The sequence below is a fragment of the Oncorhynchus kisutch genome, linkage group LG13 (genome assembly GCF_002021735.2).
Source record: "Oncorhynchus kisutch isolate 150728-3 linkage group LG13, Okis_V2, whole genome shotgun sequence".
Taxonomy (NCBI): Eukaryota; Metazoa; Chordata; class Actinopteri; order Salmoniformes; family Salmonidae; genus Oncorhynchus; species Oncorhynchus kisutch.
This window is the reverse complement of record NC_034186.2, coordinates 70813393-70884470: the sequence shown is the minus strand read 5'-3', so window position 1 is coordinate 70884470 and position 71078 is coordinate 70813393. Positions and strand designations below refer to the sequence as shown.

At 42.8% G+C, this 71078-nt stretch overlaps 5 protein-coding genes across 7 annotated transcripts in view; 2 read left to right on the top strand and 3 right to left on the bottom strand.

Moving 5' to 3' along the window:
- The window catches only part of LOC109881765 (probable ATP-dependent RNA helicase ddx6), a 15751-nt gene extending 11487 nt beyond the window's left edge, over window positions 1-4264 (bottom strand). The window contains exons 1-5 of one of the 3 annotated variants that reach the window (XM_031787100.1): window positions 4085-4264; window positions 1516-2580; window positions 1318-1422; window positions 1072-1201; window positions 343-489 (exon numbers count right to left, since the gene is read on the bottom strand). In XM_031787100.1, coding sequence (XP_031642960.1) covers window positions 343-489; window positions 1072-1201; window positions 1318-1422; window positions 1516-1755 — 622 coding nt within the window. In that variant the 5' untranslated portion in view covers window positions 1756-2580; window positions 4085-4264. Of the gene's footprint in view, window positions 1-342; window positions 490-1071; window positions 1202-1317; window positions 1423-1515; window positions 2581-3632; window positions 3866-4084 lie in introns of those variants that run through there. The other 2 variants (XM_031787099.1, XM_020473880.2) reach the window with 2 other exon arrangements.
- Window positions 4265-12335: 8071 nt separating this feature from the next.
- LOC109881764 (meprin A subunit beta-like) lies at window positions 12336-37904 on the bottom strand. The gene is made up of 9 exons (XM_031838102.1): window positions 37789-37904; window positions 37518-37696; window positions 25869-26021; window positions 18562-18780; window positions 18308-18463; window positions 17922-18146; window positions 17390-17836; window positions 16978-17148; window positions 12336-12367 (listed from the first exon to the last, which is right to left on the bottom strand). The coding sequence occupies exons 1-9, from the start codon at window positions 37902-37904 to the stop codon at window positions 12336-12338; spliced, it is 1698 nt and encodes a 565-aa protein (XP_031693962.1).
- A 10405-nt stretch (window positions 37905-48309) lies between these two features.
- On the bottom strand, window positions 48310-49905 carry LOC109881781 (apolipoprotein A-IV-like). Its single transcript, XM_020473894.2, has 4 exons — window positions 49835-49905; window positions 49672-49725; window positions 49316-49466; window positions 48310-49161 (listed from the first exon to the last, which is right to left on the bottom strand). The coding sequence occupies exons 2-4, from the start codon at window positions 49709-49711 to the stop codon at window positions 48585-48587; spliced, it is 768 nt and encodes a 255-aa protein (XP_020329483.1). The 5' UTR covers window positions 49712-49725; window positions 49835-49905; the 3' UTR covers window positions 48310-48584.
- A 3043-nt stretch (window positions 49906-52948) lies between these two features.
- On the top strand, window positions 52949-54560 carry LOC109881782 (apolipoprotein A-IV-like). The gene is made up of 4 exons (XM_020473895.2): window positions 52949-53045; window positions 53150-53205; window positions 53426-53576; window positions 53693-54560. Exons 2-4 carry the CDS (start codon window positions 53166-53168, stop codon window positions 54267-54269), a joined length of 768 nt encoding a protein of 255 aa, XP_020329484.1. The 5' UTR covers window positions 52949-53045; window positions 53150-53165; the 3' UTR covers window positions 54270-54560.
- Window positions 54561-65793: 11233 nt separating this feature from the next.
- LOC109881780 (apolipoprotein Eb) lies at window positions 65794-69775 on the top strand. The gene is made up of 5 exons (XM_020473893.2): window positions 65794-65968; window positions 66570-66635; window positions 67543-67696; window positions 68119-68406; window positions 68530-69775. The coding sequence occupies exons 2-5, from the start codon at window positions 66593-66595 to the stop codon at window positions 68870-68872; spliced, it is 828 nt and encodes a 275-aa protein (XP_020329482.1). The 5' UTR covers window positions 65794-65968; window positions 66570-66592; the 3' UTR covers window positions 68873-69775.
- Window positions 69776-71078: the final 1303 nt, after the last annotated feature.

The following is a 71078-nucleotide window of genomic DNA, read 5'->3' as shown; positions in this document are numbered from 1 at the left end:
TCCATATTAATGCCCATGATTTTGGAATGAGATGTTCGATGAGCAGGTGTCCACATACACTACATGACCAAAAGTATCTTAAACATTTGAATCGGGTACTGATCAAGTACAGTACATAAAGGCACAATGAGGATCTGCACAATGTGCTGTTGCGTAACACAGGTAAGTCTCTTGATCGACAGCCAAACTGGATTTAAAGTAACAAAGTTCACTGTCAGTCACGCAAGCAAACAATATCCATAATGCATGTAGAGATATAATCAGCTGCAATTCTTCACACATTGGATATGCCACTCTATAACCCCTTCGACAGCCCGCCCCCCGTGACTGAGTGGTAGTTACCAGTCTCGTCCAGGCGCATGATGTCGTCCCTCAGGTTGGTGCCTCCCGTGGTGGCCATGACCTTGACCCCACCCATGTGCTTGCTCACCTGGATGCTGATCTGGCTCACCTGCAGGGCCAACTCTCGTGTAGGAACCATCACCATGGCTGCAGAGATGAGGGAGAAATTAAGGATTATGCAGAGAAACAGGGTTTGGGGAATGAGGGACAAGAGAAAACAATCTCCACAAATCAATTGGAATAAATAACCTATAACTGGAGACCATTAAAAAGCTCAATTTCACTGACAGGTGATGAGCTCAGGCACTGGCTTAACTGAATGTAATTTATCCAACTCACTAAACTCAAGTGGCCTTGACATTATGAATCTGTGGCATGCTGTTCCCTTGTGGTCCAGCTCTATTAGAGCACACTGTGTGGGCGTTAGGTTTGTGACACTGGGTCTGTCCATATGTCAAGAGATTCCGTGTGCCACCAGGCGTACTGGACCGTTGTAATGGCCTCTCCATACACTGAATGTGTGCTTACTTGTGCATCAATCTAGTGAATTGTTCAGGCAACTACATAGGGGTGTTCACCAGTGATTACGCCACAATAGGCCAAATTAATTATAAAACATTAAGTGCAGATTTCAGACAGACTTCGTACCAAAATTGATTTAAACAAGCAAATGAGATTACATGGATTGATGTTGAAACGGTATTGAGTAGCATCTGGTGCAGTTCTCACCCTGTATGTGGTCCTTCTTCAGGTCTATCCTCTCCAAGAGAGGAATGAGGTAGGCTCCGCTTTTCCCGGTGCCGTTCTTAGCCCGGGCCAGGATGTCCCTTCCTGACAGAGCAATGGGGATGCTCTCCTCCTGGGGAGAGACAGACACAGGGTGGTGAGAGACAGTTCCACAAACATGAGCAAACACCAACACACATTCAACAGAATTCCAAAATAGTCATGGACAGAGCAGCAGAGGGAAGTCACCTGTACAGGAGATGGTTTCTCCCAGCCCATCTCAAAGATCCCCATCAGTAGCTCCCGCTTCAGGCAGTAGTCTTCGAACTCATTCCCCTTGGTCGATGTCACATCCTGGGGAAAGAGTAGATGTCAAGGTTGAAGCTGGGGTCATTATTGATTGATGGACTTGCTTTATTAAACTGTGAATGTATCACTAGGACTTACTGATGTTCTAAATCTGCAGTCCTTCTGTGGAAGCTGCAGGCACTTCTTCCAGTCATCGCCAAAACGGATGCCCCCACTGCCCTGGGGAATGTTGCCTCCCCTCTGGTGGTCATCTGGTTGTGGGGTAGTTGCCAGGGATCCTGGTGTTAGTCCAACTGGCTTGAGTGGTCCTCTAAACTGCCCGTTGGGCTTGTTCAGTCCCATTAACGATGTTGGGTTCTCCGTTCTTGCTGTAGACATGGCTTAGAGGTTTTCCTTCACAGTCTGTCAATTCCTTAGTCACTCACAGTGTAAAGCTAAACTTTCCCCCCACCCTTTCCAATGTTTCCTTAGATCTTGTTTATCCACTCACGGAACTATTGTCCTTGTGTTATTTAGTTCACAAAAAAAATAAAATCTTGTTTTCAGAATTTCTAATTTAAAGAATTTATGTATACTTATACGTACAGCCCTCTTGAAAAGAAGAGTCTGGCGTATGAAAATGGTATATTTACAAGACGACGCTCCCCAAAAAGGGAGAAATTAGCATTTATATGAATAAATAGATCATATATCCGCTCAAAAAACAAACCTTTGTGAAAGTGTTTCAGAATTCAAACAATAAAGTAAATTAACCTGAAGCAGTCTTATTCCTGGTGAAAATAGCTTTTTCTGAAGTCTCTTTTCGGTGTACAACAACCTGTAAAGTTTTTAATATTGTTTCTATGTTCAAAGACCTTTTCGCCGTTTTTCCTGGACTGGTCGTAAGTTTCTTTGTTAGTCTCAAGTGCTTTTAGTCTTTTACATTCAAACAGACCTGTACTGTCTTCTGATTCACATGGACTATTCCTATGTTTCTCTGAGTCTCTCAACTTGGTGTTTTTTGGTGTGTTATGAAGCAAAAAAATTGTGCGCTTGTCAACCACAAAAAATTGACTTACACAAAACACTGAGGGAAATAGTTCCAACCCTTTGTGCTGTTCACTTTGACAGTAACAATGTGTGTTCTGCTGTTGTGCTCTTCTTTTGCTGTGGTAGATGTGGAGCTGACACACTCAGACACATTTGCATTCAACTCCTGGTTACCTGCACGAAAGCAACAACACATCATAAGGACAAAAGCATCACAAATGAAAACTTGTGCCTGTGACGCTATTGACTGTAGCTAATACTAAACGGAAGTGGAGATTGGTTTCAATAATTTAAACATGTAAATTAATCTCAACTTCTAAACAAAACAACCACTAACTAGGACTACACATGAAATTATGTATATTTCCAGAACGTGAGCTAATCGAGTCTAACGTTATATTTGAGCATTTTAGTTTTAACGTGTAACTAGGGAACTGGACATATTAGCAAGGTGTTTAGCTAGCTAGTTAACGTGGTAAAAATGGTCGACATAAGAGTAGTTAGCTAACGTTAGTTACCAAGTGCAGCGATCTGGGGCTAAAGCAAAGCAGAAAAACTGCTTTAAAAAGATCCAAACATAAGTTACGAGTACACGTTATCTACGCACAAGTTGGCTGTGCTAAAACACTACGATAGCTAGCTAGGACTGAGTTCAACAAAATTGTTCAGTTAGCGCTGGGTGGTGATCAGTGTACTCATGAAACAATTAACAAATTGATAGCCGTATGAGCAGCCAACAGAGACCGACAATTGGTTTACCAGCAAACGTTAGATGGCTAACTAATGATTGGTAACCGTAGGCAAACTGTGCATGGATAATTATCTACATAGTGGCATTGAATGCCCGGTAAAGTAGATTAGCTAAGCTAACGTAGCTAGCTAGAGTTGTGTTAGTCAACTAACGTTAACTAGCTAGCTGTGACAACGTGTTAATCGAAGTTTTTGGGCTGAGATATTTTGACTGACAACTAGGAGGCTAGCAGTACGTTCACGACACATGTTCGAGCTGAGGCTAACGATTTAGATAAACAGTCGACAGATTTTAGAAAGTAAAATATGAAATAACTAGCTCGCACGTTTGCTTAGCAAACATTGCTGGTTAGCTAGCTATGGTAACTAACGTTAAGCGTAGGCTGACTGGTCGACTCTCCTTCAAACATGCTAGCATAGGCAGCCGAGTAGCGCCCATGCACTATCAGCTACTTCAAACAAATACAACACGTTACCTTAATGTTAATCGAACGTCTTCTCTCGTTAACTTAATTAAAGCAAATTTTCAAAGTATTATGAAACTGTTTGTGTTTCGTGAAACCCACCGACTTGTCTCTCTATTGTCTCTTCTTAAAAAAAACGACAATTCAACATGGCCGCGCGCTCGCCTTTAGCTGGTTGTCTCTTTCGCTTTCCTACTGGTTCGTCACTAGTTACCACAGCCACAAAGTTATAGGCCCCACCCATTTATACAATTTATCTTCTTAAAATGTGATTTTAACCTGATAGCTGTATGCCTAACCTTTAAAGGCAAATTCATTATTTTGTATGCATTTTTACAATATAACCCATTTTGACTTTGTAACTGTAGTAACTAATGGAACCCTTCGTCTGGCTGAACTACCCAATCAGCGTGTCCTGTTTCGAACTCAAATTGTTTAGAGATATCTAGGTTCTTGGGACGTACTTAACGTAGAAAGTTTGCTTGCTTTCCCGGGCGAAAAAGTTCGGTAGAGTTCGTGCACATAGCTATGTCGAGATTTTGTTCATTTTGGATTTCGGTGAGAGTTTTTTTCGGTTGTTCGGGCAAACGACATTTTTTTCTGGAGGCAAGCCGAAGTTCGGAGCCGATGTCTACGCCCCTTCGTCGGTGATTGGTCAACAGTAGGGATTATTAAATAAAGTCTTTGTTGTTATTCAACCAGAGACGACTCGTTTTTATGCACATTTTTTCATTGAGAAATACTGCACAAAAAAAATCTTAGTTAGATGTACAATTGCGCGGCTAAGATTTCTTCGGTAAAAACGTCAACATTAATGACATATTTATTGGGATATCTTCGATTAGTTCTGACTATTTTGAGGAAGTGTATATGGCTACCGCGTCGCAAAATGGACAAACAGTACTATGCTAGCACACTCGGTTCGGTTAGTCGCCAACAGAACTGAAGCATGCTGACGTATTTAACGCCTTTCCTAACCCTTTGCTTAACCATTTTACATTTCAACTTCAATGGGGTAGGGACGTCCAAGGATTCTGCACAGTACATACCATTCAACTCATGAAGTTAGGTAATACAAACACATATCACACTCTATGCAAGTAAAACGTAATTTAAAAAAACAAACATCACAAGTATAGGGTCATAACAAGGTGAACGAGTCCAAGCATCTTCTGACAGGTGGCTGTTTTCTTCAGGCCTGCGGCAGCCTTGTGTTCTCAGGAAACCAGTGGTATTCTCAGAACCTCAGATACCCAGGTGGGGCCCAGACAGGAGGAGTATGTATGAACTTAGGCGGTTTCCGCCTTCTGATAATGTCTGAAGGGCACAACACTCAAAACAGGTGTTAATACACACACAGGAGACCTTACAGTTTATCATAACCCAATTTATTAACCCTTTAAAAGGTATGAGGCCTTGGTTTAACCCTTTTCAGTGAGTAACTTCATAAAAGAGGGGAATAGTTGAGTACCTGTTGTCTAACTCAGTTTTAAAAAAATTTGTTTAACAAGTTCTCATTTACAACTGCGACCTGGCCAAGATAAAGCAAAGCAGTGCGACAAAAATAACAAGAGTTACACATGGGATTAACAATCCAGTCAAAACCACAATAGAATCATCTGTATACAGTGTGCGCGAATGAAAGAGGTAAGGCAATAAATTGGCCAATAATGACGAAGTAATTACAATTTAGTAATTTACACTGGAGTGATATTCAGTTGATGTCGGAAGTTTACATACACTTAGGTTGGAGTCATTAAAACTATTTTTTTCAACCACTCCACAAATTTCTTGTTAACTTCTTATGGCTGGGGGGCAGTATTGAGTAGCTTGGATGAATAAGGTGCCCAAAGTAAACGGCCTGCTCCTCAGTCTCAGTTGCTAATTAATGCATACTATTAATAGTATTGGATAGAAAACACTGAAGTTTCTAAAACAGTTTGAATGATATCTGCGAGTATAACAGAACTCATATGGCAGGCAAAAACCTGAGGAGAAATCAAAACAGGAAGTGAGAAATCTGAGGTTGGTATGTATTCAACACAGTTCCCATTGAAATCCCCTTGAGATATTAATGTTGCACTTCCTAGGGCTTCCACTAGATGTCAACCGTCTATAGAAATTTGAATGAGGCTTCTACTGTGTTGTGGGACTGAATTGTATCAGCATATCGATTGCGCAACCAGGGCTGGTAAAACCTTGGATCATTGCTATTCTAACTTCTGCGATGCATATAAGGCCCTCCCCCTCACTCCTTTCGGAAGGAGACAGAAGCTAAAACAAGAAGCTCCCACGCTGAGGTCTGTTCAACGCTGGTCCGACCAATCCGATTCCACGCTCCAAGACTGCTTCCATCACGTGGACTGGGCTATGTTTCGTATTGCGTCAGACAACAACATTGACGAATACGCTGATTCGGTGAGCGAGTTCATTAGAACGTGTGTTGAAGATGACGTTCCCATAGCAACGATTAAAACATTCCCAAACCAGAAACCGTGGATTGATGGCAGCATTCGCGTGAAACTGAAAGTGCGAACCACTGCTTTTAATCAGGGCAAGGTGACCGGAAACATCAAACAAGCTAAGCGTCAGTATAGAGACAAAGTAGAATCGCAATTCAACGGCTCAGACACAAGAGGTATGTGGCAGGGTCTACAGTCAATCACGGATTACAGAAAGAAAACCAGCCCAGTCACGGACCAGGATGCCTTGCTCCCAGGCAGACTAAATAACTTTTTTTGCCCGCTTTGAGGACAATACAGTGCCACTGACACGGCCCGCAACCAAAACATGCGGACTCTCCTTCACTGCAGCCGAGGTGAGTAAAACATTTAAACGTGTTAACCCTCGCAAGGCTGCAGGCCCAGAAGGCATCCCCGGCCGCACCCTCAGAGCATGCGCAGACCAGCTGGCTGGTGTGTTTACGGACATATTCAATCGATCCCTATCCCAGTCTGCTGTTCCCACATGCTTCAAGAGGGCCACCATTGTTCCTGTTCCCAAGAAAGCTAAGGTAACTGAGCTAAACGACTACCGCCCCGTAGCACTCACTTCCGTCATCATGAAGTGCTTTGAGAGACTAGTCAAGGACCATATCACCTCCACCCTACCTGACACCCTAGACCCATGTGTGTATAAGGTAGTAGTTTTGGAATTGTTAGCTAGATTACTCGTTGGTTATTACTGCATTGTCGGAACTAGAAGTACAAGCATTTCGCTACACTCGCATTAACATCTGCTAACCATGTGTATGTGACAAATAACATTTGATTTGATTTGAATGACAGCAGAATGAATCAGGTGTCTGGCAGTCAACCATTTTCTGGTCACGCGAATTTCTCAGGAATACTTGCGTTCCTTTGCTCGTCAAGATACAAAGGAATTCTCCGGTTGGAACTTTATTGAAGATTTATGTTAAAAACATCCTAATGATTGATTCTGTACTTAGTTTGAAATGTTTCTTCGACCTGTAATATAACTTTTTAAAGTTTTTGTCGGGCGTAACGCTGACCAGAACGAGCGTTTGGATATGTATACCAAACGCGCTAACAAAAGGAGGTATTTGGAAATGAATAACGGACATTATCGAACAAAACAAACATTTATTGTGGACCTGGGATTCCTGGGAGTGCATTCTGATGAAGATCATCAAAGGTAAGGGAATATTTAGCATGTCATTTCTTGTTTATGTTGACTCCAACATGACGGCTAATTTGACAATTTTTCTGAGCTCCGTCTCAGATTATTGCATGGGTTGCTTTTTCCGTAAAGTTTTTTTAAAATCTGACACAGCGGTTGCATTAAGGAGAGGTATATCTATAATTCCATGTGTATAACTTGTATTATCATCTACATTTATGATCAGTATTTCTGTTGAATGATGTGGCTATGCAAAATTACTGGATGTAAATGTAACGTGAATGTAACGTGCTAATGTAAACTCAGATGTTGATATAAATATGAACTCTATCAAACAAAACATACATGTATTGTGTAACATGAAGTCATATGAGTGTCATCTGATGAAGATCATCACAGGTTAGTGATTCATTTTGTCTCTATTTGTGCTTTTTGTGACTGCTATCTTTTGCTGGAAAAAATGGCTCTGTTTTTCTGTGGCTTGGTGGTGACCTAACATAATCGTTTGTGGAGCTTTTGCTGTAAAGCATATTTTAAATTGGACACTGTGGTGGGATTAAAAACAAGATGACATTTCAAATGGTATAAAATGCATCTATGTTTGAGGAATTTTAATTATGAGATTTTTGTTGTTTTGAATTTGGCGCCCTGCACTTTCACTGGCTGTTGTCATATCATCCCGTTAACGGGATATCAGCCCCGTTAACAAACTATCGTTTTGGCAAGTCGGTTAGGACATCTACTGTGTGCATGACACAAGAAATTGTTCGAAAAATTGTTTACAGACAGATTATTTCACTTATAATTCACTGTATCAAAATTCCAGTGGGTCAGAAGTTTACATACACTAAGTTGACTGTGCCTTGAAACAGCTTGGAAAACTCCAGAAAATTATTTCATAGCTTCAGAAGCTTCTGATAGGCTAATTGACATAATTTGAGTCAATTGGAGGTGTACCTGTGGATGTATTTCAAGGCCTACCTTCAAACTCAGTGCCTCTTTGCTTGACATCATGGGAAAATCAAAAGAAATCAGCCAAGACCTCAGGAAAAAACATTGTAGACCTCCACATGTCTGGTTCATCCTTGGGAGCAATTTCCAAATGCCTGAAGATACCACACAGGAAGGAGATGCCTTCTGTCTCCTAGAAATTAACATACTTTGGTGTGAAAAGTGCAAATCAATCCCAGAACAACAGCACAGGACCTTGTGAAGATGTTGGAGGAAACAGGTACAAAAGTATTTATATCCACAGTAAAACAAGACTATATTGACATAACCTGAAAGGCTGTTCAGCAAGGAAGAGGCCATTGCTCCAAAACCGCCATAAAAAAATGGGGAGGCTTGCAAGCCGAAGAATACCATCCCAACCGTGAAGCAAGGGGGTGGCAGCATCATGTTGTGGGGGTGCTTTGCTGCAGGAGGGACTGGTGCACTTCACAAAATAGATGGTATCATGAGGGATGAATATTATGTGGATATATTGAAGCAACATCGCAAGACTGCAGTCACTTCACAAATGGGTCTTCCAAATGGACGACGACCCAGAGCATCCTTCCAAAGTTGTGGCAAAATGGCTTAAGGGCAACAAAGTCAAGGTATTGCAGTGGCCGTCACAACACCCTGACCTCAATTCCATAGAAAATGTGTGGACAGAATTGAAAAAGTGTGTGCTAGCAATGAGGCCTACAAACTTGACTCATTTACACCAGCTCTGTCAGGATGAATGGGCCAATATTCACCCAACTTATTGTGGGAAGCTTGCGTAAGGCTACCCAAAACATTTGAACCATGTTGAGCAATTTTAAAGGCAATGCTACCAAATACAAATTGAGTGTATGTAAACTTCTTACCCACTGGGAATGTGATGAAGGAAATAAATGCTGAAATCAATCATTCTCTCTATTATTCTGACATTTCACATTCTTAAAATAAAGTGGTGATCCTAACTGACCTAAGACAGGGAATTTTTACTAGGATTAAATGTCAGGAATTGTGAAAAACTGAGTTTAAATGTATTTGGCTATGGTGTATGTAAACTTCAGACTTCAACTGTATGTGCAAATGAGGATGTGCAGGTAGAAATACTGGTGTGCAAAAGAGCAGAAAAACAAAAACAAATATGGGTTGGTTGGTTGCATGGTCTGTTTACAGATGGGCTGTGTACAGCTGCAGCGATCGGTAAGCTACTTTGACAGCTGAAGCTTAAAGTCAGTGAGGGAGATATGTCTCCAACCAGTGATTTTTGCAATTCGTTCCAGTCACTGGCAGCAGATAACTGGAAGGAAAGGCGGCCAAAGAGGGTGTTTGCTTCGGGGATGACCAGTGAAATATACCTGCTGGAGCGTGTGCTACGGATGGGTGTTCCTATGGTGACCAGTGAGCTGAGATAAGGCAGAACTTTACCTAACAAGGACTTATAGATGACCTGAAGCCACTGGGTTTGGCGACGAATATGTAACGAGGACCAGCCAACGATAGCATACAGTTGCTTTTGAAGGACGGAGAGTGGCGGTGTACTCAATTGTTGTTGGTGGTGTCCTCAATCGTTGTTGGCGGAGGGAGAGGGGTGGTGTCGTTGTCGGAGGGAGAGTGGTAGTTTATTTGTTTATTTGGATCCTCATTAGCTTGAACCTGATCGTACATCTCTGGAGAGGTCTGAAATTAGCTGTTCAGCGACACTCCCCATCCAACCTGACAGAGGATCTGCAGAGAAGAATGGGGGAAACTCCCCAAATACACAGGTGCCAGGCTTGTAGTGTCATACCCAAGAAGACTCAAGGGTTTAATCTCTGCCAAAAGTGCTTCAACAAAGTACTGAGTAAAGGGTCTGAATATTTATGTAAAGACATCTACAAACCTGTTTTTGCTATTCTGTGTAGATTGATGAGGGAAATCCTTTAAAAAAAAAATCCATTTTAGAATAAGGCTGCACCATAACAAAATGTGAAAATGGAAAGGGGTCTGAATACTTTCTGAATTTACTGTAAGGGTTATGGTTTGGTATACGCTTAAAACAGAAATACAAAAGTTAACTTTATTGCTGGATTTGAACATGCAACCTTTGGCACCAGAGGCAGATGCATACGGTGTCAGCATGTTACAGTTAGGCTGGCGCCTAGCCGAAGTCGGTTAGGTGAACCGAATGAGTGTGCTTGCATACTCTCTTATTAAAAGCCCTTCTCTTTGAAAAAGCGATAAAAGTGTCAACGGTACTGTTTGTCCATTTTTAGACACTTGCCAGTATATACGTTCTCAAAATAGTCAATCTAAGAAACAAAAAAACGAAATGTCATTAATTTTCACATTTTTGACGAAGAGATCTTAGTCAGACAATTTTACATCTAACTAAGATGTTTGGTGCAGTATTTGTCAATGAAATGTGCGTGAAGACAAGTAATATCTCATTGAATGACAACAAAGATTTTATTGTTGACCAATCACCGACTTCGGCTTGCCTCGGAAAAAAATCTGTGTGCCGAACAGGCAAAAAAAAAAACTTGCTGTAGTCCAAAACGAACAAAATGTCATCATAATATATGCACAAACTTTTCCTAATTATTTCGAATGGGAAGGATGCAGACGCCTTTACGCCCATCTGCCATCCCCGCCCACAACGCCTTAGCCAAACCGAAACCTACTTGAAGGTAACAGCGCTCACTCTTCCCCTAGTGTCCGGTTTCCACGCCATCTCACAACGCCCTTAGACATAGGTGAACGTTGAACACGGACTTGTCTTATGGGTGACCTGGCTGGGTTCACAACCTTTTTTGGTTACGCTACCACAAGTACCCCCTCATGTACATTTCTACCAGTAAGCCTATGGTCTCCTGAGTCTTCTCAAGTAGCCTCTGCGGATAGGTTCTAGTACGCCTGGTTGAGAACCACTTACGTCTAGCAATTGGTTGTGTTTTTACATGGGGTGTCATTTTGAAAGTACAGGTTTTCAACGTTCTCTGTCACACCACATCTCCATCAGTAGAAAGGGGTTAAGGTTCTCACATGGAAAAATGTACTGCTGCATGTCATTTATTGCACAGCTGTGAGGGTTGATTCTTGTTGACATGTCTTGAATGAGTTGGTTGTGAGACCAGTTTGTTCCAAGTGTCGTCAGAAAAAGAACTGAACAGTAAGAGATGATGTTGAGTGACATCTACATTTGCACACAATGAGTTAGACGGGGAGACAGGAAAGCATGTCACGTAGCCTCAAGCCTAATGTTATGAGTATTTTCTTCATTTAATTAGATGTGGTTTTCTGAACAATTGTGCATCAGGCTCATAAAGGCTGTCATGTTATAGGGCTTTATTTGGATTTTGTAATATTAGAACCATGTGAACACTTGGAGTTATATTGAATAAAAACAAATAATACTGTTAGAGCTAAAATTCAAAGATAGGATGACACCTGCTCCAATTGATTTGATTGGTTGTAATCATAACCATACATGATTGCATCACTTTTTAAAAATTAGAATGAAAGCATTGTCATTTGAATGTCAGTCTTTCACATGTATTTTAAGGTGGTCAATTGTATATTCAGTTAAGAGTGGTGTTGTAAATCTAGTTTCATGGCTTCCCCTGCAGAACGTCATAAACAGAGTGTTAATCACTGCGTCCAGGTGATCACAGAGCCGGTTAGTTCAGTCTTTCTCTGCTGTGTGAGACTAACTTAAATGTCAGAATACATACAGTACTTTACATTCTGTTCTCTACAATGGTGCAGTGATACATATCATTGTGAAATTAAGAAGGTACATATAAAAAGTCTGGATGCTCAATTAACTATGGGCTTACAATTATCTGCAGCAAGAAAATCAATCACATTAGGTCTTTATAACATTCACACCTGTAAAAATAAAATAAATATCTATTTAATTAAATTCAAACAAGTTTTTTCAAGGGCTCTATAAAGCAACATTATTGCTGCACTGTGTGATAAACTTCAGGTACGTTTTGATGATTTGCAAAATGGCTCACCTTCGTCATGGAGGTAACCAAACAAGTTCAGATTCCACCTCATCTTAATCTTACATTGTCATGCCAACCTTGGCCTTTTCACTAGAAATCATCCCCATCAACTCAGGACGATCATGATGAGGATCATACCTGCATGTACAAACATATGACACAAAGACACAGCTGCTTGCGGAATAAACGAGAAATCAAAGATTAAACCGAAGGGTATAAGTCCGAGCAAAATGCATAACATTATGAATTAATATTTAATAAATCTGTTTATTTGAATGCTAAAATATGACAGATTAGATACAGTTGAAGTCAGAAGTTTGCATACACCTTAGCCAAATACATTTAAACTCAGTTTTTCACAATTCCTGACATTTAATCTGTCACGTTCTGACCTTTATTTCCTTTGTTTTGTATTTATTTAGTATGGTCAGGGCGTGAGTTGGGTGGGCAGTCTATGTTTGTTTTTCTATGATTTGGGTATTTCTATGTTTCGGCCTAGTATGGTTCTCAATCAGAGGCAGGTGTCATTAGTTGTCTCTGATTGAGAATCATACTTAGGTAGCCTGGGTTGCACTGTTTGTTTGTGGGTGATTGTCTATGTTGTAGCTTCACGGTCGTCATTTGTTTATTGTTTTGTATACAGTGTCAGTACTTTCGGTATTAAAGATTTACCATGGACACTTACGACGCCGCATTTTGGTCCGATCCTTCTCGCCTCTCCTCTTCAGATGAAGAGGAGGACGACCGTGACAGAATCACCCACCAACCAAGGACCAAGCGGCGTGGTAAACAGCAGCGACGACAGCAGCAGCAACAGCAAAAACAGCGGCCAGCATCACAGGACTCCTGGACATGGGAGGAGATTCTAGACGGGAAAGGACCCTGGGCACAGGCTGGGGAATATCGCCGCCCCAAAGCAGAGCTGGAGGCAGCGAAAGCTGAGCGGCGGCGATATGAGGAGGCAGCACGGCAGTGCGACAGGTACGAGAGGCAGCCCCAAAAATGTTTTGGGGGGGGGCAGACGAGGTGTGGTAGTAAGCCAGGTAGCAGACCTGAGCTCACTCCTCGTGCTTATTATAAGCAGCGCATTACTGGTCAGGCACCGTGTTATGCGGTTAAGCGCACGGTGTCGCCAGTGCGTCCCATAGCCCGGTGCGCTATAGGGCAGCCCCCCATGAAAGTGCCGTGAGAGTGTGGGCATCGAGCCAGGGCGTATGGTGCCTGCTCAGCGGGTCTGGTCGCCGGTACGCAGTTTTGGTCCAGGTTATCCTGCGCCGGCTCTGCGTGCTGTGTCTCCGGGGCGCTGGGAGGGTGCAGTGCGTCCTCTGCCTGCGCTCCGCTCGTGCCGGGTGAATGTGGGAGTGGAGCCTAAGGGAGAGGTGCGTGTAGTAAGCACTAGATCTCCCGTGCTTACCCACAGCCCGGTTCAACCTGTGCCTGCACTCTGGAGGGTCCGGGCTAGAGTAGTTGTCCAGCCTGGGGAAGTGGTGCCAAGGTTGCGCACCAGAGCTCCAGTGCTCCCCCACAGCCCGGTCCTTCAGGTGCCTCCTAACACCAAGCCTCCTGAGGGTCTCCCCAGCCTGGTGGCTCCTGTGGCAGCCCCACGCACCAGGCTGTCTCTCTGTCTCCTCCCTGCAGGTGGTCCCGCCTGTCCGGCGCCGCTGTCGGAGCCTCCCGCCTGTCCGGCGCTGCTGCCGGAGCCTCCCGCCTGTCCGGCGCCGCTGCCGGAGCCTCCCGCCTGTCCGGAGCCTCCCGCCTGTCCGGCGCCGCTGCCGGAGTCTCCCGCCTGTCCGGAGCCTCCCGCCTGTCCGGCGCCGCTGCCGGAGCCTCCCGCCTGTCCGGCGCTGCTGCCGGAGTCTTCCGCCGTTCCGGCGCCGCTGTCGGAGCCTCCCGCCTGTCCGGCGCCGCTGCCGGAGCCTCCCGCCTGTCCGGAGCCTCCCGCCTGTCCGGCGCTGCTGCCGGAGTCTCCCGCCTGTCCGGCGCTGCTGCCGGAGTCTCCCGCCTGTCCGGCGCTGCTGCCGGAGTCTGAGGCGCCAGAGCCCCTCAGCCCAGAGGCGCCAGAGCTTCTGCCCCTCTGTCCAGAGCTTCCGCCCCTCTGTCCAGAGCTTCCGCCCCTCTGTCCAGAGCTTCCGCCCCTCTGTCCAGAGCTTCCGCCCCTCTGTCCAGTGGGGTCATTGAGAGGGGTGGTCATGGTTAGAAAGCCACGGAGGCGGACAATAAGGCGGACAGAGACAATGGTTAAGTGGGGTCCGCGTCCCGCGCCAGAGCCGCCACCGCGGACAGACGCCCACCCAGACCCTCCCCTATAGGTCAAGGTTTTGCGGCCGGAGTCCGCACCTTTGGGGGGGGGGGTACTGTCACGTTCTGACCTTTATTTCCTTTGTTTTGTATTTATTTAGTATGGTCAGGGCGTGAGTTGGGTGGGCAGTCTATGTTTGTTTTTCTATGATTTGGGTATTTCTATGTTTCGGCCTAGTATGGTTCTCAATCAGAGGCAGGTGTCATTAGTTGTCTCTGATTGAGAATCATACTTAGGTAGCCTGGGTTGCACTGTTTGTTTGTGGGTGATTGTCTATGTTGTAGCTTCACGGTCGTCATTTGTTTATTGTTTTGTATAGTGTCAGTACTTTCGGTATTAAAGATTTACCATGGACACTTACGACGCCGCATTTTGGTCCGATCCTTCTCGCCTCTCCTCTTCAGATGAAGAGGAGGACGACCGTGACATAATCCTAGTAAAAATTCCCTATCTTAGGTCAGTTAGGATCACCACTTTATTTTAAGAATGTGGAATGTCAGAATAATAGAGAGAATTATTTATTTAAGCTTTTATTTCTTTCATCACATTCCCAGTGGGTCAGAAGTTTACATACACTGACGTTGTTGTCCTAAAACCATTTTGTCACAACTTTGGAAGTATGCTTGGGTTCGTTGTCCATTTGGAAGACCCATTTGCGACCAAGCTTTAACTTCCTGACTGATGTCTTGAGATGTTGCTTCAATATATCCACATAATTTTCTTCCCTCATGATGCCATCTATTTCGTGAAGAGCACCAGTCCCTCCTGCAGCAAAGCACCCCCACAACATGATGCTGCCACCCCCGTTCTTCACGGTTGGGATGGTGTTCTTTGGCTTGCAAGCATTCCCCTTTTTCCTCTAAACATAACAATGGTCATTATGGCCAATCTGTTCTATTTTTGTTTCATCAGACCAGAGGACATTTCTCAAAAAAGTATGATCTTTGTCCCCATGTGCAGTTGCAAAGCGTAGTCTGGCTTCTTTATGGCGGTTTTGGAGCAGTGGCTTCTTCCTTGCTGAGCGGCCTTTCAGGTTATGTTGATATAGGACTTGTTTTACTGTGGATATAGGTACTTTGTACCTGTTTCCTCCAACATCTTCACAAGGTCCTTTGCTGCTGTTCTAGGATTGATTTGCACTTTTCACACCAAAGTACATTCATCTCTAGGAGACAGAAGGTGTCTCCTTTCTGAGCAGTATAGTGGCTGCATGGTCCCATGATGTTTATACTTGCGTACTAATGTTTGTACAGATGAACGTGGTACCTTCAGGTGTTTGGAAATTGCTCCCAAGGATGAACCAGACTTGTGGAGGTCTACAATGTTTTTGGCTGATTTCTTTTGATTTTCCCATGATGTCAAGCAAAGAGTTACTGAGTTTGAAGGTAGACCTTGAAATACATCCACAGGTACACCTCCAATTGACTCAAATAATGTCAATTAGCCTATCAGAAGCTTCTAAAGCCATGACATCATTTTCTGGAATTTTCCAAGCTATTTAAAGGCACAGTCAACTTAAGTGTATGTAAACTTCTGACCCACTGGTATTTTGATACAGTGAATTATAAGTGAAATAATCTGTAAACAATTTTTGGAAAAATTACTTTTGTCATGCACAAAGTAGATGTCCTAACTGACTTGCCAAAACTATAGTTTGTTAACAAGAAATTTGTGGAGTGGTTGAAAAACTAGTTTAAATGACTCCAACCTAAGTGTATGTAAACTTCTGACTTCAACAGTATATGCAGATAAATGGCTCAAACCTAACTTTTTTACTGGACAAATGACCTACACTGAGGATATTCTAATTTTCACAAACAAAATTTTGTGTCACAGGGGAAAAATACAAATCACCCAATTTGTTGCTTTTTCAATCTCATAAAACATACGTCCAGTATTATGCAAAGTGTGTGTTTTTAGGACAGAATTACAGTCAGTGGTTAGTTATGATTATAAATAAACATAGGACATGTTAACACATACTGAAGCAGGATAAGGAGAGTGTGGTCAACGGGTACTAGATGTAAATCTTGCTATCAATACTGGCCTATTATAGTTAAGACTACAATAGGCATAATCTGTCCCAGGATGGCATTTAGGTGGGCAAGATGTTTACAATAAATATAGAACATATTTACCTGGAATGAATCAAATCTATGCTAATCTGTCCTTGATCTGATCTTTCTTACTTTGTGGCACATGGGCCTTCATCACGGTTGTTTGGGTTTATAATTAAGTTCTGTGGTGACCATTTGGGACAGGGCAGGGAGTTGGTAAAATGCAGACTGGAGATATCTGGAGAAAATAAATATGATAAGCATTATAAGTGGTGTGTAGGAAAAAAACTGAACAGAAAATTTAATTATGTATCTGATTCAACCTAATTAAATGTTATCTGATGTTGACCATTGATAAAAAAGAAAAATCTCATCTGGATTTGATGGCTCACCTTGCATGGTGATGAGGAAGAAAATGTTGCCTCCCTTGAGGAATTCTCTATGCTTCAGTTGCGTCAAGGTTAGGAATTTTAAGTAGCCAACAGCAGGGTTTACATAGAAGGACTCATCACCCCTGTTTTTTAGCATTCCGACTATACGGGGATTGTTCCAGGAATCATAGTCTACAAAATGGAGGAATACCTAGCGTCATACACATGCAAGGGAATGGGGGCTCTCATAATATTAGCATTTGCATTCAGTCATATGACTCATAAGCATGGCCATTTCTGTTTGCCACTGTCTCGAAAGGGTTTGTTTGTAAATGTGATCAAAGCTAGGCTGGGTATTGCAAATGAGCTGTGCCCTTACTATATTCGATTGTGTTTTGGACACACTCGTATTGAATGTTTAAACTTCTCTTACCGTCCTGAAGTGAGGGTTCAGTGGTAATGCTGATTTGCTTGGACATGCGTTGCTGAGTGTGGGGATTCTGGTCCAGCAGTTGAATCGTCACTTGTCGTTGGTGGCAAGGCCACTGGAGTTGGTCATCATACTTTCCTGAGACTAAGCGCACATAGACTCCAAAGAACATTTCACGAAGATAAATGGCAATCTGGTAGGCATAGCCCTCTGGGGAGTAGTATCTGGGGCTGTACACAACAGTGTTAATATCACTGGTGGTTAAAAGATTCTCAAAGTCTTTAATCTGCCAGGTGTGATGGGGGCATTCGGTTTCTGACAGGTTGATGTCATCGATGGAAAACCCACCTGTAGACTGTCCTGCTCCTTTACGCACCTCAAACTCCACCTGGAACGTTTTGGTGGCGTTCAGGGGCACGTGGTAGGGCATCCAGTGAGATCCTGGGGAACCTTCAGAGAGAGACACTAGAGATTAAACAATTATTTCTAGGAGTGAATTTTCTAAGTGGTTGATTCACCTTCTCATCATCCTAACCTGTGATCTGGCCCATGTGGCGTAGAGTTCCGTTAGGGTTTCTCTCATCACGATACACTCTCATCCAGATGTTGAGCTGGTCTGACTCGTTACCACTGTGGTAGTAGTAGAACTGCAGACACTGGACACTGCACTTCCTACTGGGAGTCATCTCCCTGCTCTCCAGCCGGGCTGTGTCCCCCTCCTGGCCTGACGCTGTGCTGGCGTGCATGAAGAAACCAGTACCTGGGTAAAGTAGGGTAAGCATTTTTAACAATTGTCTGATATTTGTATCTAATTGTCCTACAGCACAAGTTCAGTTTATTGTCTGTATTAACAGCATTTTCATGAAGTTTGTTGGTAGTCTGTTGGTAAAGTGTGAGCTGTACTACAGCGTTAAATCTCACCGTCTGTCTTCCCCAGGTTGGTGAAATCAGAATAGGGCCCCCCAATAACAGTCTTCATTCTTTTCCAGCCACCTACCAAACTCTTAGTGCAGCGACTCATCCCACACAATCTCTGGTTGTCGAAGTTGCAATGTTCCATAAATGAAATAGATTTTTCTACAGGAGGAAAACAGAAAGGAGGAGAAGAATATACATGTTTTTCAACTTGGACATGCAGGACAGTAGACATGCTTGGTTTCATGACACACACTTACTGCAGCCGTATAGCTTGTTCAGCATTAAGGCATCTTGTGGGCTCATTTCAAGGCGTTGTCCAATAATCTTTTGGTACTCAGGTTGCTTAGTGATGATGGTAGGTCCCTCTCCCTTGCTGAATGATGTCTCACTGTAATGCAGCACCGAGCTGTAGTCATACGGGAAACCCAGGGTGGTCGAATCATGGGGAGAGACTTTCACAAAGTTCCTCTCATGACCTGTAGACAAGGAGTGGATTCATGACACTTAATTACTGCTTTAGTTTACAACCTAAAATTTCCCGAAATTAAAGTCTTGAAAAACAGCCTATTACACTCATGATAAATAACCATAATTTACTTTCACAAACAATATTTTGCTAACATTGCTAAGTTAATTTAATAACAAAAAAATGCATAATATGTAGACCTTATTATTATAATTTATAACTGAATATGTAAACAAACCACGTCTTATGTTTTTCCAAACAATTGTCACATATTCATCCCTGTCATATCTGGACTGTTCATGCCAGATTCCCAGAGCGTGTAGAAACTCATGCTCCACAATGCCAATATGATCACAGTAATTTCCAATGGAAAGAGGCTGTCCATACTTGGAAGATCTCCCTACGTGGGAGGAACACCTACATTAAAAGAAAGCAAGGAGACACAAAAATGAACCTGTATCAATATCAAGCAAGTTAGATATCTTCAGTAAAAAAGGGGCAAACTACCCATGTTCCCTCAAGTGGTCAGGCAGTGAAAAAATGATCTTACCCTCTGTTCTTCTGGGCTGAAATGAAGTGATACTCAGAGCCTCTGGGCTTGAAGTTGACGCATGATTTTAGTCTGAACTGCTCAAAGGCCCGCAGAATGATCCCTTTTGCATTCAAAGCTGAGTTCATATAGAAAACATATGGTAAAAGTGATGGCAAATTAAGGCCTTTGGGGGAACGATCCATCACTTATCCAACCTTTATTTATCAACCAGGTGGGAAGGCCTTCACTCAGTATAGGAACAGATTACATCCGTACAACCACTGTTTCTGAGCAGATGCTGGATGCAGAATAATATGTTCAGTAAATGGTGAAAAGAGACTCTACAATCTTAGCTCCCATGTACTTTATTGGAGACCGTGTTTTGGTCACTTAGGTTATCATTAGGTCTCCATTTACAAAGAACAAGCCAACGTTCTGTGTATAGACATATGACATCCCACCTGAGGACATCCCTCAAGTAACAGGTATAATCTACTGTGTGATGTTACTTGTAGATGTCTGTCCATATATGGACTTATAAATGGAGACCTGATGAAGATTTGTACTCACCAAGGGTGTCGTCTAGCACATAGGGGACAGGAAGGTCCCATAGTTTGTCCTTGTTCAAAACGATATTCCTTGGAACCCTTCGGTAATGCGGAGGCTACATGATTTGAATACACCAGAAATAGTAAATGACAGTGAAAGAGTACATCTGAAGCCAGCAGAATATTCATTAAAATGCATCATCTTTTGTAGGGTGTACTGACCTCGATTATATCACCCTCGCGTAAGTCTAAGTCTGGAAGTTTAATTGCTGTAAATTATTATTCACTATGGAATCAAGGTAAAACAGAGTCTAAAAGAATATTGTAGTACATACTGACAACAACCAACTCTAGTTGCATTAACTCAGCTTAACCTACCCATGTTTATTCTGTTGATGTCCAAGTCGAAATCCTCAATATCTTGAAAAATGACAAAATAACAAAAAGTTTGAAATAGAAAATTATCAATAATTGTTAGTATCCATTTTGTATTTGTATTTGAAAGTAGATTAAAGGCAACAGTTTTCCAAAAGTGTACATTTAAAAAATGGTGTCAATCCCATATAGGCCAATGCAAAACCTTTGGACTACTCCAACTCCCTAGTATATTTATTTCGCTGGTTATTATATTAAATAAAATGATGTATGGCTAGTGTATACAAACTCACCTCTGAAAATCGCTTGAGGCTGCGGATGAAGAAACAAATATGATTTTGTAGCAATTCCAGGTAAATGAATAAATTACTTAACCATGTAAAAATTTCTGATCATGTCTTTGTAATTTGAAAATGTACATTTTTTTAATCAATATAAAATTGGTATTCACAGTTCAATCTCTTACCCGAGACAACGTTATGAAGTCCACAACTAGGAAAATATAAATATACATTCTCCTATGGATACGAAACATATGTCCTTGCTATGGTCAAGTTACCTCAAATTCGAAATACTTTACAACAACACAAACACCAAACCAAATGTTGTCATGTGAAAAGAAAGTTGTTAATCATAAGACAAACGTATTCAAATCTTGTGTTGCTTCCCTTCTCTGTGTCTTTATAGTAGTGTATGCCCAGGTATTGCAACGGATCCAGACTTGAAGTGAAGTGACTCAGTACTTGGAACTTTTACACTTTCTTTATTACCATAGTTTTTCCTTGCAGACCTGTGAGTTAGCATTGCAAACAACTATTCATCACAAACACAATTATCATACTGTTAAATAACATTTATTTGCACAAGGTAGCAAATAGTGTACCTTGAACAAACATGACATCTTCTTCACTAGGTGTATGATGTATGGAGGTAAGAAAGAGGTGTGGGAACCAATGGCCAGGTAATAACTGTAGTAATTATAATGGCTTTAATTACTGAATAACAATAGGTAATTGCACTTAAGAACCGTGGCTTGACCGTGGACAACACCCTGTCGTTCTCTGAAAACAAGGGACTCGCTCCTGCAGATTCATGCTCTACAACATCTGTAGAGTATGACCCTACCTCAGACAGGAAGCGGTGCAGGTCCTAATCCAGGAACTTGTCATCTCCCATCTGGACTATTGCAACTCTCTGTTGTCTGGGCCCCCCGCTTGTGTCATCACACCCCTGCAACTGGTCCAGAACGCTGCACGTGCCTGGTGTTCAGCCTTTCTAAGTTCTCCCATGTCACCCCGCTCCTCCGCACACTCCACTGGCTTCCAGTCGAAGCTCGCATCCACTACAAGACCATGGTACTTGCCTACGGAGCAGCAAGAGGAACTGTCCCGACCTACCTTCAGGCTATGCTTAAACCCTACACACCAACCTGAGCACTTTCTTCTGCCACCTCTGATCTCATGGCCCACCTGACCCTCCAAGATCTTCTCTGTCCTGGCACCCCAATGGTGGAACCAGCTTCCCCCTAAAAGCTAGGATAGCAGAGTCCCTGCCCATCTTCTGAAAACATCTGAAACCCTACCTCTTCAAAGTGTATCTTAAACAGTCAAATCGAGGCTGTTCTGAAGACAAAAGGGGGTGCAACTCAATATTAGGAAGGTGTTCCTAATGTTTTGTATACTCGGTGTACATACAGTGCTTTCGGGAAGTATTCAGACCCCTTGACTTTTTCACATTTTGTTACGTTACAGCCTTATTCTAAAATTGATTAAATTAAAAAATTTCCTCATCATTAAAATAAATCTAGTATCGGCTTTCTATTTCGCAACAAAGCCTCCTTCACTCACGCCGCCAAACTTACCCTAGTAAAACTGACTATCCTACCGATCCTCGACTTCGGCGACGTCATCTACAAAATAGCTTCCAACACTCTACTCAGCAAACTGGATGCAGTTTATCACAGTGCCATCCATTTTGTTACCAAATCACCTTATACCACCCACCACTGCGACCTGTATGCTCTAGTCGGCTGACCCTCGCTACATATTCGTCGCCAGACCCACTGGCTCCAGGTCATCTATAGGTCTATGCTAGGTAAAGCTCCGCCTTATCTCAGTTCACTGGTCACGATAACAACACCCACCCGTAGCACACAGTCCAGCAGGTATATCTCGCTGGTCATCCCCAAAGCCAACACCTAATTTGGCCGCCTTTCCTTCCAGTTCTCTGCTGCCAGTGACTGGAACGAATTGCAAAAATCGCTGAAGTTGGAGACTTTTATTTCCCTCACCAACTTTAAACATCAACTATCTGAGCAGCTAACCGATCGCAGCAGCTGTACATAGATTGGGTGGGCTATTTACAGATGGACTATCTACCTCATCCCCATACTGTTTTTATTTTATTTACTTTTCTGCTCTTTTGCACACCATTATCTCTACTTGCACATCATCATCTGCTCATTTATCACTCCAGTGTTAATCTGTTAAATTGTAACTATTCGCTCCTATGGCCTATTTATTGCCTACCCCCTCATGCCTTTTGCACACACTGTATATAGACGTACTTTTTTCTATTGTGTCATTGATTTGTTTATTGTGTTATTGGCTTGTTTATTATTTACTTCATGTGTTGTTGTCTGTGTCACACTGCTTTGCTTTATCTTGGCCAGGTCGCAGTTGCAAATGAGAACTTGTTCTCAACTAGCCTACCTGGTTAAATAAAGGTGAAATAAAAAATTTAAATAAAATAAATACCCTATAATGACAAACCAAAAGAGGTTTTAGAAACAGAAATGCCTAATTTACATAAATATTCAGAACTTTTGCTATGAGACTCGAAATTGAGATGTTTCTACATCTTGATTGGAGCCCACCTGCATTTCAAAAGGCACAGAACTGTCTATATAAGGTCCCACAGTTGACAGTGCATGTCAGAGCAAAAAACAAGCCATGAGGTTGAAGGAATTGTACAATGAGCTCCGAGACAGGATTGTGTTAAGGCACAAATCTGGGGAGGGGTGCAAAAACATTTACGCAGCATTGAAGGTCCCCAAGAACACAGTGGCCTCCATCATTCTGTTTTATTTTACATTTTTGACATTAGGGTTGGTAATATACAAGGCACAAACATTTACCATACATTAATATAATCTCTCTGGTAAATCATCGTAGGTCATCAGGCTTTATAGACTGTTGTTAGCTATATGTTCAGGTTCTAATGTCGTTTAGTGAATCAACCACAACATAAGAGCCAATGATCGCGGGGGAGACACCAGTCCAGAGGAGAAGTCAGAGGCTGGAAGATAAAGGACAGAAATATCAACCTTTCACTAAATGAATGAGTCATATCGATGCTTTTAAAGGGGCAATCTGCATTTCAAACAATAACAAAGTAGAAACCCCGACACTGGTTTTGGTAAAATGCTCAGGGATGGGGCTGGAGAAATGTATCCACTCTCAAATTCATAGGCAGAGCTATGGATGCAAGGACTGACCATACATGATATCAAAATTATAGTTAAACCATGCTTTGAAGCTATACAGTGTTTGATTGCAATTACATTGCTTTAATACAAACTTATATTTTGGTTTCTGGTGGGATACGACAGTTGAACTAAGCTCATGAGGCATTTATGTTATATTCTTAAAGACGTCCTCCAGTGATTTCTGAACTTTTACTGTTAAAGTGATATCCAATGTATAAATACAGTAAAGTACACACACTTAAGGGTAAAACATTTTTTTTTGAGCAATTGCAAACTTCAAGGGGTAGGGCATTCAAGGAGTTGGTCTGATGGGAATCCGCGATGTCATCAGCCTCCTTGCTTGAGGGACAATGGAAGAGGAATAGAGAACAAAAGAGGAAAGGTGATTTACCTGGACCACCTATTAAGGGGAAATCAGCAGTTGCTACATCAATTTTTGCACTTATAAATTAATGATATGGACCCATTGATTCTTGAAGAATATAACTTAAATGCCTCACGAGCTTAGTTCAACTGTCGTACCTCATAGAACCCAAAATATAAGCTTGTTTGCAAACAAAGTAGATATAAACAAATATTAAATAGCCTCAACATGGTCAAAACTATTATTTTGACATCATGGATGGACAGTCCTTGCATCCATAGGTCTGTCAATGAATTTGAGTGGTCACTTTTCTCCAGCCCCATCCCTCAGCTTGTTACCGAAACAGAGGTGGGGAAAACGCTTTATTGATTCATTTGCTCTCTAATAAATGGTTTATAAAGGTGATATAAGTTGATACAATTCTACAAGTACAGGTTCTGATTTCCCTGTCAGTGGTTGACATGTTAGTAGCAGAAGTAAGGGCAATCTCTGTAAAAATATATATATTGAGCAAAAATATGTATGTCGTAAATAAAACACCAGACAATTTGTATATAGTCAGTCAGGATGTCTCAGCCTCCAGTATTTATGCTGCAGTAGTTTATGTGTCGGGGGGCTAGGGTCAGTTTGTTAAATCTGGAGTACTTCTCCTGTCCTATTCGGTGTCCTGTGTGAATCTAAGTGTGCGTTCTCTAATTCTCTCCTTCTCTCTCTCTGAGGACCTGAGCCCTAGGACCATGCCCCAGGATTACCTGACATGATGACTCCTTGCTGTCCCCAGTTCACCTGGCCGTGCTGCTGCTCCAGTTTCAACTGTTCTGCCTTCTTATTATTCGAACATGCTGATAATTTATGAACATTTGAACATCTTGGCCATGTTCTGTTATAATCTCCACCCGGCACAGCCAGAAGAGGACTGGCCACCCCACATATGCTCTCTCTAAATCTCTCTTTTTTTCTCTCTCTCGGAGGACCTGAGCCCTAGGACCATGCCCCAGGACTACCTGACATGATGACTCCTTGCTGTCCCCAGTCCATCTGACCGTGCTGCTGCTCCAGTTTCAACTGTTCTGCCTTATTATTATACAACCATGCTGGTCATTTATGAACATTTGAACATCTTGGCCATGTTCTGTTATAATCTCCACCCGGCACAGCCAGAAGAGGACTGGCCACCCCACATAGCCTGGTTCCTCTCTAGGTTTCTTCCTAGGTTTTGGCCTTTCTAGGGAGTTCTTCCTAGCCACCGTGCTTCTACGCCTGCATTGCTTGCTGTTTGGGGTTTTAGGCTGGGTTTCTGTACAGCACTTTGAGATATCAGCTGATGTACGAAGGGCTATATAAATACATTTGATTTGATTTGATTTTGAGTATACATACCATTTTGAAAAGTGGTACTGTTATCCACAGACACTGGATCAGTATCTGTCAGAAATAAAAATCAATATATGAGAGGGACCCATGAACACAGCTTCGTATTATCAATGACATCAGGGGGAAATGAGGTTCTGGTCTATAGTATGTGATTCTGAATCTGATCAGCAGCATCAACTTGATCATAGCAGGCCATGCGGAATTAGTCAAGCGACATGGTTTGGTGAGCTTTGAGCCTGTAAAACACAAGATGTACCATACTATCAGGGATGACTTCTAACAATAAAAACACATCACTGCCAGTCTGCCAGCACCTAAAGTATCAATGTTTAACTCCTTATATCATGTGTCAAATTAAAATGTTAAGTTTTCATGTTTGATTGAAATATGCCCTAACAATTGTAACATGGAGGCTTACCCCTTAAAGGACTCAGCTTGGTGTGGTCTGAGGTTGGCCCCTCTTGGACACTGCCCACTCTCTCCCAGCTGGCACTGATACTGGCACATAGGGTCATACCACACTCCTGGTTGTCCTCAAAGCTGCATGTCTCTAGGAATGTGACCGCAGATGCTGCATAATTGGAACAAGGGAAGTATTTGCATGGTAGACAAGTAGTGATGCAAACACATGGATTACTCATAGTGCTTAAGGCACTAGCTAAAGGCACATCCTGCACTATGTTGTATAACCTCCAAATATCATTGGACTATGCACACTATGCACTCTTCTGAGAACCCATTAGCTTCAAATACATTAAATGCATTTCATTCAAAGTCCATTTGACTTTGAATGAAACACTGACCGATGACGTAACACCGTGTCAACTGCTTTACGACATTCCCATCAATGACCAATACAATATCAAATCTATTGACATGCTGCTAATGAAACACATAAGTCCATGGTTTGGTTTCATTCTTTCACTGAGCAAAGTTCTATAGCTTACTTACTACAGTTATACAGCATGTTAAGATTTAAGACGTCATTGGAGCTCATGTCCAGCCGTTGGCCAACTACATTCTGCTTGCTTAGTGATGCTTGGTGAAAATTGTGCTCCTTTCCTGAGTACAAAAATAATAAGTAGAATTATGCCTTTACTTGACATGGTACTTGTATTGCTGTGTCGATTGTATTTCAACACTTCAAATGAAATTGTATTGGTCGCATACAGTTGGTTAGCAGATGTTATTGTGAGTGTAGCGAAATGCTAGTGCTTCTAGTTCCGACAGTGCAGCAATATCTAACATGTAATCTAACAATTCCACAACAACTACCTAATACACACAAATCTAAGTAAAGGAATGGAATAAGAATATTTACATATACATATTTGGATGAGCAATGGCAAAACAGCATAGGCAAGATGCAATAGAAAGTATAAAATACAGTTGAAGTCGGAAGTTTACATACACCTTAGCCAAATACATTTAAACTCAGTTTGTCACAACTCCTGACATTTAACCCTAGTAAACATTCCCTGTCATAGGTCAGTTAGGATCACCACTTTATTTGAAGAATGTGAAATGTCAGAATAATAGTAGAGATAATGATTTATTTCAGCTTTTATTTCTTTCATCACATTCCCAGTGGGTCAAAAGTTAACATACACTCAATTAGTATTTGGTAGCATTGCCGTTAAAATTGTTCCTGACTGATGTCTTGAGATATTGCTTCAATATATCCACATAATTGTCCTGCCTCATGATGCCATCTATTTTGTGAAGTGCAGCAGTCCCTCCTGCAGCAAAGCATCCCCACAACATGATGCTGCTACCCCCGTGCTTCACGGTTGGGATGGTGTTCTTCGGCTTGCAAGCATTCCCCTTTTTCCTCCAAACATAACGATGGTCATTATGGCCAAATAGTTATATTTTTCTTTCATCAGACCAGAAGAAATTCCCCCAAAAAGTACGATCTTTGTCCCCATGTGCAGTTGCAAACCGTAGTCTGGCATTTTATGGCGGTTTTGGAGCAGTGGCTTCCTCCTTGCTGAGCGGCCTTTCAGGTTATTTCGATATAGGACTCGTTTTACTGTGGATATAAATACTTTTGTTCCTGTTTCCTCCCGCATCTTCACAAGGTCCTTTGCTGTTGTTCTGGGATTGATTTGCACTTTTCGCACCAAAGTATGTTCATCTCTAGGAGACAGAAGCGTCTCCTTCCTGAGCGGTATGACAGCTGCGTGGTCCCATGGTGTTTATACTTGCATACTAATGTTTGTACAGATGAACGTGGTACCTTCAGGCGTTTGGAAATTGCTCCCAAGGATGAACCAGACCTGTGCAGGTCAAAAGGCGGATTTCTTTGGATTTTCCCATGATGTCAAGCAAAGAGTTACTGAGTTTGAAGGTAGGCCATGAAATACATCCACAGGTACCCCTCCAATTGACTCAAAGGATTTCAATTAGCCTATCAGAAGCTTCTAAAGCCATGACATCATTTTCTAGAATTTTCCAAGCTGTTTAAAGGCACAGTCAACTTAGTGTATGTCAAATTCTGACCCACGGGAATTGTGATACAGTGAATTATAAGTGAAATAATCTGTCTGTAAACAATTGTTGAAAAAATTACTTGTGTCATGCACAAAGAAGATGTCCAAACCGACTTGCCAAAACTATAGTTTGTTAACAAGACATTTGTGGAGTGGTTGAAAAATGAGTTTCAATGACTCCAACCTAAGTGTATGTAAACTTCCGACTTCAACTGACTGAGAAAGACTGAGTCTTTCTGAGTAAGTCTCTAAGATCTTTCCACAGCTGGATTGTGCAACATTTGCTGATTTTCAGGTCTTGCCATAGACTTTCAAGTAGATTTAAGTCAAAACTGTAACTCGGCCACTTAGGAACAGTCACCCTCTTCTTGGTAAGCATCTCCAGTGTAGATATGGCATTGTGTTTTAGGTTAATGTCCAGCTGAAATGTGAATTCATCTCTCAGTGTCTGGTGGAAAGCAGACAACCAGATTTTCCTCTAGGCTTTTGCCTGTGCTTAGCTCCAATACTTTTTTTTTGTTAATCATGAAGAACTCCCCAGTCCTTAACAATTACAAGCATATCCATAACATGAGGCAGCCACTACTTTGCATGAAAATATAGGGAGTGGTACTCCGTAATGTGTGGTATTGTTTTTGCCTCAAACATAAAACGTAGTTTTCAGGACAAAAGGTTAATTGCTTTGCCACATTTTTTGCAGTATTACTTTAGTGCCATGTTGCAAACAGCATACATGTTTTGGAATATGCTTATTCTAGACAGGCTTTCTTCTTTTCACTCTGTCAATTAGGTTAGTAGTGTGGAGAAACTATAATGTTGTTGATCCATCCTCAGTTTTCTCCTATCACAGCCATTAAACTCTGCAACTGTTTTAAAGTCCCCATTGGCTTCATGGTGAAATCCCTGAGCTGTTTCCTTCCTCTCCGGCAACTGAGATAGGAAGGACGCCTGAATGTTTGTAGTGACTGGGTGTATTGATACACCATCCAAAGTGTAAATAATAACTTCACCATGCCCAAAGGGATATTCAAAGTCTGCTTTTTTATTTTTACCCATCTACCATTAGGTTCCCTTCTATGCGAGGCATTGTAAAATCTTTGTGGTTGAATCTGTTTGAAATTCACTGCCCGAATGATGTACCTTACAGATAATTGTGTGTGAGGTACAAAGATGAGGTAGTCATTAAAAAATAATGTCCAGGACTAATGTTAAGCAAATTTTTACTCCTGAACATATTCAGGCTTGCCTTATTAACAAAGGGGTTGAATAGCTACTGACTCAAGACATTTCAGATTTTCATTTTTAATTTGTAAAATATGATTCCACTTTGATATTTCTGAAGGCACAGTAGGTAGGGGTAAAATTGACTAGGCCATCAGGATAGATAATAAACAGTAGCAGCAGTGTATGTGAAGAATGTGATAGTGTGTCTGTGTGTGTGGCATCAACATATGCTTTGGTGTGTGTTTTTTGTGAGTGTGTGTGTGTTTTTTTTTGTGAGTGTGTGTGTGTGTAGGAGTGTTGGTGTAGTAAGTAAGTGAGTGTGTGGGTAGAGTCCAGTGAGTGTGTGGGTAGAGTCCAGTGAGTGTGTGGGTAGAGTCCAGTGAGTGTGTGGGTAGAGTCCAGTGAGTGTGTGGGTAGAGTCCAGTGAGTGTGTGGGTAGAGTCCAGTGAGTGTGTGGGTAGAGTCCAGTGAGTGTGCATAGAGCCAGTGCAACAACAACAAAAATAGTCTGGGTGGCCATTTGATCAACTGCTTAGCAGTCTTGTGGCTTGGGGGTAGAAGCTGTTCAGAATCATTTCTGTCCTTGACTTGGTGCTCCAGTACCGCTTGTCATGTGGTAGCATAGACAACAGTGGCTGGAATCTTTTACCATTTTTAGGATCTTCTTCTGACACTGCCTGGTATGGAGGTCCTGGATGGCAGGGAGCTCGGCCCCAGAGATGTACTGGGTCATATGCACTACCCTCTGTAGCGCCTTGCGGTCAGATGCCAAGCTGTTGCCGTATCAAGAGGTGATGTAGCCAGTCAAAATGCTCTCAATAATATAGCTGTATAACCTTTTGAGGATCTTTCGGCCCGTGGCAAATATTATCAGCCTCCTGAGGAGAAAGAGGCGATGTCGTGCCCTCTTCACGACTGTGTTGGTGTGCTTGCCCATGATAGGTCCTTAGTGATGTGGACACAGTCATGGGTGAACAGGGAGTACAAGGGGGACTAAGCACGCACCCTTGTGGAGCCACTGTGTTGAGGATCAGCATGGTGGATGTGTTGTTGCCTACCCTCGCCTCCTGGGGCGACCTGTCAGGAAGCCCAGGATCCAGTTGCAGAGGAAGGTGTATAATCACAGGGTCCTTAGCTTAGTGATGAGCTTTGCGGGCACTATGGTGTTGAACGCTGAGCTGTAGTCAATTAATAGCATTCTCACATAGGTGTTCCTTTTGTCCAAGTGGGAAAGGGCAGCGTGGAGTGCAATAGAGATTGCATCATCTATTGATCTGTTGGGGCAGTATACAATTTGGAGGTGGTCTAGGGTTTCTGGGATGATGGTGTTGATGTGAGCCATGACCAGCCTTTCAAAGCATGTTCACAGGCGTGAGTGCTATGAGTCAGTAGTCATTTAGGCAGGTTATCTTAGTGTTCTTGGGCACAGGGATTGTGGTGGTCTGCTTGAAACATGTTGGTATTACAGACTCGGCCAGGGCCATGTTGAAAATGTCAGTGAAGACACATTTGAGTTGGTCAGCGCATGTTCGGATTACATATCCTGTTAATCCGTCTGGCCCTGCGTTTTTGTGAATGTTGACCTGTTTAAAGCTGTGCCTCCCTTTGTAGTCTGTAATAGTTTGCAAGCCATGCCACATCTGCCACGTCACTGTGGGGACGACGTCATCGATGCACTTATTGAAGCCAGTGACTGATGTGGTGTACTCCTCAATGCCATCGGAAGAATCACAGAATATGTTCCAGTCTGTGCTAGCAAAACAGTCCCGTAGCTTAGCATCTGCTTCTTCTGACCACTTTCTTATAGACCGATTCACTGGTGCTTCCTGCTTTAGTTTTTGCTTGTAAGCAGGAATCAGGAGGATAGAATTATTCTCCCTTGCCAAATGGAGGGTGAGGGAGAGCTTTGTATGCGTCTCTGTGTGTGGAGTAAAGGTGGTCAGTGATGAATAAATACATGGAGTTGGAGGAAGAACAAAAGACTGTTTAGGGGGTGTGGGGGGAATGACCATATGGAGAGGAGCATGACCATTAGGAGGTGTGGGGGAATGACCATATGGAGAGGAGCATGACCATTAGGAGGTGTGGGGGGAATGACCATATGGAGAGGAGCATGACCATTAGGAGGTGTGGGGGAATGACCATATGGAGAGGAGCATGACCATTAGGAGGTGTGGGGGGAATGACCATATGGAGAGGAGCATGACCATTAGGAGGTGTGGGGGAATGACCATATGGAGAGGAGCATGACCATTAGGAGGTGTGGGGGGAATGACCATATGGAGAGGAGCATGACCATTAGGGTGTGTGGGGGGAATGACCATATGGAGAGGAGCATGACCATTAGGAGGTGTGAGGACCAAGTGAAATAAAAACAAAATTATAAGAAACAAATAGATAATCTACATATTAACAACTGCAACTGTGATGAATGTCGTTGGGGTGGGAGAAGAGCAAAAGTCAGTTGAGGGGGGTGTCCATAGGGGAAGCAGAATGTAATAAGTCAATTTGCTATCTTGAAAAATACTACCAAATACTAACCAAATAAAATGTATATAAACATACTGTAAGTATAAGTGATTTTTTTAAAGGGCTCTTTAGCCATCTGAGAACTCAGCAAATGTTTCTAGTTCAGGCTGAACACACAGATAAACATTACAGTTTATTAATGTAAGGGGTGCGTACTGGCGGCAGGGAAGTCTGGCGCAAGAGAGCAAAAACTGGGTTTACAAAGGAGCAGTTTAATACATAAAACCACCGGCATCCAGAACAAACAATCAATGGGTACAAAACCTGTCACACACCAGAATAACGTGCACCTGCACTTACAATAAACAATTCCGGACAAGGACATGGGGGGGAACAGAGGGTTAAATACACAACATGTAATGAGGGGTTTGAAACCAGGTGTGTGGGAAGATAAGACAAAACAATTGGAAAATGAAAAGTGGATCGATGATGGCTAGAAGACCGGCAATGCCGAACGCCTCCCGGACAAGGAGAGGAACCGACTTCAGCGGAATTCGTGACAATTCATGTCTGGGTTTGAAAACATTGACAAATCTGTTCTTATATCATCGATAACTTAGGATTTGTTGGTTGAATTAAGCTACAGTTTTGAAACACGAGATATGGTCAAACAAAGAAACACAACAGTAGTGCAACATAATGAAAATGTAGGCCTAATGTCCCAGTTTAAATTAATGCGGGAATTGATTTTAACTCATTGGATATTTAAATTGTAGGTAGTAATGAATCATATTCGTACCAGAAACATACGTTGTGAGACAGCCAAGCTCACCACAAGAAGTATACATCCTCCCTTGTCCTTGTAACAGCCAAGCTCACCACAAGAAGTATACATCCTCCCTTGTCCTTGTAACAGCCAAGCTCACCACAAGAAGTATACATCCTCCCTTGTCCTTGTAACAGCCAAGCTCACCACAAGAAGTATACATCCTCCCTTGTCCTTGTAACAGCCAAGCTCACCACAAGAAGTATACATCCTCCCTTGTCCTTGTAACAGCCAAGCTCACCACAAGAAGTATACATCCTCCCTTGTCCTTGTAACAGCCAAGCTCACCACAAGAAGTATACATCCTCCCTTGTCCTTGTAACAGCCAAGCTCACCACAAGAAGTATACATCCTCCCTTGTCCTTGTAACAGCCAAGCTCACCACAAGAAGTATACATCCTCCCTTGTCCTTGTAACAGCCAAGCTCACCACAAGAAGTATACATCCTCCCTTGTCCTTGTAACAGTCAAGCTGCCTGATTAGACAAAGTTGCAACAGAAACATTTAGTAATACAGTTCTGTACAATCTGCCATTTCTTTCCATCAAAGGAATTCGACTGCGAACAATAGTGTTTTCTTGACTGCTTAGTCATGCAATCACTGTATCGTACAGTTAAACAAATGATCATTTATATTTATCACGTATAAGTCTGTATTGGATGATATGCAATGTTTTTTTGCATATCCCAACTCTCCCTGAGACCCTTGGGAGAGTGGGATCACAGCCAGGGTTCGCCATTATCAACAGCGACCCTGGACAAATTAGGGTTAAGTACCTTGCTCAAGGGCACATCGAAATAGTTTTTCACCTTGTCAGCTCAGGGTTTCAAACTAGTATCCTTTCAGTTACTGGTCCATTGCTCTAACTGCCAGGCCATCTGCCGCCCTAATGCTTTGGTCCAAACTTAATCAGTGGAATCTTATCTGAAAATCCACCTGGATGGGGACGACTATTCCCCAACTGAACTTCAGCAGCTCTGAATTCCCTCAAACTGTCTTCACAGTCACAGTTATGAGGAGGAAAAGGTTGAGCCTATACATGGATTCCCTTATTCTAACGGTGATCCCAGACCTCAAGAAACATTGTCAAGATGCTGCAGGCTCACATTATTGCCCTCACCCTTACATATTTTATTTTCATCAAAACAAAAGACAGTGTAATAATTGCACTCCAACGCAACTAGAAAGATCACCTCATTCATCTAAATATCCCTAGTGATTATTTTTATTTCTCATTAAAATCTTTTTTTCTTTCTTTTTTTACTGTTTCACTAAACTGTGGAAATCGGATGAGGTAATTAATATTAGATCTTTATATCTGACCTCCAAATCATTAAAAAGCAAAAGAGCAAAATGAAAGACACCAGTTCAGCCTTCTTGAGGAAAGGAGTATTTGTGGACCACCAACCACCATATACAGTAGTCTATGTAAACCGATACTTATGTAAGCCGATAATTTGTCACATTTGACCTTCCAGCTAAGACACATGCAATATTTGGTACGACCTGATTAGTGTTTCTTCATACAGTATAAGACCGTAAATAGATGTGTTCAGGAAAGAGTGGGGACAGTTCGTCAAGTCTCAGTGCTCACTGTTATGCAAGACATTAGAGATGGGAAATGTCTGAAAAGACAAAGACGCATCAGGTTAGTCTGTCCTTTTGTGATACACATCATCAAGCAAGAAACAGTGTCATCACTCATGCAGAGACAACTGTACATATTTCAGTCAGCTGCAAGGGCATCAAACAGAGTTACTGTCAGTTGTTGTCTACGCTGACACAAGGTTTGTTGCTATTTGTTCCTGTCGTTACACATATTTGCGCTGATATGAGGGATGAGTGATTTGTATTGATTGATTGACTTGTATACATTCTTTCAAAGTCACAACATCCATGTCAGACTGTTATTTGCACGTAGAAGTTAAACATGGCACTGTGACACAAAGGTTATATTCATTTACTAGGTAAAGTTTTAAACAAACACGGTAAGACTTGTTTCAAAATAAAGGATGTTGAAGTATATTGGGGGACTGGAAGAAGAAGAAGTGTTTATGTCACGACTTCCGCAGAAGTTAGTGCCTCTCCTTGTCCGGGCGGTGTTCGGCTCACCGGCTTTCTAGCTGCCACCGATCTACGTTTCTTTTTCTATTTGTTTTGTCTTGATTGTACACACCTGGTTCCCATTCCGTTATAATTATTTTCCCTATTTAACCCTCTGGTTCCCAATATGTTTTGTGCGTGTTTGTTCTTTGTTGAGTGTTATTAGACTGCTGTGTTATGGTGTGTTTTCCCTGAGTGGAATTTTATGGTTTTCTTTTCGAGTAAAGCACGTTATTTTACTCAGTTCTGTGTCCTGCGCCTGACTCCATCCTCACCGCTGCACACTGACACATTACAGTTTATTAGAAACACATTCAAATTATTAAGTTATTAGATCGTATTCATTGAGAAGGTACATTTACTTTATAATTTTTTCTATTTTCATTGACAATTAGGTATGATCATAACTAAGTCATATATATATATATTATTTTCAATCATAACAGTCAAACATAACTAGAAGAAGTGGAGTGAATTAATACATTGACTGCTCATTGAAAGAAAAATATCAAATGTAATAAAAGCATTATTTGAAAAAGTATCATTATATAGGTCCCCCACCATTAATGATCAATTGTGCCAATTTGCCATTTTGTCATTGCATTCACAATTATCTGTACATGAGATGACTCATCCTATTGTCAGTTGTGGACAAAATCAAGATGAATTTAAACAGATTCCTTACATTTGTAAATGCAAAAAACGTCTATGGGTTTTAGAATAGGCTAGCTCGACTTCCTACAACCAGGACCAGACTTTCACTCCTGCTCCCTATATTCAAAGGCCAGGTGAGGATGGGAGCTGTCACATCAGTGAGTCAACAGCAGCAGATGAGTTAGAAGGATGACCACAGGGGAGGAGGCAAAACCAGGAGAGAAGCCAAGGATGCTAGAGGTGAGATAAAGATTATAGTGTTAGTTTTCTTTGGCTACAATTCACTTTAATGATGTATTATGTATGTATTACCTACTGTTATGGCCACAATGTTGACATGAGGTAACGTTAGAGTAATGTGTAAAGGGGGAGGGGTTTGAGTACCTGTTGACTTCCTTAGTCGTTGTTGGAAGAGTGGTTGTGTCCTTAGTCGTTGTTGGGAGAGTGGTTGTGTCCTCAGTCGTTGTTGGAGGAGGGAGAGTGGTGTCAATGAGCCTACAACAAAGGATACAGAACCATTTCAAATAAAAGTTGACATAATAACGAGTAGTTGGACAGTCTTTGGTTTCTGATGTTTGGAACAAACCACTGAACCTGTAGTCTTACATATATATATATATTTTTTTTTACAAACAAAGATATGCTGTATTCTATAATCACAACACATTTTTGTTTTTCCATAAAACAAAATTGTGATTTTTGAGAGTGAAAATCAGAGAAATATATTTTTAAGACTCATATGATTTTTCACACAGGGTGCCTTTTCTTTGCTGGGCAGACCAGTTTGAGTATACCCACTTAACCAGGCTCTGCTACACCACTGCATAGGGCCGATGGAAAGACAGCAATCACAAACAGCATAATGTTAAAGGCTAAGCACTTAGACATAATAAGCCACTACGTCCCAATCATTAGAATATGAAAACACAACCATTAGGCTAAGCATTTCCCAATGTTTACATCCCCAGACCCACTCCAATGTGCATACCGCCACAACAGATCCACACTTGATACAATCTCTATTGCACTCCACACTGCCCTTTCACACCTGGACAAAAGGAACACCTATGTGAGAATGCTATTAATTGACTACAGACAGCGTTCAACACCATAGTGCCCTCAAAGCTCATCAATAAGCTAAGAACCATGGGACTAAACACCTCCCTCTGCAACTAGATCCTGGACTTCCTGATGACGGGCCGCCCCCAGGTGGTAACGGTAGGTAACAACACATCCGCCACGCTGATCCTCAACCCAGGGGCCCCTCAATGGTGCATGCTCAGCCCCCTCCTGCACTCCCTGTTCACTCATGACTGCACGGCCAGGCACGACTCCAACACCATCATTACATTTGCCGATGCCACAATAGTGGTAGGCCTGATCACTGACAACAACGAGACGGCCTATAGGGAGGAGGTCAGAGACCTGGCAGTGTGGTGCCAGGACAACAGTGCGAACGGCCCAGTCAGGACCTCTATACCAGGCGGTGTAAGAGGAAGGCCCTAAAAATTGTCAAAGACTCTAGCCACCCTAGTCATAGACTGTTCTCTCTGCTACCCCACGGCAAGCGGTACCGGAGCGCCAAGTCTACGTCCAAGAGGCTTCTTAACAGCTTCTACCTCCAAGCCATAAGACTCCTGAGCATCTAGCCAAATGGCTACCCAGATTATTTGCATTGCCCCTCCCCTCTCCATACCACTGCCACTCTCTGTTGTCATCTATGCATAGTCCCTTTAATGAACTCTACCTACATGTACATACTACCTCAACTAACCGGTGTCCCCCCACATTGACTCTGTACCACCACCCCCCTGTATATATTGTTATTTTACTGCTGCTCTTTAATTGCTTGTTACTTTTCTCTTATTCTTATCTGTATTTTTTGAAAGTGCACTGTTGGTTCGGGGCTCGTAAGTAAGCATTTCACTGTAAGGTCTACACCTGTTTATTCGGCGCATGTGACTAATAAAGTTTGATTTGATTTGAGAAGGAAGGGTAGGACAGCTGGTAGAGAATAGTTTGAGCATCCCTGAGATTATTAAATGCTAGCATGGTTTTAATTGTAGTGAAACATTGAATTCAGAGGTAGTGGTACTGGATTCATTCAAACTGTATATTTTACATTTCCCCCTTTTCTCTAATATGAGGACTTAGAACTGTACAGTATTCATTCACTACACATCATTAATGTTCATCAGAAGCAGTAGATGCCTGAACAATCCCACATTAAAGCTATAATCTGAAAACTACACAAATGATAAATAGCTGTTGTTTAGTTGGGAAAAACATTGACTCAGACCTTCTACGATGTTTTCATTGACAATGGTTACATATTCATCCCTGTCATATCTGGACTGCTCATGCCAGAAGCCCAGAGCATGTAGAAGCTCATGTTCCACGATGGCGATAATATCACAGTTCTGTCCAATGGAAACAACCTGTCCATTTGGAAACGTTCTCCCTACATAGGAGGAGCACCTACCAGGGATAGACATGTTAACACAAATACAATATAATTAATTGTTGATTAGCAAAATATCTACCAAATGTTCCACCAGTACATGTCTTACCCTGTACGTTTCTCAATTGTCAGGTAGTACATCTCAGAGTCTCTGGGCTGGAAGTCCATGCATGTTTTTAGCCTGAACTGGTCAAAGGCTCGCAGAATGATCCCTTTAGTGTTCATATCTGTGCAAATAGAAAATACAGTGACCACATTAGAAAGATCAGTAATGTGATACAAAATAAATATAATACAGCTGGGAACTAGACTTGAACAAGTGACTTTTCTGCTTACAGCATAGATGCTACAGTTGTATGATATTTGATACAAGATAGTCAAAATTAGAATCCCATGTCTTTACTCACCAAGACTTGAGTATAAAACATAGGGAACTGGAGACTGCCAGCGTTTGTTATCCCCCAGAATGCCATTCCTCTGATATTTCTGGAACACTACGGTTTGGTTAACCCACCTTTCTTCAGACTTTATCATTTCAAACCTATAAATAATGTAAACCATTGCTGTACCCACCTCCATCATGTCCCCTTCACGTAAACATACGTCTGAAGAAAACCAATATGGGTTCATAAGTAGTATGTTATTAAAACATTAAGTGACTTTCTATAAATCTGTATTCTTTCAACACAACTGTGACAAATATGTGTTTTATTCATGCATTATGTACTGTATAATTAATACTTTGCATATGTTTTTATTTAAGGTCAACCTTACCTTTGTTTATTTTGTCAATGCCCAACTCATCTTCGATGTCTTGAAAAGGAAGAAGTCTATAATATTCATGGTAAGCACCATATACATAAACACCTGCTACAGTATAAGTATGTTCATAAAAAAAATAGAACTCAGGTCCAAAGACTGTAGCCAGTACATTTCATTTTCATTTAAAATATCCACACCTACCTGTGACCTTGGGAACAGCCTGGGGAGAATGATTGATTTTTTTTAAAGATAAGAAATGATCAAAAACATAATTCTAAAAATGTATTTTATCTTTAGATTTACGATTTTGCATAACTTGCATATAATTTTCTCACAATACAATAAATTATATTCTATCAAATTCAACATAGTTCTTTTAACATATTGAGCTACAGACATAAATTAGAGTAGGACTTCTAAAAAATAAAAATAAATATGTGGAAAGTATCCTTTACTTACCGATGATCATACCACACTCATACCACACTCATACCACACTCATACCACACTCAAAACATGTGAGACAGTTAAGCTCACAACAAGACAGGCATGCATATATATTCTCTCTGGACATCCTTTACTTACCCCAGCCAAAACGTGTGAGACAGTTAAGCTCACAACAAGACAGGCATGCATATATATTCTCTCTGGACATCCTTTACTTACCCCAGCCAAAACGTGTGAGACAGTTAAGCTCACAACAAGACAGGCATGCATATATATTCTCTCTGGACATCCTTTACTTACCCCAGCCAAAACATGTGAGACAGTTAAGCTCACAACAAGACAGGCATGCATATATATTCTCTCTGGACATCCTTTACTTACCCCAGCCAAAACGTGTGAGACAGTTAAGCTCACAACAAGACAGGCATGCATATATATTCTCTCTGGACATCCTTTACTTACCCCAGCCAAAACATGTGAGACAGTTAAGCTCACAACAAGACAGGCATGCATATATATTCTCTCTGGATATCCTTTCCAGGGTCAAGGTCACTTTCCCCATAGGAGATCACTTTGAAGAACACTTTTTGGTTCCAGATATAACCCTTTTGGTTCAATGTAGAACCCTTTCCACAGAGGCTTCTACATAGAACTCAAAAGGGTTCTCCTATGTGGACAGCTGAAGAACCCTTTTGAAACCATTTTACCAAGAGCATAGTTCTAATCTGATGAAGCACCATGAAGTTAGAAGCTGTATTTGGGTCTGGACCACTGCCTAACACCACTATTTTATTATTAAATAACCATGGCACGCTCAGGAAGAAACACACTGGACAAGAAATTGTTCGACTTAAACCATTTACTTCACTACTTGTGTCAAAACGTTTTGTAGGTTCCGCTAACAACAGACAAAGGCAGGATGCAGACGGTCAAAGTTACTGCTTCTTCAATTATGTTGTTATAGGTTTGCGGCAACACGACACACACAAAGAAAAAGTAGGCCCCAGCACACACTTACACCACATGCCAAGGTTCATAGTAACCTGCAGGTTGGCTACACAAAGGACGGTATTTGTGGTCGCCTGACCTTAGCAACCCGTCCAGGCCGGGATGGTTCGGCGGGAGGGAGCAAAAATCCTTGAATGAGTAGGTGTGTCCAAACTTTTGACTGGTACTGTATAAACTGGATATACACATATCAGCCCGTTTCTTATGCACAGCACCCCGTTCACGAAAATGGATTGCTCCTACAAACAGTGAATCATGTGGCCGTGGCTTGCTACTGTACATAAAGTAGGCAGACAGGCATCGAGGCATTCAGTTACGTTAGAATGCACAAAACAGGTGGCCCAAATTTCTTTGAGTGTGGTATGATCATCGGTGACAGGCGTGCTGGATCCAGTATCTCAAAGACGACCTCCCCCCTGGGCTTTTTTCACACTGTCTAGGGTTTACCGAGAATGGTGCGAAAACAGCTCGTTAATGAGAGGTTGAAGGAGAATGGCAAGAGTCATACAAGCTAACAGGCGGGCCATAAACGGACAAATAAGGGTGCAGTACAACAGTGGTGTGCAGAACGGCATCTCGGAATACAGAACTCGTTGATCCTTGTCATGGATGGACTATTGCAACAGATGACCACACTGGGTTCCACTCCTATCAGCTAAAAACAAGAAGAAGCAGCTCGAGTGGGCAAGCGATCACCAACACTGGACAATTGAGGAGTGGAAAAACATTGCCTAGAACATGAGATCGAGTTCAGTTTACTTGAGTGGCCTGGTCAGTCCCCAGACCTGGTCAGTCCCCAGACCTGGTCAGTCCCCAGACCTGGTCAGTCCCCAGACCTGGTCAGTCCCCAGACCTGGTCAGTCCCCAGACCTGGTCAGTCCCCAGACCTGGTCAGTCCCCAGACCTCAACCCAATTGAGCGTCTTTCTACAATGTAGAAAATAGTACAAATAAAGAAAAACCCTTGAATGAGTAGGTGTTCTAAAACTGTTGACCGGTACTGTATACTTCTCTGATTCAGAAGGGTTGGGTGAAATGCGGAAGACACATTTCAGTGGAATATTTTCAGTTGGACAGCTGACGAGGTATCCTCCTTTCCCTTCCATTCGTTTCTTTAACTGGTACTGGGGACATTCCGACTATTCGTGAGAGTGTTCATGAGAGTCTCAGCTGTCCACCGAGTGGTCATATTAGTGTGTAGCCCAAACCGTTCGGACGCTACAGACAGAAGTTGGCAGAAGAGGCTATACCGACTTCAGACATGTCAAGAACACAATAGTGAGAGTCTCGTCTTTCAATAGAGGGGTCAGAATACTTCGTAGGCCAAACCGTTCGGACACTACAGACGTTTTTGTGAGAAGACCTATTTTGGGGAAGTCTCATGGTTGACAAACACCACTCTAGCTCTGCCACCTTTCACCGCAGATGCAGAAGAACAATATCGGCAGATGCGGTAGATTGCGACGCAGCCCATGCAACAACAAAAAAACATATCTCTACCTTAAACAGACGGATTTGGATGGCTAGGTGAAATAGATAATAAACAAAAGTGAAATAAACAATAAAAAATTAACAGTAAACATTAGACTTACAAAAGTTCCAAAGGAATAGAGACATTACAAATGTCATTTTATGGCTATATACAGTGTTGTAATGATGTAGATCTCTCTCTCTCTCTCTCTCTCTCTCTCTCTCTCTCTCTCTCTCTCTCTCTCTCTCTCTCTCTCTCTCTCTCTCTCTCTCTCTCCCCATCTCTCTTGCAGTATCACCGTTTTGACACCAGGTGGCAGGAAAGTCTAACTTACTGCTGCTCTTAGCACTGCCACTATTATTATTCTGAAGGAAATCCCAGACAGTCCTGGGATCAGATAAATCAGATTTTAAAAAAGGTATTTCCCTCATATCACAACAGCTGGTTAGCACACACATTTATGAAGAGGGAAATGCATCGCAAACAGCACCCATATAAATGGAGGGATTAAAAAAGACACCAGCTATGTGGATGTTGTTGTACAGGGCCCTTGTATTACAAACAATCTGGTCTGATCCAAGTCATATCAAAGGGCATGCTGGGGTAAAACAACACAATGAAACACTGCCTTCAGGGTTGGATATTTACAATGACTCATCTATATGTGCTTGTTATCCACAGTATCTCCTCATCTCCACTTCTTCTGATGCCAGAACCAAATCATCCCTGACTACAGCCATTCCTTCTGGAACAACCTCTTATCTGCATCAAAACAATGTCCAATCTCATTCTGTGTGTCACCACCATAGTGGGATAAGCTGCAAGACGCAGCTTGTTCAAAGAGACTCCCGTCCTGTGTCTTTCCACTGATTAACTACCTCGCGATGTCTTCTCAGTTCCCATCATATGGTTCAATAGACCATCATTGTTAATTGTTTACTCCATGTGTAACTCTGTGTTGTCTGTTCACACTGCTATGCTTTATCTTGGCCAGGTCGCAGTTGCAAATGAGAACTTGTTCTCAACTAGCCTACCTGGTTAAATAAAGGTGAAATTTTAAAAATCATGTCTTCCTCAATAGACAGTGAATGAGATGAGGGAGATACTGTATATTACTCTAAACTACGCTCCTCTGTTGGGATGAGGAAGGCCATTTGATCAGGGTTTAACGATGCCTTTTGGCTCTGTGATGGTGTGTCCTCCTGAGTGATGGGCGTGTGTGAACAGACAGATCCCCCCCCCCCCTCGGTGCCATCTGAGAGGGTGTCATCTGATATCAGCATTTGTTTCCCATGCCGACCCTCATCCTGAATCAGGAAGCTTTGACTTGTCAGAGATCATGTGGACATATATTCAAGGAAACGTTGCCTCTTTGCTTAGCAAAGAAATTGGGTAGTTTTAAAAAATAGATTACAAAAAAATGAAGACAGCAGGTTTGTCTAAGATGGCTTCATATTAGAAGAGTACACTGTCTGAACCTGCTATGACTCATTATAATTGTCAGTGCTGTGATTTCTCCTCCATATGTGCCCCTCTCACGTCTGTTTGTCCTCCACAGTGTGTTTGTGTACTGTCTGCTTGATGTTTGAGTGAGTTGTTTCTCAGTATCGGGGGAAAGACTGGGAAGCCCACATGTCCTGTTGTCAGTGGACTCTGCCCCTCCACGCTGGATGGAGGAGGGGACGTGAACATGGAGGTGTGACACGTGTGTGTGTGTGTGTGTGTGTGTGTGTGCGCACGCCCTCAGACAGACACTCATACACAGTGGGGACCCAGCCAGAGGGAGGAGTAATACACACCTGTCTGTAGCACATTCCAAAGTGGAACTCTGAACATTTTACCCAGCAAACTTTTATTTATTTATTTAACTAGGCAAGTCAATTAAGAACAAATTCTTATTTTCAATGACAGCCTAGGAACAGTGGGTTAACTGCCTTGTTCAGGGGCAGAACAACAGATTTTTTCCTTGTCAGCTCAGGGATTCGATCTTGCAACCTTTCAGTTACTAGTCCAACACTCTAACCAATATTGGCCCTGTGTAGGCTGCCCACACTGGCTAAAATATTGTTCCCATGTAGGCTGCTCACATTGGCTAAAATATTGTCCCCATGTAGGCTGCCCACACTGGCTAAAATATTGTTCCCATGTAGGCTGCCCACACTGGCTAAAATATTGTCCCCATGTAGGCTGCCCACACTGGCTAAAATATTGTCCCCAAGTAGGCTGCTCACATTGGCTAAAATATTGTCCCCAAGTAGTCTGCAAACATTGGCTGATGTGCCTTCGCTCATCGTCTCCACATTGGCGCCCAAGGCATTCGTCATCATTCTGGTGCGGGCAGCCCTCACTTGGCCTGAAGTAAACCCATATTCTCCCAGCAAACATGCCCACATGGCATGAAATGCCTTTAGTATTTAATAGGAATCTATTTACTTATTTCATTATAACAATTTAATTCAATGCATGAATTGCATATTTTATAAGCCTATTTAGGAAACATGATACATTGTTGTTACTATCATACATCATGTTCTACAAGAGAAACTGTTACATTTCTCATGTCACATGCACATATTTAAGTGTTTTAAAAAAATACTTCAAATACAAGATCTAAAATAAATCGGCATCACACAACAGAACACTTCAACTGGAACTACATGCGCAGTAACGGTTGCACAAAAACCATTGTGTGCAAACCACGCCCCCAAATATTTTAATGAGCCTCCACCTTTATCTGGGCTTGGTGAGGGCTAGCCTGTGCTGGGCTTGATGAGGGCTAGCCTGTGCCGGGCTTGGTGAGGGCTAGCCCTTGCTGGGCTTGGTGTGGGATGGCCCCTGTTGGGCTGGTGTGGGCTAGCCTGTGCTGGGCTTGGTGAGGGCTAGCCTGTGCTGGGCTTGGTGAGGGCTAGCCTGTGCTGGGCTTGGTGAGGGATGGCCCCTGTTGGGCTGGTGTGGGCTAGCCCTTGCTGGGCTTGGTGTGGGATGGCCCCTGTTGGGCTGGTGTGGGCTAGCCCTTGCTGGGCTTGGTGTGGGATGGCCCCTGTTGGGCTGGTGTGGGCTAGCCCATGCTGGGCTTGGTGTGGGATGACCCCTGTTGGGCTGGTGTGGGCTAGCCCTTGCTGGGCTTGGTGTGGGATGACCCCTGTTGGGCTGGTGTGGGCTAGCCCTTGCCCATTTTGGCCACCATATACCCACATGGGAGTCATGTTTTCTGGGTATGAATGTCACATGCCATTTCAACTATTGACATGTAAAAGGACAGAGACTTATCACTGGATACACCTGTTGCTGACACAGGAGCTAGAGATACAAATGTCTGGACTTAGGAGGCCCAGGAAATAACAGTCTCTATTTAAGCAATGCAAAAATTGCGCCGGAAGGAATGGCAGCAGTTTTACGGGCGCTAATTGTGCTATTATGTGTTTTTTTCACATTATTTGTAACTTATTTTGTACATAATGTTTCTGCAACCATATCTTATGGCAAAAAAAGAGCTTCTGGATATCAGGACAGCGATCACTCACCTCGGATAAGCAAGACGCACAGGACATTCACCAAACACCCGATAGGGCCAACATTCCCGTTAGAGGAAGCGATGCAGATACAGAGGACAAAGAGCCGGATGCCTGGTCAGGACCCGGAAAAGGCGTGTGGGAAAGCTGCCGTTGCCATCAATACTACTCGCCAACGTGCAATCATTGGACAATAAACTAGACGAGGTACAATCACGAATATCCTACCAACGGGACATCAAAAACTGTAATATCCTATGTTTCACGGAATCGTGGCTGAATGAATACGTGGATATTATATTCAGCTAGCGGGATATACGCTGCACCGGCAAGATAGAACAGCACACTCCGGTAAGACGAGGGGGGCGGTCTGTGCATATTTGTAAACAACAGGTGGTGCATGAAATCTAAGGAAGTCTCTATATTGTGATAAATTGCAGGCCACACTACTTGCCTAAAGAGTTTTCAGCTATACTTTTCATGGCTGTTTATTTACCACCACAGACAGATGCTGGCACTAAGACCGCACTCAGTCAGCTGTATAAGGAAATAAGCAAACAGGAAACCACTCACCCAGTGGCGGCGCTCCTAGTGGCCAGAGACTTTAATGCAGGGAACTTAAATTAGTTCTACCAAATTTCTATCAACATGTTAAATGTGCAACCACAGGGAAAAAAATATATAGATCACCTGTACTCCACACACAGAGACACGTACAAAGCTCTCCCTCGCCCTCCATTTGGTAAATCCGACCACAACTCTATCCTCCTGATTCCTGCTTACAAGCTAAAATTAAAGCAGGAAGCACCAGTGACTCGGTCTATAAAAAAGTGGTCAGATGAAGCAGATGCTGAACTACAGGACTGTTTTTTTCCGATGGCATTGAGGAGTACACCACATCAGTCACTGGCTTTATCAATAAGTGCATCGAGGACGTCGTCCCCACAGTGACTGTATGTACATACCCCAACCAGAAGCCATGGATTACAGGCAACATTCACACTGAGCTACAGGGTAGAGCTGTCGCTTTCAAGGTGTGGGACTCTAGCCCGGAAGCTTACAAGAAATCCTGCTATGCCGTGCAACAAATCATCAAACAGGCAAAGCGTCAATACAGGGCTAAGATTGAATCATACTACACCGGCTCCGACACTCGTCTTATGTGGCAGGGCTTGAAAACTAGTACAGACTACAAAGGGAAGCACAGCCGCGAGCTGCCCAGTGACACGAGCCTACCAGACGCTGCCCAGTGACACGAGCCTACCATCACTTCTATGCTCGCTTCGAGGCAATCAACACTGAGGCATGCATGAGAGCATTAGCTGTTATGGAAGACTATGTGATCACGCTCTCCGTAGCCGACGTGAGTAAGACCTTTAAACAGGTCAACATACACAAGGCTGCAGGGCCAGACATATTACCAGGACGTGTGCTCCAGGCATGTGCTGACCAACTGGCAGGTGTCTTCACTGACATTTTCAACATGTCCCTGATTGAGTCTGTAATACCAACATGTTTCAAGCAGACCACCATAGTGTGCCCAAGACCATCCTGTGCCCAAGAACACAAAGGCAACCTGCTTAAATGACTGCACACCCGTAGCCACTCACGTCCGTTGCCATTAAGTGCTTTGAAAGGTTGATAATGGCTCACATCAACACCTTCATCCCAGAAACCCTAGACCCACTTCAATTTGCATACCGCCTAAACAGATCCCAAACAGATCCACAGATTAAGTCATCTCTATTGCACTCCACACTGCCCTTTCCCACATGGACAAAAGGAACACTTATTTGAGAATGCTATTCATTGACTACAGCTCAGCGTTCAACACCATAGTACCCTCAAAGCTCATCACTAAGCTAAGGATCCTGGGACTAAACACCTCCCTCTGCAGCTGGATCCTGGACTTCCTGACAAGCCGCCCCCAGGTGGTGAGGGTAGGTAGCAATACATCTGCCACGCTGATCCTCAACCTGGAGCTCCCCAGGGGTGCGTGCTCAGTCCCCTCCTGTACTCCCTGTTCACCCACGACTGCATGGCAAGGCACTACTCCAACACCATCATTAAGTTTGCAGACGACACAACAGTGGTAGGCCTGATCACCGACAACGACGAGATTGGGAGAAGGTCAGAGACGAGATTGGGAGAAGGTCAGAGACCTGGCCAGGTGGTGCCAGAATAACAACCTATCCCTCAACATAATCAAGACTAAGGAGATGATTGTGGACTACAGGAAAAAGAGGACCGAGCATGTCCCCATTCTCATCGACAAGGCTGTAGCATGTTGAGAGCTTCAAGTTCCTTGGTGTCCATATCAACAACAAACTAGAATGGTCCAAACACACCAAGACAGTCGTGAAGAGTGCACGAAAAAGCCTATTCCCCCTCAGGAAACTAAAAGGATTTGACATGGGTCCTGAGATCCTCAAAAAGTTTTACAGCTGCTACATCGAGAGCATTCTCTAACTGGTTGCATCACTGCCTGGTACGGCAATTGCTCGGCCTCTGACCGCAAGGCACTACAGAGGGTAGTGCGTACGGCCCAGTACATCCCTGGGGCTAAGCTGCCTGCCACCCAGGACCTCTACACCAGGCGATGTCAGAGGAAGGCCCTAAAAATTGTCAAAGACCCCAGCCACCCCAGTCATAGACTGTTCTCTCTACTACCACATGGCAAGCAGTACCGGAGTGCCAAGTCTAGGACAGAAAGGCTTCTCAAAAGTTTTTAACCCCAAGCCATAAGACTCTTGAACAGGTAATCAAATGGCTACCCGGACTCGCTATTTTTATAGCCTCGCTACTGTATATAGCCTGTCTTTTTACTGTTGTTTTATTTCTTTACCTACCTATTGTTCACCTAATACCTTTTTTGCACTATTGGTTAGAGCCTGTAAGTAAGCATTTCACTGTAAGGTCACACCTGTTGTATTCGGCACACGTGACAAATAAACTTTGATTTGATTTCACACACTAAACACAAGTATTTGTGTTGCTAAAAGAGAGAGAGTGACACACACAGAGAGAGACACACCCAGTGAGACACACACAGAGAGAGAGAGAGAGAGAGAGAGAGAGAGAGAGAGAGAGAGAGAGAGAGAGAGAGAGAGAGAGAGAGAGAGAGAGAGACACACACACACACAGAGAGAGACATAGAGCGAAAGAGACACAGAGAGAGGGAGAGACACACAGAGACACAGAGAGAGAGAGAGACACACAGAGACACACAGAGAGAGACACTCAGAGACACACATAGAGAGAGAGACACAGAGAGACACTCAGAGACTGGGAAGAGACAGGGACAGACATAGTTGTGACTTTTCCTGTGTCTTGAGTGACATATTGCATGTGTAATTTGAGTGTAATGAACTTAAAGGGAATATAATATAATTGACTATTAGCATTTAAATTAATGAGGGAACAATCTTGCATATGTTCATAACTGCAAAATCTTTATTTTTCTTAAAAAATTAATGAAATTATAAAAAGTTGACATTATTCAACATTTAACAAGGTAAAAACAAACACATAAATATTTGAGTGTGAATGTTTGGTTTATATTTCTCACCCTGCACTAAATAATAATAAATATGATGTTCTGGGCATATGCCCAGTTTAATTTCCATGTTTTACAGTGCAGTTCAGGGTATGACAGAATCACTCAAAACGTTTCAGAGTATCAAGGAGTGGTGTTGGTTTGGGCCATTTAGTTGGTGTTGGTGAAGGCCTGGTAGAGGGCTGTAAGCTGGGCCTTCAGGTCCTGGGCGTAGGGGTCCAGCTTGTCCTTCAGGTCCTCAGCATAGGGGGCTAGGCTCTGCTGCACCATCTGAGCTCTGGTGGTCAGCTGGCTCTGGAGGTTCTCAGCCAGGGGGGCCACACTCTTCTGGAAGTCCTGCAGGCGCAGGTCCACTTTCTGCTTCAGCTCATCTGTGTAGGGACCCAGCTGGGACTGCATCTCCTTCACACTCTGCTCCAGACTCCCCTTCAGCTCCTCACTCTTCTGAAGCAGGGTGGCCCTCAGGGCCTCAGAGTCCAGGGACTCTGCATAGGGGGCCAGATCCTGTTTCAGCTGCTCCACTCTCTGCTGGACTTGTGTCTTGATCTCCTCTGCGTAGGGCTCCAGTTTCCCCTTGACGCTGCCCAGGTCCTGCTCCAGACGCTCTCTCAGCACCTCAGCCTCCTGGGTAATCTTGTTCATCAGGTCCTTGGCTGCAGGAGGAAGCTGCTCCTGCAGGGAGACTGCGTATTGGCTGGCCACATCAGCGCTCTCTGTGATACGGTCACTGCAGGAGAGGAGAGGGGTCTGGTCAAGTCAGGATTCTGCAATGCAGTGCCTTAGACCGCTGCACCACTCGGGTGACTAGTACTCTGAGAGGGCTTCCACTACAGACATTACAAACATGCTATGACAACTAGATCACAGGTCAAATTACTTACTTGACATCCTGTCCCAGCTGAGACTTCCTGATCATCTGGACGGTGTCGTCGGCAGTTTTTGTTGCCTTGGCGACATAGTCCCAGAAGGCATCTGTCAGCTGCTCCAACTGTGGCTTGGGCTCATCAGCATAGAACAGGTTAGCATGGCAACCTGTTGGAGCGTGGAAGTAGAGTTAGTTCCTGTGAAATTGGTCGTTTAACCTGACCTGCTTTATGACCTTACACTGTTCAAGGAGCTTGAATTTGACTAAGTTTAAAATAATAATCATTCTAATAATCTTGTTGCATTCAAAGGTTTCACTTTTTTTTTTACAGAGTAGTTATGTTTGTTTGTGGTAACATTAGATGTTACTTACCAGAGAGTATAGCAATTGCAAGCACCACAGACACCTTCATATTTGCGTTTCTCACTGAAACAGAAACATCATTAATCAATTACACGTCAATTACATTTGAATTTTAGAACCCTAAAATCCTAGTTTCCCAACACCTTGTTTTGAATCTCAGCATTGGCCTCACCTGTTTTTTTCCTGGTGTATCTCTGTGTATTCAGTCAGTCTGTGTGTCTATCAGGCCAGTGCCATGCTGTATATATAGTCGAAACCAGAGCTGTAGCTGAAAGCCCAAAGTCCAGGAGTCACTGCCATGTCACCTCTCTTCCTGCTTCTACTACAACTCCTTGCTGGCTGTCATCACATGCCTGTTCGCTTACTATATCGACATGCACATACACACACACACATGCACACGCACACACAAATCACAATGACAATACATTATTTTGTTATGTTCATATTCATTCTCTGAGCCTGACAGACTGAACATAGACAGACCAGACTTGATTAACCTGGCTTTGATTGAACTTCAATATGTTTATTTTGGGAATCTCCCCCACCACCACCATGGTCCATTTTATTGGTTATATTCTAATTAGACAACTGTGCATGGACCTTGACCCTTCTACTGAAAGCCTCATTCTAGAGAAAACTTACAGTCAGAGATGCAACTTTCACTGGGGACATATCCCCCCCACATTCTGAAATTGCATTTTTGTCGCCCAAAGTTTTATCATTGGAATGTGATACATAACGAGGCAACTGTGTGCTTTAGGACCATGCGGACGTCTCCGAGCAGTTGGGTAGTCTGTTTGGAGTGTTTATCCAACTGGATAAAAAATATATAAATAATTTTCCAAAATATGGCTCACCCACTTCTAAAACCAAAGATGCGCCCCTGCTTATGGTAATACTAATGGGTAAAGGTATTTCACTGCTGACGGCCGGCAACCTTAAACATGTCCACACCAAAGACACTTTCTAATCAGGTCAAGCAATGAGACCACAACCACATATAATACTAACTAGATTCTACGGATGCTGGCGTTAGTACATTTGACTTTTCAATTTAGTGCTTTTCGACAAGGATATGATTTCATTCTATGGGTGTACCACAGAGTTCAATTCTCGGGCCGACTATTTTCTCTGTATATATCATAATCATCTGCTCAATTATCACTCGCTACTATGGCCTATTTATTGCCTTACCTCCTCACGCCATTTGCACACGATGTATATAAACTTTTTTTTTTCTATTGTGTTATTGACTGTACACTTGTTTATTCCATGTGTAACTCTGTGTTGTTGTTTGTGTTGCACTGCTTTGCTTTATCTTGGCCAGGTCGCAGTTGTAAATGAGAACTTGTTCTCAACTAGCTTACCTGGTTAAATAAAGGTGAAATAAAAAATAACACATTTAAATAAAATAATTATAGATATCCTGGCGTTTGTTCAGCCATCAACAGTAACGGTTGTGTCACCTCAACTGCCAACGCAAACCTATAGCGCAGTGTCAACCTTCACACATTTTAGTCATCCCTGAGGTCAGAGGTTATTTGAGGTGTTGAATGTTTACATAGGGAATAGTAGATTCCAGGCAACTGCCTCTCCTTATTCTACTCTCTATAGAGTGGCACTGTGATGGTTTGTAATAAGGCACAGTGGCAGATATGAGGTTTAGAACTCAACTCCTGACTTCACAGCTCCAGATTACCAGGATGTGACATCATGAATAACTCAAGTGATGTAGAATGAGTGCTTGGAACATTCTCAATCTGGCCATTCTCTGGGTAGACTGATCCACCTTTTTGACATGTTAATGTTGTTCCCAGACATTGCTTTGTGCAATAACCTGGGGGCGAGGTTATGACAAGGTTAACTACCTGTCACGCCCTGACCGTAGATTGCTTTGTATGTTTCTATGTTTTGTTTGGTTAGGGTGTGATGTGGTTGGGCATTCTATGTTTGTATGTCTAGGTTATGTATTTCTATGTTTTGGTCGGGTATGGTTCTCAATCAGGGACAGCTGTTTTTCGTTGTCTCTGATTGAGAACCATACTTAGGTAGCCTGTTTTCCCACTGTTAGTTGTGGGTGGTTATTTTCTGTTTAGTGTTGGTTGCCCCTTGCAGAACTGTTTCGGCTATTCTTTTGCATTCAGTGTTCAGTCAGTTGAGCTAAAGATAAAGATGAACACGTACCCCGCTGCATTTTGGTCCAATGACTCCTCTTCTGCCGACGAAAGCCGTGCCACTACCAATATAGCACAGGAACCCACTATCCATTTAAACAAAATAACTACAGTATGACAAAGGGGGAGCTTTACTTTGAAAAATGGAAGTCTACTGTAACATTTAATTTATTCCAAGTAAGTTCCTAGACACCATACATTATCTACTAGCTATTGTGAAATCACATCTAATGAATGGACTGGGCTGGGGTCAAATGAACTTTGGTCAGACAACTGACACATGGAAGTGCTTGAACACATGACCGCACAGTGAAACTGAAAACTATATCATAGAATATATTCTGAGAGTCAATGCCAGCTGGCTGGACATCAAATTTAAACGGACTGTAAATCAATACCATATCTGATCAGACTGTGATATCTCATGAAGTTTGGAAGGAAGGTGTTGTCTGGACAAAGTGCTATTTATGTCTGAGAAATGGCTGTGATTGGCTCAGAGAATGGCTGATTCAATCTGAGACTTTCTGTGTCATCAAGGAACAATCCATGAAACTGACCTGGTGTGAACCAGATACTCACTATCAGCATTGTAGAGTTGTAGCATCATATATAAAGACCAAGATACATTATGGTTGAGAGAAAGGAACAGGCTAGTGTATGTAAAAGTGCATAAGCCTCAATACAACACAATACATCTACCCTCAGATGATACTAACAGTAACAGACCTGTATAGCTGCAAGGCAACAAATGTCCCGCTGCACATGTATCACTACTGCATATCATTGAAAAACTATAGACAAGGGGATTGAATGGAGATGTGTTTATCAGCATGCAGTCCCAGGAGATTGGTCTTCACTGAGTATCTCTGACCACTATTTTATGTCCCAAACTCTGTTTGTGACACTTTACCCAGAGGTGATGATAACGCAGTGCTCTCCTGTGCATTCTGGGTCCAGGGGTTCATTGGGACAGGTCCAGGGTGAGTTGTCAGGACAGAACTGGGCTGGGTCAGGTAGACAGGTGCTGAGTGGTGCACTGCAGTCTGATGGTTTATGATTTGGAGCACTGCTGACAGCAAGGCACTGGCTCCTGGACTTTGTGTTCCTTACTGCCCTGCTCACTATATATACAGGCCAGGACACGGCTGAAACTAGTCACTGCAGACAGGACTCAGAGATACACCAACACACTCATATACAAAGACGGTAAGCTGGATTCTACAAGTCCATGGTATTATTTTATAGCATTCCATTATATATTTTTTCTGGTGGATTACAATGCTTTAAGTGATTGTTGCTTTATTTCACAGAATCTGATTGAGAGTCATGAAGGTCCTTGTGGTGCTCGCTCTGGCTGTATTCACTGGTGAGTGGGATACAAGAATATTTCAGATTATAAGTGAAATTTATAGAGCTGAAATATAGCAACATAATACATTTCATCAATCTATCAAATTAATTTTGAGTCAATAATAACAACCATAGCAGAGGGAGTATAATTTTCAAGTTACCTTAATGCCCCCAACAGGCTGCCATGCCTAACCAGTTGTTTCACAACAACTAACTCTTCTGCTACGCCCCAACAGGCTGCCACGCTAACCTGTTCTACGCTGATGAGCCCAAGCCACAGCTGGAGCAGCTGACAGATGCCTTCTGGGACTACGTTGCCAAGGCAACGCAAACGGCAGATGACACCGTCCAGATGATCAGGAAGTCTCAGCTGGGACAGGATGTCAAGTAAGTTATGTGATCTGTGATGTAGTTGTTATAATGTGTGGAATGTCTATAGTCAAATCGCTCAGATTACTAGAATGGGGACCTGAACTGACCCCCTCTCCTCTCATCTCCTGCAGTGACCGCATCACAGAGAGTGCTGATGTGGCCAGCCAATACGCAGTATCCCTGCAGGAGCAGCTTCCTCCTGCAGCCAAGGACCTGATGACCAAGATTACCCAGGAGGCTGAGGTGCTGAGAGAGCGTCTGGAGCAGGACCTGGGCAGCGTCAAGGGGAAACTGGAGCCCTACGCAGAGGAGATCAAGACACAAGTCCAGCAGAGAGTGGAGCAGCTGAAACAGGATCTGGCCCCCTATGCAGAGTCTCTGGACTCTGAGGCCCTGAGGGCCACCCTGCTTCAGAAGAGTGAGGAGCTGAAGGGGAGTCTGGAGCAGAGTGTGAAGGAGATGCAGTCCCAGCTGGGTCCCTACACAGATGAGCTGAAGCAGAAAGTGGACCTGCGCCTGCAGGACTTCCAGAAGAGTGTGGCCCCCCTGGCCGAGAACCTCCAGAGCCAGCTGACCACCAGAGCTCAGATGGTGCAGCAGAGCCTAGCCCCCTATGCTGAGGACCTGAAGGACAAGCTGGACCCCTACGCCCAGGACCTGAAGGCCCAGCTTACAGCCCTCTACCAGGCCTTCACCAACACCAACTAAATCACAAACACTTTCCCCCAACTGACTACTCTTGCCCTTTTGAAGACTGTATTCTCCCTTCAAAGTCTTAGAACATGCCACCGTTGTCAATAGAATGAGGGAGAGTTTACAAAGATGAACTTGGTAATGCAGATGAGGTCCATTCTATATTTTGTATGAACTGAATTGGCTCTGATAAGTCAATGACATCTTTGTATTTTGTTTGTTTGTTATCTGAAGGTTGGTCAGTGACTGTGCCATATTGGTGTTGTATTCTTAATTTATAGAAATAAAAAGCAAAACTAAACATAACTTAAATGTATTGTGTCTGATGTATCGTGTCTATGATGCTAATTTAAATCATTTAAGCTGCTTCCTCAAATTATAATGTGGTGACAAGAGTATGAGGTGGAAAGTCATATTGGGACATACAAATAGTACACATTGTCCAATAAGACTGGTTGCATGTAGGACTACTGTATGCCGCTGATCCAGTCATCTCTCCTTAAAATACGCATATGCCCCTGCTAGTTAAAAAGAGGTACAAGTATAGCTTCATATACCATCAGAAAAAAGTGTGTATCACAGCATAAACAAATCTTGAAGATGTTTAAAGATTACATTGACCTTTTAGTCATTTAGCAGACGCTCTTATCCAGAGCGACTTACAATCAGTGCATTCATCTTAAGATAGCTAGGTGGGACAACCACATATCTCTGTCATAGTAAGTACATTTCTTCTCATTAAAGTAGCTAAATATCTTACTCAAAGGGAGAGTTAAAGCTATTAGGATTATAGCCTGCAGTGTTTGTCTTCAAAGTGGGAGCCATAATTACAACCTATGTGTTGTGAAAATGGTGTTGTTTGCTCTATAACCCGTGAGTTCATATGCCTTGACACTGTGATATACAATATAGGCCCAAGGCTGAGACAATAGAACACACAATGGCAGAATAAATTCAACCACACCTTTGTTTCATCACAAAACCAGAGAGCAGGGTAGCCTAGTGGTTAGAGCGTTGGACTAGTAACCGGAAGGTTGGGAGTTCAAACCCCCGAGCTGACAAGGTACAAATCTGTCGTTCTGCCCCTGAACAGGCAGTTAACCCACTGTTCCCAGGCCGTCATTGAAAATAAGAATGTGTTCTTAACTGACTTGCCTGGTAAAATAAAGGTTAAAAAAAAATATATATAATAAAATAAATATGTCTGGTGAAGTCCACAAAGCATATTACCTTAAACAAACAGTTGCATGACCTACAGCATGGTCAATGAAGTTAATATTTCTGACATTTTCAAACTACTGAACAACTATTGATTTAGAACACCGGAGAGTTACTGCAGGTCCCAAAGAAAACAGGAGCCTCTACTATTCCAGCACCATTTCAACTTCAACATCATCAAATCACCTATGCTTAATCTAATATAGTTACAACTAAAAGATACCGAAAACAATTTAGTCCAATCAACATAAGCTAAATATCATGTGGCTGTCCATGGTACTGATATATGTGTGTGTGTGTGTGTGTGTGTGTGTGTGTGTGTGTGTGTGTGTGTGTGTGTGTGTGTGTGTGTGTGTGTGTGTGTGTGTGTGTGTGTGTGTGTGTGTGTGTGTGTGTGTGTGTGTGTGTGTGTGTGTGTGGAAAAAGTAGAAAAAACATGTTGACACCCTACATGAAGAGAAACGCCAATGTCATCCTCCTCTCTTTCATGTTGATGAAACAGTCTACGACTGTCATACAGTACACGCTTTTAGTTTTTGTTGTCCTAGGCTACTGGGCTAAAATGCTTGCTCGCTAGCCTAGCTTCCTTTCATGGGCAACAATTAGCCAGTTAGTTAACATTAGCCTACTACATGTCTTGAGTGGTGCAGCTGTCATCTCCTGAGTGGCGCAGTGGCCTAAGGCACTGCATCTCAATGTGAGATGTCACGACAGTCCCTGGTTCGATTCCAGGCTGTATCACATCCGGCTGTGACTGGGAGTCCAATAGGGCGGTGCACAATTGGCCCAGTGTCATCCGGGTTTGGCCGGGGTAAGCCGTCATTGTAAATAAGAATTTGTTCTTAACTGACTTGACTAGTTAAATTAAGGTTAAAAACATTTTTTTAAATTAAAACATCTACTGTAGCTACATATTGAACTTCCCCCCTCTGAGGCCAGGGGCACAATGTATAAATTAACATTTGGATCCAAATCCCTATCTCCATCCATGGCTAATTTTGGATAAGGCCACCGGAGGACAACAACACAATGAGATGCAACAATTCAAGTTTTTTGTTTATTTTGATGTGATGTGGTTGGTGTGAATCCAAATCCAAACTGGCTTCAATAAAAACGTTTTTTTGGTGCACCAGGACCATTCACAGTTGAGTTCACTCAGTTTAGCTCAAAATATATAAATGATTGTATATGTTTTATTGGTACATTTTGGGGGGAAGCCAGGCTTCCCTTGGCATCCATGAATACACACCACTGGCTTTTTCCTTCAACATAGTTTTAGAATGAATGCCATCTAGTGGCAGTTCATTGTCAATTCAGGGAATTATAATGCCCTGTGCAATGACGGTGATTCACTGACCTCTTCACAGAAATCAGAAAATAACCATATATACAATGACCTGACAAACAGTCATGTACAGCTCTCTCTACCCCCCCCCCCTCTCTCTCTCTCTGAATTACTTGTAAAAACAACACAGTCCTGTAACACTATCTGAAATCCTATCACACCCCACAATCCCAAACCCCCTCCAGAGGTGGGTATGGAGCATGTTCAGAGCTGTCTCTGCATGTCTGATGATGTACCTGTATCACCCATCCTCCCCCTCTAACCCTCCGGCTCTGCCAGGGCTCTCCCATGCTGCCTCACCCAGAGGTAAACAAAATTCCTTGGGTCTGCCCCAAACTGCCACTGGCACCAGTAACCGTTAACCCTGCTGTGTTAGCCATGAACTTCCTTTGTTCAACATCATTACATTCTCAACCTAATATAAATGACCAGTAAAACGCTTTCTACTGGCCAAACTGTTAACCCTCCAAACACTGTTAGACAAGCATATTATTCGTTTACTGTTACCTGCATTGGGTAGCAGAACGTATGTCCATAAAACAACTCTGTGAGAACAGGGAACATGACAACTCAACATAAACCAAAAGTGGATGTTGATTTAGATCTTTGCCTGGTAGTAAGACTGTAAAACAAATCTCTGAGATCTGCCTTATGCCACAGGGGTTCTGTAATGATAGACTAAATAAATGGCCCACATCTAAGCCTATATTGAACTGGCAAAAGGTCAATAGATAAGAACAAGAGACAAGAGACAAGTACGGAAATTGTTCTTACAGTGTTCCTTATGTTCCTTGGAACAGCATTTTTACATAGCGAACAGTGTTTGATTTATGGTCCTTGTTGTTTGCTAGTGAACGGACACTGTATTTCTATGTATAAAGGGCATTGGAGGTGAGGTCAACCTATTGTTCGGTGCAAGTTGCCACCAGTCAGCTACGTAAGCAAAATCAGTGAGTCAGAAGCAGATGACTGACCACACACACACAGATAATGGAATCAAACCTAGTTTCCAAACTGGGCCCAGCTGAGCGCCCTTTGGCCCAGGCACAGCCAGTTGTGGTGACATCACAGACTCATGTGAAGTTAGAGGTGAGGGGTCTCACTCTGACCAGAGGTGACCAACTAACCACAGACCACAGTCCTCCAGCTCCCGTCACACCACTCCTGACTCCAAGATGAGCTGGCTGGGGTTATGAGAGTTCACTGCTAACCGACAACCTCTCACACACTGCCCTGGTAGACGCATATTACCACATCACCCATCCTTACAATGAGAGGGAACAAAGAAGTATATATTTTTAGGACAAGAGGAAGTGTCTTCTGTTACAGAACTCTGTAGAAGTCTGTCGGTCTGTCTGTCTACAGCTAGTTATGCCGTACCATCATTCTTCTTATTCTCTTTTTCACTTCCCTCTCGTTCTCTCTCCCTGTTTCTATGACCCCAATGTTCATGCCTTGAAAACCATTACAAAAGCTCTACTGCACTACTCTTCATAACAGCTGTGCTGCTATTCCTGCCCCTCGTGGTCCCAGTTTTAATAGGACATGTCTGTCTGTCCCAGCAGGGAGAGCAGCAGTGGGTATTGAGTTCAGCTCAGGCTGAGACATTTAAATACAAAGAGTGAACCAAATTACAATCAAATCAAATTGTATTTGTCACATGCTTCATAAACAACAGGTGTTGTCTAACAGTGAAATGCTTATGGGCCTTTCCCAACAATGCAGGGAGAAAAATTTTTTGAAAACATTATAGAAAAATATTAACACAAGGAATAAATACACAATGAGTAAGGATGTGCAAGGGTAGCAGGTAATTAAGGTAGATATGTACATATAGGTAGGGATTAAGTTAGTCAACAGGACATATAATAAACAGTAGCAGCAGCGTATGTGATGTGTCAAAAGAGTTCAATGCAGATAGTCTGGGTAGCTATTTGGTTAACTATTTAACTATTTAGCAGAGAGAACAGTCTATGATTTGGGTAGCTGGAGTCTTGACAATTTCTAGGGTCTTTCTCTGACACCGCCTGGTTTAGAGGTCCTGGATGGCAGGGAGATCGGCCCCAATGATATACTGGGGCGTCCGCACTACCCTCTGTATCTCCTTGGGGTCAGATGCCAAGCAGTTGCCATATCAAGCGGTGATGCAGCCAGTCAAGATGCTCTCAATGGTGCAGCTGTAGAACTTTTTGAGGATCTGAGGGCCCATGACAAATCTTTTCAGCCTTGTGAAGGGGGAAAGGCTTTCTTTACAACTTTGGTGTGTGTGGACCATGATAATTCCTTAGTGATGTGGACACCGAGGAACTAGAAGCTCTCAACCCGCTCCACTACGGCTCCGTCGATGTGGATGGGGGCTTGCTCGGCCCTCCATTTCCTGTAGTCCACGCTCAGCTACTTTGTCTTTCTGGCATTGTGGAAGAGGTTGTTGTCCTGGCACCACACTGCCAGGTCACTGACCTCCTCCCTACAGGCTGTCTTATTGTCGTCGGTGATCAGGTCAACCACTGCTGTGTCGTCAGCAAACTTAATGATGGTGTTGGAGTAGTGCATGGCAATGTAGTCATGGGTGAACAGGGAGAACAGGAGGGGACTAAGCCCGCACCCCGTGTTGAGGGTCAGCATGGCAGATGTGATGTTGCCTACACTCACCACATGGCGGCGGCCCATCAGGAAGTCCATTATCCAAATCAAGTTACAATATAGATTGTGTCATCTGTGGATCTGTTGGGGCGGTATGAAATTGGAGTGGGTCCAGGGTGTCTGGGATTATGGTGTTGATGTGAGCCATGACCAGCTTTTCAAAGCATTTCATGGCTAACAGAAGTGAGTGCTACTGGGCAATGGACAGTTAGACAGGTTACCTTGGCATGCTTGGGCACAGGGACTATGGTAGTCTGCTTGAAACATGTAGGTATTAGATAATGGGTCAGAGAGAGGTTAAAAATGTCATGAGTACATGTCCTGATAATTCGTCTGACCCGCGGCCTTGTAAATGTTAACCTGTTTACAGTTTTTCTCAGTCGCTTTGGTGCATTTCTTGATACTACTTGTACAAATTCCAAATCATCTAGTCACTTGTGCACATCTTTAAAGCAATTTCTTATTCCTTTGAACAAATTGCAATTGATAATGTACAAGTGTCAGCTTTTTCCCACATTATCAATTGCTCATGTCATGTTGATCAAAATATAGTAGATGGTTCTCTGTTGAATAGTCTTACCCCTCAAAACATCTAGGCATTAGTTCCTTGCATAAGCCATTACATGCAAAACTGTTGAACTATTTGTCATAAACTGTCAGCATAGTTTTACACATTTCTATTAGACCTTTTGTACAAAAACGTGAATTGATGAATCGTGCAGGTGAAATTGACCCTCACTCATGAACGAATGTAAAGTGTTAGATCAACCAACAATCAAACAGTTGTCTAAATTGCTCAAAGGTGCATCTCATGAAGAATCAATTGGCAAGCATACATAGACAGACCACAACACAGAGTTGCAATTTTCCAATAATGGATGGACCAGGAAACGAACAGGATCAACAGCCAAGAGGAGGAAGAAGAGGAGCAAGGATGCGTGGTGGAAGGCAAAACAGAGGAAGAGGCAGAAGAGGACATAGGCGCATGTCTGATGACATAAGGGCCACTATTGTAGACCATGTTGTCAATCATGGCCTTACAATGGCTGAGGCGGGTCAAAGGATGCAGCTGAATATTGGGAGATCAACCGTGTCCTCAATAGTTCAAATGTTTCGAAGAGAGAACAGGTATGTCCACCAATGTACAGTGCACTGTTACTGTATATAAGCAGTATACTGTATACTTCCTACAATGCTTCATATTACAGTAGTCCACTTGTATTTCACAGCATACAGAAATATACTCTATACAGATACATACAGCACCTTACATGCACCAACCTGCATGTTTTACAGTAAAATGTGTGTTCGCATAGTTTTTGTCTATGTGAAAGTGTGCGATGCATCACTGGATTTTTCCCCACATAGGACTGCAAGATTACCTCAAACCGGTGGCAGAGGACGCCTTTTCACACCTCAACAGGAGGAGGCTATTTGCACCATGGTCCGAGCAAACAATGCCATGAGACTCAGGGAAATACAAAGGACCATTATAGAAGACAATGATGTCTTTGAAAACATCCATACGGTTAGCATCTCAACCATCGACAGGGTGCTGCATAGAAACCAGATGAGTATGAAACAGCTGTACTGTGTACCATTCCAAAGGAATGAGGACAGAGTTAAGGAGCTACGGTACCCGTATGTACAGGTAAAACATATATCTATGTAACTACTTTACAGCAACATTTTATAGTGATACATAGTCCAGTAAGCATAAACTGCACACATTTCCATTGCTGTGTAAGGAACATGCAATATGTGTACATTTTATGTCACTCTTCCTTACCAAAACAAATTCAACTGTGTGTTCTGGGATATAGCGTATAATGGAGTTGGAATCAAGTGAACCCTCTCACAACTTTGTATACGTGGATGAGGCTGGCTTCAACCTGACCAAATGCAGAAGGCGGGGTCAGAATATCATCGGTCACAGAGCTACTGTGGATTTGCCAGGCCAAAGGGGAGGAAATATCACCATGTGTGCTGCTATTTCGGAGCATGGTGTCCTAACCCATATCCCCCTTATAGGGCCATACAACACCCAGCATCTACTCAACTTTTTAGAGACTCTCTACAGGGCTCTCATCCCTGATGATGAGAGGGGTCTGTTTAGAGAGGATTTGCCAGAGTATGTGGTCATTTGTGATAATGTGAGTTTCCATCGATCAAACATCATAAGGCAATGGTTTGTGACCCACCCGAGGATGCTCATAGAATTCCTCCCACCTTATTCACCATTCCTTAACCCAATTGAGGAGTTATTTTTAGCATGGAGGTGGAAGGTGTATGATCGTCAGCCACACACACAGATGACCCTGCTGGCTGCAATGGATGCAGCATGTGAGGACATCACAGTAGACGCCTGCAGAGGATGGATAGGGCATTCCAAAAGATTCTTTCCACGTTGCATTGGAAGGGAAAATATCCGGTGTGATGTGGATGAGAATATGTGGGCCGACAGACAGGAACGTCTGGATGTGTAGAGACAGCACAACAGTGCTGCGGTCAAAGTTGTGCCTTAGGGGTGGTTTCCTGTGTTTCTTTCTAATTTCGTTTCCTTTGTGCCCCTTGGGTTGTCCAGTCTCTTTCAATCAATAACCCACATACAGTAATGTGTAAATAGTACTGTTGAAATGTATATATGCCATAGAAGTGCAGTCTTGTGCATTTTCAATAAGGTAACTGTCATCCAAACTGTAGCCTAAGTTTACATCAGGTAATACTGTCAAAGTACCAAGTTAAATTGACAACATGCCTAAACATTTTGACGACCTTGTTCGTGAACAATGACTCAATGACTTATCATTCTGATGACACTGACATGATCATTGGCATGAATATTTACTTTTGAGAGATGTACTAAGGATTTTTTGTGACTGACTAGCTTCAGAAACATATCTATTGTATATTGCAGTTTGTACAAATTGTTCTGAGAAATGCACTTATTATTTTGCACATGTTAGGGATGATGTGAAAAATGCACTAAAGCGACTGAGAAAAACTGTAACCTCTCTAGGGTAGGGGGCAGCATTCGGAATTTTGGATTAAAATAGTGTCTGTGAGTATAACAGAACTGATTTAGCAGGCGAAAACCTGAGAAAAATCCATTCAGGAAGTAGTTTTTTGTTTGTTGGTTTTGTAGTTTTCTATTCAATGCCATTACATTATCCATTGACTTAGGACTCCATTTGCAGTTCCTTTGCCTTCCACTAGATGTAAACAGTCATTAGAAATCGTTTCAGGCTTGTATTCTTATAAATGAGGGAATAAGACCAGTCTGAACGAGTGGACCCTAACGTGACACAGAGTTTTTTTCAGGCGAATGTGCATTTCTTGTTTAACTTTTATATTGACGACGTTATTGTCCGGTTGAAATATTATAGATCATTTAGGCTAAAAAACAACCTGAGGATTGAATATAAACATCGTTTGACATGTTTCTAAATATGACACTGTGGTTGGAAGTTAACAAGAAGTTAATCTTTAAACCTATCTAAAATATGTTTTGTTTTCTGAATTTTTATAATGAGCATTTCTATAATTGAATTTGTCGCTCTGCAACCTCACTGGATGTTGGCCAGATGGGACGCTAGCGTCCCACATACCCTAGAGAGGTTAAAAATTCTTACTCACTTTTCCTGCGAGATCACACAGTCGTCCGGAACAGGTGGTGCTCTCATGCATGGTTCAGCGTTGTTTGTCTCGAAGCACCCACAAATGCTCATGCTGCAGACACTCAAATAGTCTAAAGAAGGCCAGTTGTATCGCTTCTTTAATCAGAACAACAGTTTTCAGAAGTGCTAACATAATTGCAAAAGGGTTTTCTAATGATCAATTAGCCTTTTAAAATGATAAACTTGGATTAGCTAACTCACTGTGCCATTGGAACACAGGAGTGATGGTTGCTGTTAATGGGCCTCTGTACGCCTATGTATATATTCCATTTTAAAAAATGCAGTTTCCAGCTACAATAGTCATTTAGAACATTAACAATGTCTACACTGTATTTCAGATCAATTTGATGTTATTTTAATGGAAAATTGCTTTTCTTTCAAAAACAGGGACATTTCTAAGTGACCCCAAACTTTTGAACAGTAGTGTACATATCCATTCTGACCAATCAGTGAAGAGGTAGAAGTTGACTCCTGGAGTTTATCTCATACTATCAGGCTCTGAACACACCAATCAACACCAAGAAGGCTTCTTCTGATTACCACACAGAGAGGAATGTCTAGTATTGACAGCAGAGGTAGCGTACCTGCTGGACCATTCTCGGTAAAGGTCATCGGTACTGCTGGAATCAGTAGTGGCGCTGATAACAAGGCCTATATATGGCCAGCATTGCCATATATAGACTTTCATTACCTGAGTATAACAATGACTCAACAGAAGATTCATCATTATGAAAGCTCTGTTGTTTTATCACTGGGGCTTTCCAGAACCCATTACAAGACCCAAGATGTTAACTTTCACCATACAACACCATCTTTAACCAAGCCTTAACTATGCTTAGATCTTACTATGCCTGACCAAATTCCTAGGCAGAACATGTTCAGAACAAATCTGATGTGATAAACAAGCAACACCATAACGACATTGTTGTTGATCAAGATGTGGCTTTGATGTACTTCAATTGTATTCATCAGTTGTGTAAAGTACATAAGTAAAAATACTTTAAAGTACTACTTAAGTAGTTTTTCTGTACAGGGAGTGTGGTCATGGCCACACTCCCTGCACTCCATTTTACAGCGCCTCTGAAGCAATTAGGGTTAAGTGCCTTGCTCAAGGGCACAGCGAGATGTGTCACCTTGTTGGTTCTGGTATTTGAACTAGCAACTTTTCGGTTACTGCCCAAAGCTCTAACCTTGATGTCCAACAATACATTAGCTGTGACTAGACCTAACAAAAAGGAGAATTAGAGCTACATTTGGGTGTGTGAGTTTAACTCATATGGCTCAGTTGGAGTCAGCACTTTCTCTCTTTTTTTTTGTCATCGTCTCAGTTCCTTACAGGCTATGAACAATAAAGCTAGCTCTGTCAAATCCTTATTTTGAGAGTTATATTGAGGTTACATTTTCTACAGTATCTCCTTTTACCTCAAAAGGTATATTTATGTGATGTATGAACTGTCTTTGTTGCCCCTCATGCCACTCTCTCTACCGCCCACTCATAATCCTTCCTACTGCACCCCAGCTCTATCCCCAAGCCCTGACATGTCCCTGGGAACAGCAGTATCTCCTGTCTTGTTTTGCACTGATCCCTCTTACCCTGGGGAGTTCTTGTTTTGAGGAAATAACAGATGTTACCAGTTACAGTGCCTTCAGAAAGTATTCATACCCCTTGATTTCTTCCACATCGACTGAGGTACTTTACAGATCATTTTAATTGTGGGGAACATAGATGTGTTAAACGTCATTTAAAAGTCACGTTAAACACTATTATTGCATGCAGAGTGAGTCCATGCTACTTATTATGTGACTTGTTAAGCACCTTTTTACTCCTGAACCTATTTAGGCTTGGTATATAAAAGGGGTTGAATACTTACTGACTCAAGATATTTCAGTTTTTAATTGTTAATGAATTTGTACACATTTTGAAAATCATTATTCAACTTTTACATTATGGGGTATTGAGTGTAGGCCAAAAATCTAAATGTAATCCATTTTATATTCAGGCTGTAACACAACGTGTAAGAAGAAAGGGGATGTGAATACTTTCTGAAGGCCCTGTACATGACTGATCCTAGTTGGATTTTGAACAGTATTATTCATGTGATTCTGATAGAAGATGTTCCATGGGTCATGGGTTCAACATCAGTCATGTAGACGACTTGGAGACAGTGCCTTTCAAATGCATTTCATTGGTGACCATCATGCATTGAAATAGCCCAGTGTAAATGAATGAAGACTGGTGGTGTGTGGAGAGGGTCCATACAGTGGCAAGGGGTAGTCAGTTGATACTCTAATTCCATGATTAAAAATAAACTGATTCAAATACATTGAAGATCAATGGAGCTGCCTGACAAGGATAGCCTATTTACAGATTCTTGGCGCCAGCAGTAGATTATAGTTGGCCAAAGAATTGTTCTCTGAGACATTTAACATTTAATTGTATTTCCAAAACGGATTACATAAAACACAACTGGAAAAGTCAAAGACCAAGAAGGAAATGTATAAACAAACTGAATGAGCCACAATCACATCTAAGAGTTCTTTAAACGGGTTTCCTTGTTTCAAATAGCCTACTTTTTTTTTCATAGAAGCACAAACTATTTTCGTTGACGTACATCATAAACTATATATTGCACAATCACCATATAGCCAACAACAACGCAAAGAGATGAGAACTTCGAACGCAGAGTGGCACATCGCGTGGAACGAACCATGAGCTGAGCCACACATCCTCACATGCGCGCGCTCTCCCAGCTACAGGCGCGCGGCCACCAGGACTGTATAAAAAGCACCGCGAACTGTCCCTAGAGCACGGAAGGAACTGGATTTCTTAGGTGAGTGAGGAATGGGGACAACTAATTGGCACCATATAGACTACAAACGCGCTTAAGTCATGAGTGAAATACCTTATTTTTAGTAGAAATATAAAGCATCATGTTAAAGTAGACTATATTTGATACCGAGGTAGAGACTACTTATAAAGTATTGCATTAGGTTAGGCTACTGTAGCCGACACATTAGGCAAAGAAAAGCAAGTCATTCATCTTTTTACTGTAGTGTGCAGATTAACCAGACCAAATGTATGGTAAAACTGTTTTAGAAGAGATGCATTGTAGTGGAAACTACAATACTGTATTAGTTTATAGCACAATGACTGGATTTAAAGTTTAATCTAAAACGTTTAATTGCAATGAACTAGTTTAGTTTCTATTCTAAAAGAGCTCAGTGAGTACAGTTATGGACATTTAGCGTCTATGAAATGTTATTTTTCCTATTTATTTTATTGGCTCACAGTAGTATTCTACTTTATAAAAAAAAACATATTCAGCCAATATCCCAATGATTTAACATTGTATCTTTGTATATTGTTGTATTTGTTTTCTATAGCTTTGATAGACAACCACTGTCTGACTTGGTCTATGTCTGTTTTCATAGGTGTATCTGTCTGTCAATCAATCATGAAGGCTGTGGCAATAATCCTTGCTCTGGCAGTCATCTCTGGTAAACCTGGGTTTACACTGTTCCCTTTTGACACTGTTATCAATATATACAGTGCCTTGCAAAAGTATTCATACCCCTTGGATTTCTTCACATTTTATTGTGTTAGAAAGTGGGATTTAAATTGATTTAATTGTAATTCATTACAATTAACGAATATATTTGAGTTATAAATGTTTTATTAATCTTTTATAAAATGTTAGAATTTTTCTTCCACTTTGACATTACAGAGTATTTTGAGTAGATTGTTGACAAAAAAAAGAAAATTAAATACATTTTAATCCCACGTTGTAACACAATAACATGTGAAGAAATCCAGTGCAAGGCACTGGATATACAGTATATATATATTTAATATTAGTCAACTGTATATACAGTATATATTTAGTATTAGTCAACTGTATATACAGTATATATATTTAGTATTAGTCAACTGTATATACAGTATATATATTTAGTATTAGTCAACTGTATATGCAGTATATATATTTAGTATTAGTCAACTGTATATGCAGTATATATATTTAGTATTAGTCAACTGTATATACAGTATATATTTAGTATTAGTCAACTGTATATGCAGTATATATATTTAGTACTAGTCAACTGTATATACAGTATATATATTTAGTACTAGTCAACTGTATATACAGTATATATATTTAGTATTAGTCAACTGTATATGCAGTATATATATTTAGTATTAGTCAACTGTATGTACATGAATGCATTTACTGACTCCTTGCTGAAATCAGTCTTTAAGATCAACTCTTACAATACTGTAACACTTGTATAATTAGGCTTCATACTGTACCAAGGCTCCACTCTCTCATTAACAGACTGGATTGAAACCCCCTGATGGTGTATATTATGGACACCTCACCTCAGAGCTCTCTGTCTTCCCCTGCAGGCTGCCATGCCCGCGTCGTGCGCCAGGCAGAGGCCCTCCCGAACCTCTGGGAGGAGAATGTTGAGCGCTTCTGGACCTATGTGTCTGAGATCAACAGCAGAGCCGACGGATTGGTGGAAAACCTCAAGGCCTCCCAGCTCAGCAGAGAACTTGAGTGAGTGGCACATTGTAACACAATTTCATTCTGAAGTGATATAGGCTCATATGCTTTACTTCATCGCTCTCCATTCTAGCCTTGTGCTGTGTGACTGTCTCTGACCATGCCTCCCTGCTTTCCCCTCTCTCCCCCATCCTCCCCCCTGTGTCCCTGACCATGCCACCCCTCTGCACCCTGCGTCCCCCTATGTCCCTGACCATGCCTCCCCTCTTTCTCCTCTCTCCCTCATCCTCTCCCCTGTGTCTCCCGATTTCCCAGACGATGTCTCCCCTGTACCCCTGTGTCTCCCGATTTCCCAGACGATGTCTCCCCTCTCTCCCCCATCCTCCCCCCTGTACCCCTGTGTCCCCTTACGTCACTGGCAATGTCTCCCTCTACCCACTTTGTGACCATCTCTAACCATGCCTCCCTCTCCGCAGCACCCTGATCACTGACACCGTGGCTGAGCTGACCGTGTACAGGGAGGACATCCAGACCAAGTTGGGGCCTTACTCCCAGGACACAGCCGCCTTGCTGGGCCAGGACCTGCAGCTTCTGACCACCAAGCTCCAGACCGACATGGTTGATGCCAAGGAGCGCAGCACACAGTACCTGGGAGAGCTCAAGACTATGATGGAGCAGAATGCTGATGATGTCCACAACCGCGCCAACACCTACACCCGCAAACTGAAGAAACGCCTTAACAAGGACACCGAGGAGATCCGCAAGTGAGTATAGATGGCAACAGCTAATGTACTGTAACAGCTTGCTTTCCAACATAGAATTTCAAAATTCAGTTTTCAATATGTCTTCCAAGTGATGCAAACCCCCTCTGCCTCTCCCTCCCCCAGGACCGTGGCCACCTACCTAGGTGAGATCCAGTCCCGTACCTCCCAGAACATGGATCTCGTGAAGGAGCGTGTGGAGCCCTTTGTGAGTCAGGCCCACGACACCGCCGGCCAGAGGCTGAGCAGCTTCACTGACCTTCTGAAGAACCAGGCCCAGGACCTGAGCCAGCAGGTCTCCACCCAGGCTGAAGACATGCGCGAGCAGCTGGAGGCCACCGCCGAGGACCTGCGCACCACCCTGGAGGGCAAGATCGATGAGCTCAGCAGCCTGATCGCCCCCTACGCCGCCAAGATCCGTGAGCAGCTCCAGACCGCCATGGACAAGGTCAAGGAGACCGCTGTCTAAATGGACCCAGGGGAGGGAGGGGTTTGGAAGCACTGTGCCACCATTCACCTAGCTACCACAGAGAGGAGGAGGGAGTTAAGTGATACTGATGCTGTTCTCACTGTGTTGGCACTGTGTTTTGGTTGAGGGGGGTTGATAGAGAGAGAGGGGTGAGGATGGCAGAGCTTTGAAGGGGTCTTGAGCAGACAAACACAGTCCTTTATGTCTGTTCAGGCCTCAGAAAGGCATTTACTGCTTAAATCACTTCAATCACTCTCTCGCTGTATTATCTCCTCATCTCAGAACACAAGAGCCACACTCAATACTGCCTTTCTTAAACACACAAGAGGCCATTGTTTTTAACCTGCTTTGCTTGTCTTCCTCATTATACGTCCTCTAGATGTCTCCTCCAAATTGTTCTACTAATCTGCATCAGGTTTCTAAGGCTGCTGTATGGGATACAAGTGGGGTTGAAACAGTATCTAACAATCGTGGGCCAAATTGTCTCCGGCCCATTCCAGCGCTGTCCCTGTCCTTCATTTCAATAACTGCACTGAATTAAGACTGGGCTTTTCTCCAGCACTAGCATCAGTCTGTCCAGAAAAAAGGGAAGAACCACTCCGTTCCTTGCTTGTCTGTGATTCTGTATCTACATCTGCTTTGTAGGCTCTGTATTTGTTGTGATTCATATAGGAGTGTATTTACTATGACTGTGATATGACGCGAATATGACAATGAAACTAAAAGGTATACTTCACAGGGTCCATATATTACCTGTCTGTATTAATTCAGTTTGGCCAGAGTGTCTCTGCCACTTCACAATGTAACACGCCCTGCTGCTCACCATAGCACTCTGTTCGTCTGGCTGTCGGGCTGACTGCAATGTGCTACCCAGCGCTGCGGAAATAAAATATGTAAAGAGTTGCTCAATTGTCAGTGTGTTCTTTTCTTGTCAAACCTTTATCAACTTTTTTCAACTTTGACATTTCTTTATTGTTAGTTACAATGACAACTGAGGAAGTTACAGTAATATAGATGGATCTTCATCTTACAATCTATGGTTGATGAACACACAAAATCAAGACATTCCTATGCTTATAAATTCCCTCTATCATGCACCATGTTCTGATAACAATGATAAGCTGGACCAGGTCAGTTACAGCTGGGGTTGGAGAGAAAACATAGAGGAGGGTAGCTCTCCGGGAACAGGGTTGGAGAGAAAACATAGAGGAGGGTAGCTCTCCGGGAACAGGGTTGGAGAGAACATAGAGGAGGGTAGCTCTCCGGGAACAGGGTTGGAGAGAAAACATAGAGGAGGGTAGCTCTCCGGGAACAGGGTTGGAGAGAAAACATAGAGGAGGGTAGCTCTCCGGGAACAGGGTTGGAGAGAAAACATAGAGGAGGGTAGCTCTCCGGGAACAGGGTTGGAGAGAAAACATAGAGGAGGGTAGCTCTCCAGGAACAGGGTTGGAGAGAAAACATAGAGGAGGGCAGCTCTCCGGGAACAGGGTTGGAGAGAAAACATAGAGGAGGGTAGCTCTCCGGGAACAGGGTTGGAGAGAAAACAGAGGAGGGTAGCTCTCCGGGAACAGGGTTGGAGAGAAAACATAGAGGAGGGTAGCTCTCCGGGAACAGGGTTGGAGAGAAAACATAGAGGAGGGTAGCTCTCCGGGAACAGGGTTGGAGAGAAAACATAGAGGAGGGTAGCTCTCCAGGAACAGGGTTGGAGAGAAAACATAGAGGAGGGCAGCTCTCCAGGAACAGGGTTGGAGAGAAAACATAGAGGAGGGTAGCTCTCCGGGAACAGGGTTGGAGAGAAAACAGAGGAGGGTAGCTCTCCGGGAACAGGGTTGGAGAGAGAACATAGAGGAGGGTAGCTCTCCGGGAACAGGGTTGGAGAGAAAACATAGAGGAGGGTAGCTCTCCGGGAACAGGGTTGGAGAGAAAACATAGAGGAGGGTAGCTCTCCGGGAACAGGGTTGGAGAGAAAACATAGAGGAGGGTAGCTCTCTGGGAACAGGGTTGGAGAGAAAACATAGAGGAGGGTAGCTCTCCGGGAACAGGGTTGGGTTATTTTCTGACCCCTGAAAACACAAGGGTGTGATGATTTTCAGTAAGGCCTTTTTCAGGGTACCTATCCTTCTCCCTAACCCACATCCCTCTTTCACCTTTTCTTTTAGGACCCTCCCCCACCACCCATACACCCCTCTCAACACACACTGTCAAT

Coding starts and splice junctions, on each gene's coding strand:
- LOC109881780 (XM_020473893.2), top strand. CDS start 66,593: ATGAAGGCTGTGGCAATAATCCTTGCTCTGGCAGTCATCTCTG. Junction 66,636..67,542: donor TGCTCTGGCAGTCATCTCTG/GTAAACCTGGGT, acceptor CTTCCCCTGCAG/GCTGCCATGCCCGCGTCGTG. Junction 67,697..68,118: donor CAGCTCAGCAGAGAACTTGA/GTGAGTGGCACA, acceptor CCCTCTCCGCAG/CACCCTGATCACTGACACCG.
- LOC109881782 (XM_020473895.2), top strand. CDS start 53,166: ATGAAGGTCCTTGTGGTGCTCGCTCTGGCTGTATTCACTG. Junction 53,206..53,425: donor CGCTCTGGCTGTATTCACTG/GTGAGTGGGATA, acceptor ACGCCCCAACAG/GCTGCCACGCTAACCTGTTC. Junction 53,577..53,692: donor CAGCTGGGACAGGATGTCAA/GTAAGTTATGTG, acceptor CATCTCCTGCAG/TGACCGCATCACAGAGAGTG.
- LOC109881781 (XM_020473894.2), bottom strand. CDS start 49,711: ATGAAGGTGTCTGTGGTGCTTGCAATTGCTATACTCTCTG. Junction 49,467..49,671: donor TGCAATTGCTATACTCTCTG/GTAAGTAACATC, acceptor ACGCTCCAACAG/GTTGCCATGCTAACCTGTTC. Junction 49,162..49,315: donor CAGCTGGGACAGGATGTCAA/GTAAGTAATTTG, acceptor CCTCTCCTGCAG/TGACCGTATCACAGAGAGCG.
- LOC109881764 (XM_031838102.1), bottom strand. CDS start 37,904: ATGAACACTAAAGGGATCATTCTGCGAGCCTTTGACCAGTTCAGGCTA. Junction 37,697..37,788: donor ACAATTGAGAAACGTACAGG/GTAAGACATGTA, acceptor TATCCCTGGTAG/GTGCTCCTCCTATGTAGGGA. Junction 18,781..25,868: donor CAAGCTGAGTCCTTTAAGGG/GTAAGCCTCCAT, acceptor CCTTGTCTACAG/GTCATGAGAGGAACTTTGTG.